The sequence below is a fragment of the Acinonyx jubatus genome, chromosome D4, assembly GCF_027475565.1.
Source record: "Acinonyx jubatus isolate Ajub_Pintada_27869175 chromosome D4, VMU_Ajub_asm_v1.0, whole genome shotgun sequence".
Taxonomy (NCBI): domain Eukaryota; kingdom Metazoa; phylum Chordata; class Mammalia; order Carnivora; family Felidae; genus Acinonyx; species Acinonyx jubatus.
Window position 1 is genome coordinate 3,532,395 of NC_069391.1, and position 66,410 is coordinate 3,598,804.

The window sequence follows — 66,410 nt, forward strand, 5'->3', positions numbered from 1 at the left end:
AGTCGAGCCCTGGGGATGAGACGGGCCCGGTTAATCAGACTGGGTTGCCTATTTGAAAGCTGCTGAGAGAAGTAAATCTTGAAACTCCTCGTCACAAGAGAATAGATTCTAGAACTGTGGAAGTGACAGATGGTAACAGACGTAGTGTGGTGGTCATTTTGCAATACATACTAATATTGAGTCATTGCATGTTGGGCGCCTGGGTGGCTCAGTCGGTTAAGTGTCCGACTTCGGCTCAGGTCATGATCGCGCATTTGTGGGTTCGAGCCCCACAACGGGCTCTGTGCTGATGGCTCAGAGCCCGGAGCCCGCTTCGGATTCTGTGTCTCCCTCTCTCTCTGCCCTTCCCCTGCTCGTGCTCTGTCTCTCTCTGTCTCTCTCTCTCAAAAAAAAGAAAAAGTTAAAAAAAATAAAATAAAAAAATGAATCGTTGCGTGTGTATACCTGAAGTCAATATAATGTGATATGTCGATTATGCCTCAAATTTTTTTTAATTTTTTGTAACATTTATTTACTTTTGAGAGAGCACAAGCAAGGGAGGGGCAGAGAGAGAGAGAGAGAGAGAGAGAGAGAGAGATGGAACCGTGAGGACATGACCAGAGCCAAAATCAAGAGTCGGAGGCTTAACTGACTGAGCCACCCAGGCGCCCCATAATTTTTAAATCAAACTCAGTGCAAAAAAACATCCATGATGGGCAAAATATCCAACGGTAAATAAATATGGGATCGGACCCTCGCTTCCCCCTCCCCCAGCCCTGGTGGTGACTGAGGTCCTTCTCAGCCTCAGGGAAATAAACCCGAGTGGCCCGGGGCTCTCCCAGCCCTCAGAGATTTTTCTGGAAGAAGGTGGTGTATTAACCTGTTTGAGCGGCCATAAAAGACACCACAGACGGGGCAGGGGTGGGGGGGGGTGCTGAAACTACAGAACTTGATTTTCTCACAGTTCTAGAGGCCAGAAGTCCCAGATCAGGGGGCCAGCCACTGTGGGCTCTTCCGGGCACACAGAGGGTACCTCCTGGCCACGCCCTCGCATGGCCCTTCCTGGGTGCACACATGCAGAGGTGGGGTCCCCTGTCTCTCCCTCTTCTCGTGAGGACACCATCCCTGTCGGATCACCCTCACGACCCCCTTGAGGCTTCAGTGCCCCCTAAAGGCCCAATCTCCAAAAGCAGTCACCCGGGGGTAGGGTGACTTCAACTCAGGAATGCAGACCAGCAGCCGGACCCCAGAACCTGCCCGGACCCACCACCGCCTGGCAAAGGCGTGGGTCAAACGTGGGCCCAGTAACCCACCTGCCTGCACGATCTTCAACAGCCCCGCAGCTCAGGCCAGGCTCCCCTGCCTCCCTTCAGCAGCCAGGCCTCGGGGCCACCGGCTTAGCCACGTCCCAGCCCACAGGGTCTCCCGGATTCCAGGCCGGCAGCAGGCGTCTCCCCGCGACAGCTCTTTCTGCGCCCACAAGGATCCCAACAGTGGCCTCTGAGCTGCTGGACATTTGATTTCTGTGACCCCCCCCCCCCCCCGCCCATGGAGGAGCCTGCGGTCACCCAGGGCCCGTGGTCATCCTGGGTATACACCCAGGGGTAAAGCCGGGACCGCCCAGATCACACAGACCTGCTGCCTCTGTCTGGGCCCAGCTCACTGCAGAGATGGGAGACCAGCCTCGGTTTCTCCGGGCGCCTCCAGCCAAACCGAGCTGACTTCTTGGGAGCTTCTGCAAGACTTTCCAGCTGCGTCTTGTCACAAAAGTGGCCTGGCCCAGGGTGCAAGGAGCATTCAGCTTAAAGCTTTCTCTCTGGAGGCACAGCCGAGGGAGGGAGCATCTCTCTCTCTCTCTCTCTCTCTCTCTCTCTCTCTCTCGTGCTTTCCCTAATAATTGAAGACAGACACTCAAACACTTTTACACAAACGTTCAGAGCGGCCCTATTCACAGAGGCCAAAATACGAAAACAACCCCCAATGTCCCTCAGCAGGCGGACAGATCACCAAAATGGGCCCGTCCACACAGCAAAGAACCACATCTTCTAACACACGCCGCGGCATGGACAAACCTCAAAACGCGACGCTGGTGGAAAGACGTGGACCTGAAAGGCCGCATGCCACATGACCCCCTTTGCACGAGGGGGTCCAGAACAAGCCAATACCTAGAGACAATTGATGGGTGGTTCCCGGGGAGGGGAGGTGCCGCCGTAGATGTTCCAGAACCCGAGACAGAAAGGTAGTTGCCCAACATCGTGAACGTGTTATACGTCACCAAATCGTGTCCTCTAAAGTGGTTCCTTTTATGTTACGTGAACTTAACCTCAATTTTCTTGAAAGTGCTGTCACCCTTGTGGGGTGCTCTGAGTGGCAGCAGGGACCCAGCTTCGCAGGCTGGGGCGGTTTAAACATCTGGAAAGTTCCAGATTTTCTGGGATATCTTGGATGTCGCCATTCATTCCTAGAGCTCCAGAGCGGGTCCTTCCTGTCCCCCAGACAGAGAGGACAGAGGCGTGTGTTCCTTCCTTACGAATTTTCGCACGACGCTCCATCCCAGGCTTGGAGAGGTCTTGGGGACAGACGTGTGGCAGCGATAAAACATGGCCTCCAAGTTTGCGACTCTCTTTCCTTTGAGTGATGGGGTCTCTGTCCCTCTCCCCGAGGAGGGGTGGGGCTGTAGCTGCTTCCTCCAGCCCAGGACGGGCAGAGGGGCCACAAGACCCGGGCAGCACTCGCCAGTGCTCTGCAATGTCAGCTCCCTGGGCCGGCTCAGTGGGGAGGCTCCCTCTCGGAGCCTGGCCACGGCCGGGAGAGCCCCAAGCCACACGGAGGGGTCGAGAACAGGTGCTCACCCTTGGGACGCCTCCCGTGCCGGCCCGCTCCCGGCAGGGCCCCAGACGACACCCGACAGGGGCAAAGCCACTCCAGATTCTGGCCCTGCGGGCCCCATGGGCAAGGCTAAACTATGTCCCACAACAAAGGCCGGGGTAGTACGCCTCACAGGACAGACGGCCACATCTTCCGCACGGTCCTTTACTGACTGACCGCTGCCTTATGGCTTCCCATTTGAACGACCTGCAGCTGGTTTGCTCTCTTTTTTTAAAAGAGTTTATTTTTATTTATTTTTGAGAAAGAGACAGAGGGCAAGCAGGTGAGGGGCAGAGAGAGAGGGAGAGACAGAATCCCAAACAGGCTCCACGCCATCGGCTCGAACTCATCAACCGCGGGATCATGACCCGAGTCGTAATCAGGAGCCAGACGCCTGAGCCGGCCGGGTGCCCCTGGTTCTCTTTCTATCTAAAAACTCACGTCTTGCGAATGTCTGAGCTCAGGCGTGTAAAGACTTGGTGAACGCCAGTTTGCTCAGGAAGCACAGACCCTGCTAGAAGCCCTACAGGTCAGAACTTTCCACTGCAAGGAGCAGAAACTCGACCCAAACCAACTTGCCCCAGGAAGGAAGCTTGTGGTAGGGCGGAGGCGGCCTCAGCCTGGGCCCAGAGACCAAGCAGAGGCATGAGGCGTTTCTGCCTCCCTCCCTCCCTCCTTCTGTAAATGAGCCTTCTCCACGTGGCCACAGGGTTCCAGGATGACACTGTCCCACATCAGCCACCTGGAAGGGGACGGTCTCCCGCTTCACGTGTGCACACACATGCACACGGGCTCACGTGTGCATGCACACACACACACACACACCCTGGGTTTCACCACCTTCCCATACTCGAGACTTGGCCATCTACCCTAAGGACCCCTTCTGTCAGGAAGGACGACAGACCTTTTTAGAAAGACACCTAACGGAGGGAAACGCCTGCACCGAAATACAAAACTTCCTGCCCCAGAGGACATTTTTCATTTTCGCTCTGCAGTCGGCTGGTGTGGAGCCTGGAGAGGGTTCCTCTCGCCCGCCCCGTGCTCCTGGGGTAGGGTCCCTGCGGGCCGGCACCCCGGGGTGCGGGCCAGGGAACGCCACAGCCCGGCCGCGACAGCAGGGACGCGGTTCCCGCTGGCGGTTCAGGCCCCACCCCTGCCTCTTCCCCGCGCCTCCGGGACCCCCTCCTCCTTTAATCCTGCAAGTATTTATCGAGCGCCTTCTACGTGGGACGTGTGCCGATGCATCAACTGAAACGTGCCTTCAGGTTGCAACGTTTAGGCCAATTAATTCTCCTGTTGCCTTAAATCAATCAGGATAGACCAGCAACCATGACTTCCGAGTTCCGGGAGGCTCTGAGAGACGGCGGGGAGCGCTTTCCTTTATAATAAAGATATTTTTACACAACATTATAAAGCCTCATGTAGTTCTCTTGCCCAAATTCAGGCTGCCCGTCTGCTTTTCCTAAAAGACGCCCCAAGAGTGGGTCCCCACTTCACCGCGGGGCTGAGTGACTTCCTGCCTCGGGGTCCCCGGGCACTGGATGCTGGAGGTGGGCGGCCACAGTGTCCCCAGACATGGCCACGAGTCCCCAGGGGGGGCCCCCACCTCCCCTCGAGAACCACAGGTACAGAGGGCACGCCTTTCTTAGATCTTGGCTCTGTTCTTGAGCCGGGTGAGAGGGACACACGTCCGGGCCGTGCGGTGGGTCTTTGTAGGTCACTGGACCGAGCACATCTTCGGGAAGAAGTCCCATGGAATGGGACGCTGTCACACCACAATGACGAATGCCAGCCTTGACAGCCGTCTCCCCAGCACGTTTATGCGCTCATTCTCCCTCATTCTCTCTGTCAGTACTGGGAGAACTCTTCACGTCCCCGTTTGGGGCGAGCTTTGCCATTGCTGACACATTTTCGACAGCCTCTTCCACCAAAGACGGTTTGAATGAATTTGCTGCGAGGGACATTCCAAGCCGGGGCCTTTCGTGTGGAATATAATCACCGAGGAGCGTTCCTATCCGAGAGGGTCCCTGGGAGCAAAGATCGATCAAAGATCGCCCCGACTTGAGGGGGCCCGGGGCCTGGGTCTGAGCCGGGGGGAGGGGGGGTCACACCTGACCAGGCTGCCCTGGCTTGAGGGCTCCTGAGTCCGGGGGTCCTTCTGGAGTTCAGCCCCCCTGAGGGAGCTGCCCTCCCCACCTCCCCTCTCCATCCGGGCAGAATTTCTCACCTCCAATTCCATGGGGTCCCAGGGCCCATCCAGAGCCAGGGGCCCACATCTGTCTGCAGACCTCAATGCTCTTTTAGCCCTTTTCGTCTGAGAAGTGTCAGCACGGAAAAATCATTGGTTTTCCCTCAAGGTTTTTACACAAACAAGCATAATACCAAGCAGCAGGAAACGAGAAGTCCTTGGTTCTTTTTTCTTTTTGAAAATAAGAATCTAGTACAATTTGCCCTCTTGGTTCACTCTACTGGGTGGGTTTGTTCAGATTATTTGTACTTAGGGGCGCCTGGGTAGTGCCCCGTCAGTTGGGTGTCCAATTTCGGCTCAGGCCATGATCTCACGGTTCATGGGTTCGAGCCCCGCGTTGGGCTCTGTGCGGACAGCTTAGACCCTGGAGCCAGCTTCGGATTCTGTGTCTCCTTCTCTCTCTGCCCCTCCCCAACTCGTGCTCTGTCTCTCTGTGTCTCTCAAAAATAAATAAACATTAAAATTTTTTTAATAAGCTATTTGTACTTAGTAAATAAACTTAATCATTGCTCAAAGTAAATAAGAATCAATGTAGAATTATAACGGGATGGGGCAGGGGTGGGAAACTACATCGTGCTTAAGGGAAATTTGCCCCAGACACAAGCATCCGGAAAGACTGAAGGTACAAGAACAGGGAAAAGATAGCACAAAATGCTAACTGAAGGGGAGCTGCCATAGCCACAGTAACATCAGAAAAATAAACTTCAAAACAAAAAGCATTACTAGAGATAAAGAGAAACAGTTCGTGCCCGACGAAACAACCCATTTATCAGGAATATGTAACAATTCCAAATTTTACGTACCTAATAAAATAGCTTCAAAATACATAAAGCAAAACCTTTCAAAGAAACAAAGAAAAATAGCCAAACCTACGACCCAGTGGGAGATTTTAACATATTCTCTCCCAATAAAAAGAACCACGAGACAGAAAATCAGTACGGGTATCTATCAACGTGACGAACACAATTGACTGAGATTTTGTTACTTCGTACGAGCCCGGAGCACACGTCCCTCTCAAATGCTCCCAGAGCGTTTACAAAAATTGATCATCAAGTCTCGAAGAAAAGCGAAAGGGCTGATAGCTCGCGCAGTATATTTTCCGACCACAATGAGCGCAACAGACTGTAGTTTCCAAAAATGGCTGCGACACTATTTCTGTTCCAGGGTTTTTCCAGAACCTTGGCCTTTCCCATTAAGAGAAGAACTCTGAATCTGGAGGGTCTTTGTGGCTGCTTCAAGGACGGGAGCCCAGTGGACCCGATGCCAGGGGACACCCGAGGTGGACACCACTTCTGGTGGGCTCTCTCTATGAGAAAGGTCTGGCTCGTAAAACCGGCCAGGATGCCGCGAGGAAGCTGAGGGCACACGCAGGGGTCCTGGGAAGGTGTCCCACCCCCAGAGCCCCCAGCGGCTGTCCCATCAGGCGCTGGACATGTGGCTGGGCGGACCCTCCGGTGATTCGACCTCGACTTTGGGTCCCGTCCACAGAGCTCCAGCCAAACTTCACCAGCAAAATCAATGCCCTTGTTGTTGTCACTTGAGTCCACTGTTTGGGGGTAGTTTTTCAAAAGTAACGTGTAACCAAACCAATGAAACTAAGCTGGAATTTTTTTTTTTTTTTAATTTCACAAATGTCCATGCTTGGAAGTTACTATCAAATTACTACAAAAATATTTTTAACTGGAGGCGCCTGGGTGGCTCGGTCGGTTAAGCATCTGACTTGGGCTCAGGTCATGATCTCGCGGTTCGTGGGTTCGAGCCCCGCGTCGGGCTCTGTGCTGACAGCTGGGAGCCTGGAGCCCGCTTCGGATTCTGTGTCTCCCTCTGTCTCTGCCCCTCCCCTGCTTGCACTCTGTCCTTCTCTCTGTCTCAAGTATAAATAAACGTTAAAAAATTTTTTTTAAAAGTTGGGCACCAGGGGCACCTGGGTGGCTCGATCGGTTGAGCGTCCGACTTCGGCTCAGGTCATGATCTCGCGATTCGTGGGTTCAAGTCCCGCGTCAGGCTCTGTGCTGACAGCTCAGAGCCTGGACCCTGTCTCGGATTCTGTGTCTCCTCTCTCTCTGTCCCTCCCCTGCTCGCACTCTGCTCGCTCTCTCTAAAAAATAAATAAACATTTCAAAAACCCGAAGAAAAAATTTGTTAATTTTAAAATTGGGGAAAAGGTTCACTCCAGAGGACATGTGGCCACAAATAAGCAACAAATCGAGACTCGGCGTCTTTGTCATTAGGAGACGCAGACAGAAGCCACGGCAAGACGCCACCACCTACCGTGGCGCATCATGACCAACACCCACACACGCGTGAACACGGCCCCGGGGCAGAGGACGGGACGGCAGACTGGAGCCGCCACTCACTGCTGGGAGGAACGCCCACCACTTGGCGCCCCATGAAAACTTACCCTGTGACCCAATCATCTCACGAGCCAGCCGTGGTCCGTCCAACCACTGGTTCCGCAACGCTGAAAAGGAACGGCAAATGCGGAATCGCGGGTGGGCTCCTAACGCATCATGCTGCGTGGAACAGGCCACACTCAAATGGCTGCGTAATCGCCCCAAATTAGCATGTCCATCAACTGCCAATTGAATGGCGAAGACAGCAATTAAGCAACTGAGACAACGGGTTTGGCGATAGAATAGGGAGCCCAGAAGCAAATCTTCCTAAGTGGGTACTTGATTGATGACAAAGCCGCCCTACAGAGCCCTGAGGAAGGAAGCGTTTCTTCAGTTAGTGGCTCTGGGCAGAGAAGTGTTCGTGTTTTTAAAAATATATGTAATCCATAATTCATACCCTGTGCGAACGCGAAAGGCAAAAACACACGGATTTTAAAGGATCCTAGAAAAGAACAGCTTCGACCCTGGAGCGGGCAAAGGAGAAAAGGGTCAATCGTGAAGGGAAATACTGAACATTTCACCTGCGTTGAAACTGAGAGTTTCTGTTCGCGAAAGGACGCCCCGCGGGCAAGGAAGAAACAGGCGAGGGAGATACAAACAGTTGCGATGTATGCGACCGGGATCAGCCACTCCCGGGTTACTTAAAGAAATTTTATAAGTCAGTGAGGAAGAGACCATCAGCACGATGAAAACGGGGACAAGAGACTTGAGCGGGGCCTTAATCCAGGGGAGCATCTGACGGCCACAGACCACGCGAGAGAACACCGCCCGCCTCGGGGATCGGGGGGGGGGGGGGGGGGGGGGACAAAAGCCACCGTAACGCCTCGCGGCAGGCGGAGGGCCTCCGGTAACAAGCGTCAGTGAGAACGCAGGTCAGCTGAGACCCTTGCGGCGCTGGGGGGTGTGAGTGGCGTGGCCCGTTTGTGCAGAAACACCTGCCGTGTTTGCCCCCAAAGGTGTGCGAGCATGCCTACTGGGGGGTGTGTACCAGAATATTCGTGTTCGCCCCATAGGAGAAGGATGAATGTGATGTTCACAAGATGGAACGCGACCGGGGGCGCCTGGGGGGCTCAGTCGGTTGAGCATCCGACTCTTGATTTCGGCTCAGGTCACGATCCCAGGGTCATGAGATCGAGCCCCCGGTCCTGCCCCAAGCTGAGTGTGGAGCCTGCGAGGTTGAGATTCTCTCTCTCTCTCTCTCTCTCTCAAATAAAAAAAATAGAACTTGACAAAATTCAACAACTAATCCTTAAAAAAAATACTTGATAAGAAATAGTTAAATGCTCCTCATGTATCTTCCACATCGTACTTTTTGCTGGACAGCGGACTTCGATTTAAATTTGGTAGGGGTGCCGGGGGGCTCAGTCGGTTAAGCGTCTGACTTCAGATCAGGTCATGATCTCCCGGTTCGTGGGCTCGAGCCCCACATTGGGCTCTGTGCTGACAGCTCGGAGCCTGGAGCCTGCTTCGGATTCTGGGTCTCCCTCTCTCTCTGCCCCCTGCCCTGCTCACACTGTCTCTGTCTCTCAGAAAGTGAATAAACATTAAAAAGATAATAATAAATACATTTGGTAATGGCGGGAGAGGACCGTACAGGCACGACAGGGAAGTGCTGGAGGCTGACCATGAGACATCACTACCCTGAAGCACTGGGGCTGTTTCCTGCTCCGACTCTCCCCCCGCCCCCCTGCCGTCTGCCCTACTCCCGGGACCCCTCAGCCTCCTCAGCTTCTCCCTACGCATGTCTCCCCTGGTCAGGTGTGCATTCACCCTGGGAGAAGTCAGCCAGCATCGCGCTTAGTGAGAAGATACTCGGAGGTGGGCACTTTCTCGAGGGTCATCTCAGGAAGCACTCGTGGAGGTGGGGACAGGTGGGGAGAGACGGGAAGTCAAGAGAGTGTGTTTCCCTGAGCGGGGTGGGGTGCGGCCCCCTCTGTGCTCCAGAACTCTACCCTCTGGGGGGGGTCCCTATTTCCATAAGCAATGCCCCTTGGCAGCTGACTGGCCTTCTCAGTCTGGTTTCTGCACAGAGGAAGCTGGGCCCCCAGAATCTTGCCTGCAGCTCGAGCCGTCTCAGGCCACACTGTGGTGCTTCTGACAATACAACTGCTTTTAAAGACGTGTGCATTTCCTACGAATCTGACTTCAGTCCTTCCCATTCAACAGTGGTCCTGCCTTCAGTTCGTTTCTAGACAGGCCTCTCTCCAGCTGGTGTGGGATGTGAAGGTTCCACGGGCAATAGCCTGAAGATGCTTAGACTCTCTCTCATCTGCCGGGGAGGGTCCACTGGCCACTGCCTGCAGTCCTCCCGAGGTCCCAGCAAAGGGCTTAAGCTCCCTGTTTGATTTGACCCTGACCCCGTGCTCATTTCTTCCACTTATCACGCTCCACCAGGTCCCACCTTCTGAGTTACCACGGACAGCGGTTGGCCAGCCGTTGAGTTCCTGTGCGACCACTTTTCCGCCAGCCACAGTGCTCTCTACTGCCTTTCCCAACGCCCCTGATGGTTCTGTCATCTTCCCAGGCTTTGCTAGTAGTCTCCATGGCACTTTCCCATGTGCTGCCTGCCGCCCGGTCCCCAAACCAATGCCACGGGCTTGAGGTTTGTGAACATCAGCCCCCCATCTCTGGATTCCCTTTCCTGTTTCAGTCGGCTAGTGCTGCATAACAAAGGATCCCAAAAGTAGCGGCTGCAAAATGTGCACCTCATTTACCTGCACGGTCAGCCCTTGGGCTCCGTTCAGGAGAGAGCCTTGCACCCTGAACAAACTCCCCGTCACTGGAGCCTGAGCCATTTGGGCTGGGCTGGGCTGTTCTATAGGTCTCAGCTGCTCTCTTGCACCTGTGGTCCGTTGGCGGGCTGGCTGGTGGCCAGACGATCCTGGTGAGGGCCTCGGCTGGGACAGGTCCCTCCAGGGTCTGTCACGCTCAATCCTTGCCAGCCTGGGCTTCCTGCCACAGGGGTCTCGGGGCTCCAACATCAGCAAGAACGGCAAGCCCCAACGTGCAAAGGTATTCAAGCCTCTTCTTACGTCCTGTTTCCAGATGCCCATCAGCCCAAGCGAGCCACATGGGCGAAGTCACCAGCGAAGGAACAGGTGTATGAGATAGAAGCAGCCGCGGCCCTTGCTTGCGATCCACCACCCCGGGGTTCTGGCTTAAGCGGCTGTGTAGACGTGAGCAGGCGTACCTCAACGGGAACGGTAAATGGTAGACAAGGAGCTGGTCCAGTCGGGGGCATTTTCAGTCCCAGGTACTTGCTGGGCATCTAATGCTGGACCTACTCCCCATTCCCAAGCGGCTTGCCCTTTATTCCTTCCAGGGATTGGCCTCTCCCCGCCCCCGCCCAAGCCCCTCGGTCCTCTAGGCAGAGCTGATTTGGGTAAACACCTGACCCAAGGACAACCAACCCACAGAGTGGTCTGTGACCTGTGGCTGGGCGTCTGGGTTGGAAAGATGACCGCTGCCAGACAGACTCCCTCCCTAGGGTCTGAGCTCGAGCACCAGAGACAGAGCTGCTGGCTGTGGGGGAGCCGGGGGGCCAAACGTTTGGGGTGCAGCAAAGGCTGGTGGTCGGGTGAGCCATGCCGGACAGGTGCCCTCGAGAGAAGCTGGTCAAAGTGAGCGATGACCTGGGATGCTGGCCCAGAGAGGGCGCAAGAGCTGCCTTAGGATAAAGCCCAAGTTCCTGTGGGCCTCAGCCCTCTGTCCCTGCGCGGTCAGCCCTTGGGCTCCGCACCCTAAAGGAACAAACTCCCCGTCACTGGAACCTGTCTGAACAACGCGGTGTTCCTTCTTTCCCCTCCTCCTCCTGGAAGACAGGGGTGGTCTCCCAGTGGTCCCAGACCTCACGGCCATCACCCAAACTCGTTAGCCAAGCAGCCAGCCAGCTGACGTTTCTAGAACACAAACAAGAACCTGCCATCTCCCTCCCCAAACACTCCTACATCCATAGACCTCATCGGGCATCTGATGCTGGACCACTGTGCTGGACATTTCCTCTCCACGGTCTGTGTCCACCGTCCTCCCTCCCCAGCCTTGGGTTCCAGGCTCTCTGCCCTCGTTTGGGCTCCACCAGGGGGGCTGGAAGTGGGTGATTCACTGCTCGTCCCCAGTCCCCACACCCCTGTCACTAATTGAAGGTTTACTACTAAAGCGATGTCACACGGTTGTCTCGGTGACCAAGGGTGGTAGGGACTTGTTGCCCTAGGGCACCCACTGGCCATCGCCCATGGCCCCACAGCCACAGACCAGCTGTCTGGGGAGGCCGGGCCAGTCTCAGGGGGTGGGGGCACACTTTTGTCCTGTGTCCCCACAGCCCAGCCCTGTCCTGCAGGGGCTTTCTCCCGACTTCCAACTGACCCTTCCATAGCAGAGTAGATGAGAAATGGTTGCCCATTGTAGGTGCTTTTAAGCCTCTTTTTAACAGACCTGTTACCTCTCAGATTTTCCACCAGAAGCCCTCATTACTTTTCGGCAATGCAATGCAAATATTTTAGCAGACTAGACGTTAAATCGTTTCCCCCCCAAGAAAGATGCTCACTCCGGACCATGGCCTTCTGGGCCCGTGAGAGACCCCACGGGGCACACGGCCACGCTGTCCAGATGGATTTCACTTTTGCGAACACAGACAGTAATCCAGGGGGATTTACTTTTCGGGAATTACTTTTGGGAGAATGGTGTGAGTCACCAGGCAGGCTGTGGGTGTCAGCTTGAATGCAGGGCTTGGCAAAATCACCCGGGATTGGTTTCCCTGAGGGGGCCATGACGGCTGCTGGGCATTGTGGGAAAGGGAGCCAGGGGCCTCCAAGGCAGCCCGCTGAGTAAGCGGGGTCCGGTCTGCAGGACAGGGACTCACACAGATCATCTCCAACGCCGTGGGGTCGTTTCACAGAGCTGCAAGGGCGGGTGAGCGTTTGGGAGGCTGGCTGCACCCCCAGCTCGTCTGCGCGCCTTGGGTGTCCAGGTGGCGAAGGGGTCCTCTGCACAAAAGAAAGGCATGGCTCGGACAGCGATCCGACAGGGTGGGTGGCTCTGTCCCTGCTTCTGACCCCCAGGGCCATCCTGTAAACCTGCAGGGGAAGCCATTCCTCACCTGGTTGGTGCCTCCGATCTTCGAAATCAAAGCCCGCCTGTCTCCCCACCGTGGGAAGGGCACCGACTTCCCTTGGATAGTAACGGCCCTCTGTTCTGTTTTGCTGCCACCCGCAGCCCCAGGGCCTCAACCAGGAGCCCACAAGCCAGGTTGTCAGTAGAGCCGGCCCCTTGCTCTCCCGGAGGCCACAAGGCACTCTGGAACATCAGGAGCCAATCCAGCCTTGCCTGAAGCTGGGGCAGCCTTGTTCAGAGGAGGCCCGGTCCCCTGGGGCCAGCTCCTAGCCCGGAGCCCCACAGCTGGAGGGTCTCACCCTGGTTGAGCATTGGAAACCACTGGGAAGCCCTGAGCCCCTCGCCCAGAGCTTCTGATCTGATTGACCTGTTATGGGCCAGGCTGGCCAAGGGCAGAGCCTACCGTGGGGGAGATTCCCAAACAGGTCTGCGCACGGGAACCCGGGGGGACAGCAGTGATATGTGGGGCTCGTGGCCCCCCCCAAACCTGAATGTCCCTGCCCCTCTGCCCCGGGGCCCCAGTGGGGCTGCTGGAGCCAGAGCTCGAGGGAGGGAGGGAGGGAAGGAGGGACTTTAGAACTTCCTAGATGTTTTGGGGACTTTAGCCTCGGCTCCTTTATTACTGTCCCTGTGACTTCATTGCCCTGTGGGCCTGTAAGTTCTTCATAACTTGGGGGGGGGGGGCAGGGGGTCACTCCTTTAGCGGCCCAAACACCACTCTGCCAGCCCCAAAGAAGCCCCAGGAAGGGGGACCCCAGCGTCTTTCCCTGAGGGGTCTGCCCAGCACACGGGGGATCCTCTGGCCCGCCCCAGCCTGAGGACACAGGGCTCGTGTGCCCCCACCGGGACCACTTTGGGAAACAGCTGGGCAGTGTCTTCTAAAGCTAACATACCTTATACAATCCCGCCCCAGGCGTGCACGGCTTACAACAGCCCAGACGGAAAACAGCCCGTCTACCGGCAGCCGAGCCGGTTATAAAAACAGTGGCATTTCCATGCGCTGGAAAAGACACAGCACAGAAAGGAACCCACTTGTGACACGCGCAACGTGGGTGGGTCCCCAAAACATCACACCACGTGAAAGGAGCCAGGAGTAAGAGAATAGCACCGTGAGATCCTATTTACACGACCTTCTAGAACCTGCAGAACGACAGAAGGCGGTCGGCGGCTGTCTCTAAGAAAGTACCCACCAGCTTTCAGCATCGCGCGTTCCCACGGGCGGCGGCTGAGGGTCGCAGCGGCTCCTAGTCTCTGCCGGCCCCTGTGTCACCCCTGTCCTCGAGCGTAGCTGACCCCGGCTGTACAGAGCAGTGTCGCCCTGAGGTTCACGGGGATCTTTTTTACAAATCTGCATCTAATTGTGGCCCTCCTTCATCAACACTCTCCAAAATCCTTCTGGCCAACTCGGGGACAATTTGAATAACGACAGCAAAAGTGACAGTAACTCAGTATGACGCGTAAAATAGGAGTCACGAGTCCAGGGGCGCCTGGGGGGCTCCGTCGGTGGAGCGACGGACTTCGGCTCAGGTCACGATCTCGCGGTCCGTTAGTTCGAGCCCCGCGTCGGGCTCTGTGCTGATGGCTCGGAGCCTGGGGCCTGTTTCCAATTCTGTGTCTCCCTCTCTCTCTCTCTGCCCCTCCCTCGCTCATGCTCTGTCTCTCTCTGTCCCAAAAATAAGTAGACATTAAAAAAAAAAAAGTCACGAGTCCCTACCTGCAGAGTCACGTCGAAGGGAAAGACTTCCTCCTGCAGAACGAAAAGTGGTAAAGACAGACGACGGGATAGACAACCGCCGTCTGACCAACGTCACGGTCTAGTTTCTTCCTGGCGAGAGTCATCAACGGATGCCAACACCGGTGGGCAAACTTATGATGAGAAGCAGGATGTTGACGTCGTCCCGAAGCACGGCATCTCCCGCTCCCTGAGACTTGCTCGCGGAGAAACGGAAAACTATGATACGCGCCTGACGCCTCCCTGCCCGAGCAGTCGGAGGGACTGGACAGATCGACACCTGTGTCTGCTACGGTGCATGCCCACTTCTGTGATGCTTCTGATCGCAAGGACGCGCCCAAAAGAGGAAACAATCCAGGACTTGCCGGGAACTGACCTCTTCAGAACCGTCAAGGTCACAAAGACAGAAAGCAAGAAAGGAACGGAACCAAAGTGAGCCGGAGAGGCGTGCAGTTAAGGCAACGAGTGGCCTCAGGGCGTCCGGGGCCACAAGAGCCTCTCCTGTTTGTTGCCAAGGACATCGCGGTGACAGCGGCTGTGGGGCCATGGTGAATTAGCCTTCCTTGTGCAGTGAGCAACCTACATACCTGTACGTGGCCACCCTGCCCAGTTCAGCAGCCCAGGAAGGGAGAGGAACTCTGATCCTGCCCCTCTACCGCTGGAAGCTCGTCGGCAGCTTCTCACTGCATTCCGATGTGCCTGGATATGCCCGGCTCCGAGCTCCCCCAGCCTTAGCCACACTGTACTGGCCAATGTCACCTCACCAATTCCCCATCCATGGGGCTCTTGGGGAGCAGGGCTGGACTCTTACTTTTGCTGCATTGCCAGGCTGTGGCACCCGGGAGGCACCAAGCAATGCTTCCTGAGTCCATTTTCACTTTCTGCTAGTAACTGCTGGGTTCCCAGGGACAGCCTCCACTCGATGGGGCATCAGGGAATCACGCACACAGACGAGTGCCGTCCGTGCTGGGAAGGAAGGTGCCGGGCTGCAGGGAAGCCTTCGCCCGGGACAAACCACTGAACTGAGGAGACACTGGAGCCATGTCTCTGCTCCTTAGGGAGTGCCTGGTGCCGCCTCGGGGCTCCCTGCCACCCCCCCCCCCCACACACACACACCCAGCGCTTTGTGCACAGGCCAGGGAAGGCATGGGGATCCCGCCCAGCCGTTTCTGAGACCCCACGTCCACGGGCCAGCACCCGAGCCCCCCATTCCCCCTGGCCCCTGGCCGCCACCACCCTACGTTCGGGCTCTAAGACGTCCCTGAACATGACGGGCTGCTCACTTGAATGAGTTCCCTGGCTCTGCCGTGCCCAGCCCGGGGCTCCTGGGTGGAGGTGGGGAACGTCCCCTCGGAGCCCGCGTGCCCCCTTCCCCGCGGCCCTGCACGGAGCGTGGAGGGGCGGGTTTTCATTCCAGATCCCAGCTGAGGGCAAAGGGGGAGCTGACACCTGCTGGGCATGTCCTTGCAGGACTCCTGACTGCTGTCCATCAACCCAGCCTCGGGGGTCACTTTGGGGGAGAGTGTAAGGCACTGGGCCGCGTGAGCTTGCCCCGGCCCGGCCCCTCAGGACACACAGGTCGAGCCTCGGGAACTTTGATTTTTTTTTTTAATTGTTTATTTATTTCTGGGACAGACAGAGACAGAGCATGAACAGGGGAGGGTCAGAGAGAGGGAGACACAGAACCTGAAGCAGGCTCCAGGCTCCGAGCTGTCAGCACAGAGCTCGACGCGGGGCTCGAACTCACGGACCACGAGATCATGAACTGAGCTGAAGTCGGGAGGCTTAACTGACTGAGCCACCCAGGCGCCCCCAAAATATATAAATTTTAAATCTGACATTTCCCGTGCTGCCCAGACCCCCTGTGGGCCGAGCCACAGCCCGAGGGACACTCCCGGCCCGCGGTCACCCCCTGCCCAGAGGCGACCCACGAGCAGTGGCCTCTGTGCATCAGTGTAGAGGCCGGGCCTCTCGCCTCCACTGGGCCGATCCCCACTGCATTCACAGCACAGCCCCACCACCCGGCCTCGGGAGCCTGTCCCGGAACCCCCCGCACATCCTTCTCCTGTCCCGGAGCTCGTCAGGTCGGAGGTGTCGGCCTGCCGCTGGCCTTTGTCCCTTGCCTTTCCTCAGTATGTTTTTCCTGCCCGGAAGTGGGGGGGACCCAACCTGGCCCTGAGCCCCCCAGTGCCAGCGGGCCCTCTGAGGAGAGGACAGGAGAAAACCCCCCAACACCGCCCGGTCAAGGTCTTCATCCACTTTATTTTCTGCCAAGAACCAGAGCGAGAACATCATTTTTCTCTCGAATCCAGAATTGGAAACTATCCTGCTCTGCCTTGAAAGAATCGGAGGTGACGTGTCCTCGTTTCCCACTTAGAATGCACACCGGGTCCTGTGGAATAATTGCGTCCCGGCAGGCTTACCTTGTGCCCTCACTTAGGCCATCACCGTATAAATAGGCGGTCTTAGAGTCGCGCTGGCCTCTGCGATGGTGATTAGCAAACGGGGTAAAATTCACGCCCGGACCATCCTAAGCACCTGACGCCCAAGCGATAAAACTGAAAGAAGCCACTAAAAGCCATTTCTTAGGTAAAAAACTTCTACGGTTGTTTGGAAGAAACAGAATTTCCAAAGACGGGACCAGGCGTGCTCTGGGTGGAGCGCGTACAGCCTCACCTGCGGACGTGAGCATTCACCCCCTGCGTTAAATGTCCTAAGTTCTGCACGCATGAGAGCAAAATTGCTCACGACTGAAAGATGAAACGAGCGTGGAAGAACTTGGCAGGAATAATCCAAGCCGCCGCAGCCCACGCGTGGGAGTCTGTCACCCGGAGGCGGACGCACCTTGACCCGCTCTGGGGGGCGCAAGGGCAGACCTCCTTCCCTCCCAGTGACCCTGCTGCTGGTCCTCGAGGCTCTTTTGCTTTGATGAGCCAAGAATAGTCTTTGTAGAGACCCGCCTGTAGGAACCGTGTGAGCCCGACCTCAGGCCAGAGTGTCAAAGTGGGGCCGATGCATTTTCCGTTTCACGCAGGGCAGGGACACAGCAGCACTCAGGCCCACCACCTGGGTCTACACCTGCATCCCCAGGGCCTCCGGGGACTGTCAAATGTCCTTGAGTTGGGGCGGGGCGGGGGTGCCTCCTTCCACATGAGTTCCTTTATGAGACCATCATTAACTCTTGAAAGGAAAACAGCTGTGAATAAAGGACCCCGGCTTCTCTACCAGCACTGACCCTGGTCTCCGGGGTCCCCAGCCATCTCCCTGGAGGTGTATGGAGAGTAACAAGAAGTTTCCTAGAGACTCTCTGCTCCCTTCACAGAAGGGCAAACGGAGGACCAGAGGAGAGCGGTGACGCGCGTGGGCCCCAGGGCCTGACCAGACGCCCCGCCACCGCTGTCCCCGTTCCCACCGCGGCCCACCTAGAGGAGAACACAGCTACTGACTGTCCTTCCAGAAGCACTGGGCCAGGGCTGAGTGGAGCTGCCAGCGGCCCCTCCTCCCCTGGGGGGACAATGGGAGGGAGCCTGCTATTGCAAGAACACTGGGGAGGCAGCCCGTGGGCTGATACTGGGAGACCCAAACCTGCACAGTCAGGAGCCTGTCTAGAGGGGTAACTCGAGTCCCCAATACCGAAGCCCACACCTCTCACGACAGGAGAGTTCTGGTAAACACAGATGTCTCTCTTCTCATTCCTCCCATGGAGACCTGACGATTTGCAAGAGGTTAAGCTTCCCAAAGTTAAGAACATGTGTGTGTGCATGCATGTTTGTGCGTGTGTGTGCACGTGTGTGAGCATGCATGTATGTGCATGTGTGCATGCCTTGTGTGCATGTGTGCGTGCATGTGCATGCCTTATGTACATGTGTGTGTGCGTGTCCGTGCCTCGTGTGCATGTGTGTGTGCATGTGCGTGCCTCATGCGCGTGTGTGTGCGTGCCTCGTGTGCATGTGTGTGTGCATGCCTTGTGTGCATGTGTGTGCGTGTGCATACCTTGTGCGCATGTCTGTGCGTGTGCATGCCTTGTGTACATGTGTGTGTGCGTGTGCATGCCTCGTGTGCATGTGTGTGCGTGTGCATGCCTCGTGTACGTGTCTGTGCATGCCTCATGTGCATGTGTGTGCATGCCTCGTGTGCATGCCTTGTGTGCATGTGTGTGCATGCGTCGTGTGCATGTGTGTGCATGTGCATACCTCGTGTGCATGTCTGTGCGTGTGCATGCCTCGTGTACGTGTGTGTGTGCATGCGCATGCCTCATGTGCATGTGTGTGCATGCCTCGTGTGCGTGTGCATGCCTCGTGTGCATGTGTGTGCATGTGCATGCCTCGTGTACATGTGTGTGCATGCCTCATGTGCATGTGTGTGCATGTCTCGTGTGCATGTGTGTGCACATGCATGTGTGTGCACGTATGTGTGCCTGTGTGCATGCCTGTGTGTGTGTGCATATGTGTGCGGATCCACGTTTCTGAAGGTCATGCCTTTGGACAGAAGTGCAGAAAGTACTTTCCCTTTCAAGAGGCCGCTTCTTCCCCAACATACGCTTCAGCCTCTCGTTTCCACAGAAGGCCTTGACTCACGCCCCCCTCCCCATGTCGTAAACAGTTCTCTTATTTTGAAATGTAGCTATTAAACTGGTGAACCCCTAGGAAATCTTACCCTGGTAAGATCTACCCTAGGCCTCATCCCAAAGGCAGAACCCAGTCAGGAAGTGATAGATTTGGCTGCACACACATTTAAAAATCTGTGCATCACAAACAAAAAGTGAATTCCAAAGGTAAAAAGACAAACTGAAAAACCGATGTGATGCACACTAGCACAGGGTAGACACGGGCTGAAACCCTTATTGTAAAAGAGCTCTAGAAGAAGAAAGAGACACACAGCCCAAACAAAACAAAAATGTGCAAGAGCACACACAGGCAACATTCTACACGGCCAATAACAGCGTCAAAAGATGCTCAGCGTCGCCAGCAAAGAAATCAAAATGAAAGCAACAAAAGGCCTGTTCCCCAAGCCTGCCCGAGAGGAAACGGAATGGGCAGGGTGGCCAGCGGCCAGCAGGACAGAGGGCCATTTGCCCCCCCGCCCCCGTGGCGGACACGGCATCGCTGATGCCTCTGGAACGCATCCGGCCAAAATGCGAGGTAGTCTTTGTCCCAGCCCAGCGGCGTCTGTTCTAGGAAACCACCCCGAGTAGATACTCAGGCCACTTCCTACACAGCAGCCCCCCCAGCTCAGCTACCCCGCGGTCGCCAGGGTCCAGGAGCGATGACCCTCCTTCTGACGGGTCCTCAGGTCACCAGCAGCCTCCCGCTGTACCACATGCCTGGGCCACTCGCCTCCTTCATCCAACCCTCTGACATCACAAGAAGGGTGAGCACAGGGCAGGAAGATACTTTGACGGACACCACAGCCCCGTGACTTCACTCCAGGATATTGCTACCACGGCTCTAGCTTATTATTAGTTATTATTGTTACTCTCTTTTTGCGCCTAGTTCTTAAGCTAAATTGGTCACAGGTATGTTCGTATAAGAGAAAACACAATCTGTGTAGGGATCAGTACCACCCCTGGTTTCAGGCATCCACCGGGTCTCTGAACGGACTCCCCACGGATAAGGGGTGGGGGACCATTCTGTCACCAAAGATGTTCATCACGGCACATATTTAAAAACCGTGAAGAGGGGCGCCTGGGTGGCTCAGTCGGGGGAGCATGTGTCTCTCAATCAAGGGGTCGTGGGTTCGAGCCCCATGTCGGGTGTAGACATTACTAAAAAAAATAAACTTAGAAAAGAAAAAGTGTGACTTAATAACGTATATTTAATTCTATACCTTCAAATTTAAAATACACATTCTTGGGGTGCCTGGGTGACTCGGTTGAGCATCTGACTTCGGCTCAGGTCATGATCTCACAGTTCGTGAGCTGGAGCCCCGCGTCGGGCTCTGTGCTGACAGCTCGGAGCTTGGAGCCTGCTTCCGATTCTGTGTCTCCTTCTCTCTCTGCCCCTCTCCCGCTCATGCTCTGTCTCTGTCTCTCAGAAATGAATAAACGTTAAAAAATTTTAAAAAAAAGAAAAAGAAAAAAGTTTATTAAAACAACTCACCAAAGCATTAAACAATGTTTTAATGGGTTTCTTGACACTTGGTCCACAAATTCCCCAGACTGGAAAGACTAGAAATGCCCCCCCCCCTCTTCCCGTCAACCCCCTGGAACTTACTAGACAGAAAACGATCCCCAGTTCACCCCAGAGGCGAGGAGTGCCCCAGGGAGGACCTGCACACAGATGGTAACTGTGTCTTCCTTCCCTTCCTGGGGCTCCACCCGCCCCCCTCCCCGGCCTCACCTGAGCAGCACCTGGAACACCAATGGCCTTGAGCAAGGACTCAAACATCAGCCCAAACCGCAGGGGTACAAGGTCCCATGGCCCGTGCAGAGTGCAGAAACAGAACTTGACTTAACTGTGGGGCTCTTGGGGCTGGCTCCCCTCCCCTCCCCCAACAGGCCACCAGGGACACCTTTTACCCCGTGTGTGTGTGTGTGTGTGTGTGTGTGTGTGTGTGTGTGTGCGCGCGCAGGAGGAACGGGGCTGCTGGTGTCCACTCCACCCCCCACCCCACCCCACAGAACCCCAACCCGGGAGGCCAGGCCCAGGGCCCAAACTCCCAGGCGCCCAGACCTGAGTGACTGAGCCACGCGTGCCTGGTGGACTCCTGTCTGCCTCTCCTCGGCCTCCTGGGGCTCCTGATCTGTTAGCTGGGGGGAAGGAGTAAGCGCGCACTGCACTGCGAGGAGGCCACGGCCCAAACTAAAGGCACAGGCAGCTGGCGGCCTGGGCAGCTTTCCCGGAGAGGAAGCCGGCCCTGGGGCCGGGCGGCCGGACGTCGGGCTCAACCGTCGCGCGCGGGAAGACGACGAGGACCGCGCCGCGGACCGGGCGCCAGGGACACGATGGACGCTCGTGGAGGAACTTCCAGCAACGCTGCAGCCGATCACCACGGCACCGACGTCAGGACGGAGAAGCCAGCGAGCGCCGGCCTCCGGCCCGCCCCTTCGGCTGCCAACCTTCCAGCGTTTACGGAGCGCGCGCCCCCCGCGCCGGCACCCCGGGGACAGGGCGGCCCCCAGCGCCGGCCCCGCCTCCGGCAGGGCGGGCGTGGGGGGGGGGTCACACGTCAGCCACCCCGAATTCCCCGGCGCGGGGGGCGCCCCGGGCCGGAGCGAGCCTGGGCGCGCGGGGCGGGGCGCGGGCGGCGCGGCCGGACGCCGGGCGGGGGGCGCGGGAGTGGGGGTGGGGGCGCCCCGCAGCCGGCCGGCAGGTGGGCGCGCGCTAGCGGGCGGGGGTCCGGCGGGCCGCGCGCCTCCCCCGGAACTCGGCCGTGCCATTCCCATGATGCCCAGCCACCGGGCACGGCTTCCGGAGCGCGGCCGCCGGTAGGTCCGGGGAGGGGGCGCTGCCGCCGCCCGCGCCCGCCCCGCCCCGTCCCGCCCCCGGCGCGCCCGCCCCCCGGCCCCGCGCGGGCACGCCACCTCCCCCGCCCTGCCCTCCAGTCCCCTCCCCTCCCCTTCCCTCCCCTCCCCTCTCCTCCCTCGCTCCCCGGGGCGCGCGCGCGCGGGCGGCGGGCCGGGGGGCGGTGAGGCCGGGGCGGGGCGAGCGCGGCCGGGCCGGGGGGTTGGGGGGGTGGGGAGGGGGGGCGGGCGCCGGGCTGCCGCCTGGCCTGGGTCGGGGAGCGCGTCCCCGAGGCGGCCCGGCGGCCCTCGGAGCCGGCGGCGCGCGGCGGGCGGGCCCAGGTGCGCGCAGGTGAGGCCCCGCGGCGGGCGCTTCCGGCCTGGCTCCCCGCCCGGAGCACGGCCGCGGGCCCGGCCCTCGGGCGGAAAGGCGATCCCGCCCCGCGCCCCGCGCCCGGCCGCGGCTTCCGGGAGGGTCGCGGGGCCTCGGCGGGGCCTCGGGCCGCCAGCGCATCCCCGGCGCAGACCTGGGCGGAGGCCGGCCCCGCCCTGCGGGAGGTGCCCGCGCTCCCCTGGCCGAGCGCCCTGGGGCCGGGCCCGCTGGGAGGGTCTCGGCCGCTGCGCCCCGGGACACAGGCGGTGGCCCGGCAGCATCGCGGGAGAAGAGGTCGTGGCGACCCTGTGGACCCTCCTCTCCTGGCAGGCCCACGCCCACTTGCCCCCCCCCCCCCAGGCCCTCCTTCTCCCCCAGGAGGGGAAGCTGCCACCTGAGCGGGAAGGACAGGAGCTGAACCACTCTTTGGTGAGCCGAGAAATGTGCTTGGGGGCATTTGGTGTAGGGAGCCAGACTGTTCAGGGGATAAGCCAGGTTCTGTCCTCCGCGCCCCCCTGGGGTCTGGCATCCACACTGAGATGCCCGGGTGCCCCCCCCCCACCCAAACGCGCTTCCAGCTTTGGTACCGCGTGGCTTTGGGGTGCAGGGCTGGGTGGCCCCACTGGCCACCCTCCAGGCCTGGTTTGGGGCTCTCGGGGTACAGGGTGGCTATTTGACAAAGCTTCGGCTCACAGTTCTCTCCAAGTATAGTTTCGGGGAGTTTTTCTGAATGATTCATCTTATGTAGTTGATTGTTTTAAATACGCAAGCTGTCGCTGGAGATTCCCTGTGAGTTTTTTCCCTCATTCTCGCACTAGGTGATTTGACAGTTCAGAAACCTCCTCACTGGGAGTCTGAGCTCTCTACAGCCGTGCAACCACGGGAACGCGGTGAACACGGGGAGACCAGTGTCTGTCCTTCCCCCAGCTATGCTACGTGGTATGGAAATCACTGCAGCCCAGTGCCTTTGGGTGCGTCGCTGCGCCCGCTTTTAAAAATTGTATCGCGGCTTAAGTAGTTAACATTCTTGATATAGACTCTTCACAGCCCGAGGCTGACGCGAACATCTCATGATCTCTTGTCATTTTGCTGAGGCAGCTGGAATAACCCCCACTGCAAGGTGGGCACAGGCTCCCCTAGCCAGTGAAAGAGCCCTCTCCCCACCCTGTCGTCCCCACTGGTCTGTGACCCCGGGAGCCTTCCGGGAGGGTGATGTTACGAGAGAGATTTGGGGCCGCCGTGGGATGCCAGGGTCTGAGAACTGGCAGATAGGTTCACATACTTCCTCTGGTACCAGATCTGTAGCCCAGGACAGTTGCGAATTAGCTGTGATTAACTGTCTTTGGTCTCAGGGTTAAGTTTTTCCAAAATTCAATTTCAAGCCCTTAAATTAATGCTCTTTCTAAAAAAAAAAAAAAAAAAAAATCTGCACTAGCTGAAGTTTCGGCATCTGAATTAGCCGTTTCTGATTTTCTTTACCCTGTGGCAGTCAAAAGTCTATTTTAAAAGTCGGTAAAGGAACGGGAAGGGGGGGAGGGGGGGAAGACCTAATCCCTGAAATGCTTTACAAACATTGGCTCCTGTGTTCTCCCACCGAACCTGGCCTTGAGAATTTCAAGTGATTGCAATAAATGCTTTTACATTACAGCTTCACTTTGGGGACACACGAATCCGTGATCGTGAACGGCTTGCTTCCGAAGCTCTTGTGCCCTCTGGTTAAGTTGCACCTGTTTGGGCAAGTCTGTGCCTAGGTTGCCGGCCACGCTTTTCTTGGAAAGGACTGTGGTGTGTAAATACAAGATGATGTGCTCATCGGGACGGAGGCTCCTGGTAGAGAAGGGTCCATGTTAAAAGCAAAGCAGATACACAGGCCGGTTCCGGTCTGTCCACTGGGGTTCAAAGGCGGTGACAGCCGTGCCCGGCACTATCCTGGGGCGGAACTCAGTTTCCCTGCTGCTGTAAATGCTGCAAAGCTGTCTTGCATCACAGATGTTTTGCATTCTGATTGGGGGGGGGGGGGGTCAGAAATCAGGGATGAGAAAAACAGGTTAGGAATGACCAGTAAGGTGACGTGTCTTGTATTTTCTAAGCGACTCTCTACGGTGCCCGTCACATCCCCCTCTGCAGCGGTCCCTGACCTTTAGCGGAAGGGCGCTTTGCAGACAGGTCCTCAGAACCGTTCCCAGGACCAGCCCAGCGGTTCCGCTGACGCAGCCACCCTCGGTCCGAGATGCGGGAACCGGAGTAACCACGCAGGATGAGAAAGGGCGCGTGACAGCGTGTGGGACAGCTTCTCTGCCGATTAGCAGAGAATGATTTCAGCCCATGAGACTGCCTGGCAGTTTTTAAACAAAAAGGCTGTAGGCTCTGTGGCTCTCTAAAGACTGTCTGGGGAATTCGTTTTTTCATTGCTCACAGCACATAACTTTTTATTTCAGGGGCTTGTTTTCCACATCGAGAAGGAAACTGTCCGCGAAGTCACCCTGAGCTTACACTCACACAGTCATTCTTTTTAACCTGCGGAGACGCATACGCGCACCTGATCGCGTCGGCACCTGTTGACAGCCTTTTGCGGCAAATAACACCTCACTTCCGGCGCAGAGAAGACGGAAGGCCGAAGCAGGAACTCGGGACGGGGAAGAGACGCTTGAGGGGGTCCTTGGTGTGAGCCCGGTGCCCATGGCTCGGGGGCGGGTCCTTCCTCGCCTCCCCCTGCAGCTGCGCGGACCGAGGCCCGGGAAGCATGAGTGACCTCCCCCCCACGCCCCCGGCTCACCCGGCACCGGATTCTGAGCCGCCTCTCTGGACTCCAGCCTGGCGTGCCGTTTCTCCGTGGCCGCGTGCGCCAGCAGAGTTGCGGTGACCCCCCTCTTTCCTCCCAGGATGTGAAACGGGCAGAGAAATAAAGAGTCGCCTTTCCGCACGTCCCTCCCCGCCTGCTAGAATGTTTCTCATGAACGCCCCTCCTGTGGTTGCTCTCCAGTCGAAATGGGAGGCCTTTGGCACGCCCGGGGGCTTTAGGTTTCCCGGGGGCTTCGCAGAGCCGCACGAGGGCGTCGCGAGGGCTTCGGTGAGTGCCCGAGTGCAGATGGTCATTAGCACGCTGCAGAGCCACGAGGCCGCTCTGGGCATGAGCAATGAGCTTGCCCTGCAGAGAAGCCAGAGGGCAGAGAGAGGCCGGGACGCCAGGCTGGCCGCCAACCCCGCGTTTGCCGCCTGTGGGCTTGCTGCCGATTTTGCCCCCTCCAGGGAGGAGGAAGCTGCAGCCTTTGGCCCCCTGGTGCTGGATTCGGACAGCGACGATTCCGTGGACCGGGACATCGAAGAAGCCATCCAGGAGTACCTAAAGGCCAAGGGCGGGGCCGCCCAGCCGTCCGGGGCCGCGGACGGGGGGAGGCGGTGCAGACCAGAGGTTCTCCGGAGTAGCGCCCCGACGGCCCCGTGTCCCCCGAAGCTGGCACCCAGCTCAGGGGGCGCCCCTGGCAGCCGTGTGCAAGCCGGCCAGGACCAGGGCTCCGCCTCCCCAGCGAGCGTTAGCAGCGATGACTCCTTCGAGCAGAGCATCCAGGCAGAGATAGAGCAGTTTCTGAACGAGAAGAGACAACACGAGACCCCAAGAGGTGACGTTTCCGTGGACACAAAACCAGACCCCGGCGATAATCCGGCCAGACCGGCGTTTAGGTCCAGCAAAGAGCTGGCGGTCAGGGCACACCATGCACCGGGTGTGACCGGAGCCTGCAGGGAGTTTGTCTTCCGGAAACCCCCCAGGCTGTCGAGGGTGAGCACGCGGCCCCGAGGCCTCAGGTCTAAGGCGGATGTGGAGCCTGCAGAAGCGGCCCAGAATAAAGGTACCATCAGGAGGAGCACGGGCCCCGGAAGGAGGGTGAAGCGACCCAAGAGCACGGCCCCGGTGCCCGAGGCGTCCGGCTCCAGCAGTGACGATGGCATCGAGGAGGCCATCCAGCTGTACCAGCTGGAGAAAAGGAAAGAGGCGAGCGGAGACCCGCCACAGAGAGCACCCTTCGCAGAGGGGAGGGGGCCCGACCCTCCCCCACGCGGCACAAGCCACTCCACAAAAAGTGCCTTGCCCGAAACCCACAGGAAAACACCAAGCAGGAAGAAGCCGGCGGCCCCGAAGGCCGTGGACCTCCGCCCAGGTGGCCCTGCCCCTGACCCCCCCTCCAGGCCCCCCAGGGAACCCAGAGCTGCCGAAGACGAGCTTGCCGAACGGCCGCCGTGCGGGGCAGAAACATCCGCCGAGCTGATGTGCGCGGAAGCGATCCTGGACATTTCCAAAACGATCCTGCCAGCCCCCGTGGGGGGCGGCAAGAGCCCCCCGCCTGCCAGCCCGCTCTCCTACCCCGTAGCCCTGCCTGCCCGCCTCGACGGGGACAGCAGCTCCGTGGACAGCAATGACAGCATCGAGCAGGAGATCCGGACGTTCCTGGCTCTGAAGGCTCAGTCGGGGGGTTGGCTGGCCACAACGGAGAGCCGCCCACAGTCCACACAGAGCCCACCGCCGTCGCCTGGCCCCGGGGTCCCTGTCTCCAAAACGCTGGGCCTGTCGCTGAGCTGCAGAAGGAAACGCAGGGGAGGCAGCAACGCTGTGCGGCCGTCCACACCCAAGAAAACAAGAGAGATGGTGCAGGAGGGCACCCAGGCCGCAGACCATGGCCCCGGGAACGCGCAGCCCGGCCGGGCCCCCAGGATGGAGGGCGAGACCAGGGGCCAGCCCCTCTCCTGCAGGCCGCTGGAGCTGGGCGAGCAGCACAGTGGCCCGGACCCGAGGGGCGGTGTGTGGCCCGGCCACGGGAAGGCGGCCGCGGGGAGGAGCACCGGGGGGAAGGGGAGCTCGGAGGACAAGAGCAGCTCACTGGACAGCGACGAGGACCTGGACACCGCCATCAAGGACCTGCTTCGGTCCAGGCGCAGGCTCAGGAGGAGGTGGAAGGACCCCAGGGCCGCATGCAAGAGGAAGGTCAGGTTCAGCACCACCGAGACCCAGTGCGTGGATAAACTCGGGGGCTGCCAGGACTGGAAAGACAGGAGCCCTCCTCTGCTGAAGAGTTGCCTCTCCAAACCCAAAAAAGACAGCAGAGAGAATCAGGTGAAGACAACTTTGAGCGTCTCCTGCAGGGAGATGGAGAGAACGCGGGCCGACGGCACGGGGACCGCGGACGCGCCCCCGGTCCTCCAGTCAAGGAGAAAAGCGCCCGAAGGGAACTCGGTCTGCGGGGACGCAGAAGCCTGTGAACTTCAAGGTGCAGGCCCCAGCCCCGGGCCCCCACCCGATGACAGCAGCTCCGTGGACAGCGATGACAGCATCGAGCTGGAGATTAGAAGGTTTTTGGCGGAAAAGGCCAAGGAGTCTGGGAGCGGTTCAGAGGCCCTAGGAGGGGGCCCCGCCGCCCCGGGCACACGGAGCATGCCCAGGCCCGAGCTGCCGTGCCAGAAGGTGTCCACTCCCGCCCCGGCCCTTCAGCCCAGTGTGTGCACACAGAGCCAGCGGGGCAGGGGTGGCCCTGGGGGCACGGGGAGGGCCTTCCTTCCAGGCGGGAGGAGCGGCCCCCTGGCGGAGCAGGCCTGCCTCCCTGCGGCCCTGGCCAGGCGCACCGGCATGGCCGGGGCCCTGTCCGCCAGAGGGTCGGCTGCCGGTCGGAGACTCGTTTGCACTCACAGAGATCAGAGCCCGCGAGGGGCCGGGGGTGCCAGAGAGTGTGCTGTTGGCCCGCCGCCCGCTCACGTCGAAGCTGGCGTCCGGACGGAAAGCCCCGGTGCGGCCTTTGCTGTGACCACACGGGGCCGGAGCCCGCGGACTCGCAAGCCGGGAGCAGATGGCCTGGGGGGCCCCCAGACCGGCCTCGCCCTCCCGTGGGCCGACTTCGCCCACCAGAGTCGGCTGCAGAGCGCGTGGGCGCTGAGCCCAGAGGGCAGAGAGGCCGTGTGGAGAGGGGGCCTCGGGGGCCAGAGAGACCAGGGGCTGGAGGGCCAGGACCCCAAGAAAGGCCTGCCCTTCGCGGGCTTCTCCTCACTGCTGTCCACACAGTTATTCCACTTCGGGAAGAGTGTCTCCTGGGGGGGGAAGCAGGCGGGAGTCTTTAGCCCGCCCCTGAGTCTGCCCCTGCAGGGCCCGTCCTTCTCGGCCTTCAGAGACACGCCGGCTGGCCGCAGCCCCGTGTCCGGAGGCTCGCACCTGCTCACGAAGAAGGAAGGCGGACGCTGGCCCAGCCGGAAGTCACAGGCTGCGTGCACCCTGCACGCCAGGAGGAACTCGGGCTCTGAGGACGACGGTTTGGACCTGAGGTACAGGCAGAGGGCCGTCGGTGGAGACGACAAGGCCCGGGAGGCCGTGGGCAGTGACTCGAGCGAGCTCAGCGACACGTCCGTGGAGGAGGGCGGCGGCCCGGCAGCCAAGGGCAAAGCCCTCCAGCCCTGAGGACGCGTGCTGGCTCTGTGTCCTTGTGGGAAGCGCGTCTGTGTGCGTCCGCTGCTCGCGAGCCTGGGCCCGGAACGGGAAGGCCCCCTGCGCAGCCCCGTAGACGGGTAGGCCCGCCTGGAGCGGTGGTGTTATTTAACAGATGTGTCCTGGAAAATAGGGTTTTTGTAGCCTTTTTGTAAATTATTTAAAGTGCTGTAAAAAGTATTTTTGGAAAATGCTGTTGTTTGGTTTTGTAGGGCATTCCTAACTGCCGCTTTCTGTGGTCTGCGTGCGAGGCTTAGATTAGCGGCCACTTGGCTTGGCCGTCACAGCCAGGGCTCAGGTGACCCTGACCGCCAGTGTGGCCGCCGGAAGCGTCTGGCCGTGCCTGGGAAGGCAGCGGTGGACGCCCGCCCTGAGCATCCCAGAAGCGCCTCTGGAGGCCTCCGTCAGGAAGCTACTGGACAGCTCTTGTGACCTGAAGGCCGCCGGTCCCGCGAGGCCAGGGCGAGTCCTCTGAGCGCTGCGGTCGCCGCTTCCGCGGGAGAACATTTCAAAGCACAACGGCCAGCGGGCGGACGGACCGGCACCCGAGCCTGTGTTGTTTAACGTCCAGCCCCGTTCAATTCCTGTGTGATTCTAACAGCCCAATAAAGCCCTTTTCGTATGGGAGCCACTATTCCTCGTCGCCGTCAGTCACGGTCTGGGAAGGTGACGTCACCTGAGAGTGCCCTCCTCCCCGTCGGCACTAGGGAACACACGAGGCCAGGGCCGCTTTCCTTGTTGTGGTGCCCAGACATCTGGAGAGCCCAGGATGAGGCCCAGCACCCTCCAGGGACCGGGGCCTCACCAGGCGTGCCCGCACACTCACTCACTCACACTCACACACTCAGCAGGTGCGCCAGGCGGCTTCCCCAGGGCCCGCTTCCCCGAGGCACGATGGGCCGTTGCCTGCGCTGTTGCGAGTGGGGGTGGGCAGGGCCCCCGGCCTCGCGGTGGGTCTGAGCTGCGCCACAAGCCACGGCGCCTTGCGGAGGGGGGGAGAGTGTGGCTTTCCCTGCCTTCTGCTCGGAGGCTGCCGGGGAGACAGGAGGGGCTGCTGTCGCGTGGGGTGGATGCTCAGCGGTCACGACCTTGATTGTCTGCGGCCCTGAGTTTTACGACTCACTGTTGCCTTCAGCTGACGGACCTGGACGAGGTTTGCTTTGCAGCTGAGTTTAGTATTCAGACGTGCAAGTGAATTTTCTACAGGCTGTGTGCACCCTGGGGTTTAGCAACGGCCCCTTCTGCACCCATAGGCCAGGGAGCACCCGTGGGCCCTCAGCCTGCAGCCCGCCCTCCGGCCCGCCCGACACCTGCAGGGGTCCATCCGCCAGCCCCGTGGTCGGCTCTTAACTTGCTTTGGTGCCCCCCGGAGAAACAGTTCGTGTGATCCATGCTTTACATTTAATTTTGAAGAAGTGCTTTTAACACTTGGAAACGGAAAATCAGCTTGTTTTGTATATAGGAACTGGGTTTTTTTTTTTAATGCAAATGAGTCTAGCCCTGCTTGTAAATCTGCTTAAGCAGCTCATCTTACCCAGAGTGGCCTTTGTGGGACGGGATGGTGACTAGAGGACCCTCCTGTGCACTTAGCTCTGAGTACCCCCTGCCCCTGCTGCTTGCTCACTGTCTCCTCCAGGCCCGGCACCCTTCACGCATGCCTCCTTCCTGCCCCCGGGTTCCCGCGGCCTCTGCGACACTGACCCCCATTCTGCGTGGGGCACCGCTGTTCACACACGCCTTGTTCTCACACACACCAGGCACAAGCCTGCTTGGGCTGGTCCCTCCCAGGGACCCCGTGCCCTAGGTCAACTCTGGCGCACGCTGGGGCCCAGGCCAGAGGTTCCCCCCGCACCATCTCTAGGGAGGGGCCGTGGTGGGGTGAGTGTGCGGGACCTGACGCCACAGCCGTGAGTAGCAGTGTCCGGGGAGCTGCCGCATGGGGTGCCGAATGTGCACCCACCTCTGCGGGCAGGGGGACCGTGTGTTCCCAAATCAAGCCTCGCTTCCGGGGGAAGGAGGGGTCTGTGCGCCTGGGGCCAAAGGTTCAATCGTTTAATGCAAAGGAGAGAAGCCTAATGGGCACAGTGGGAAGAAAGGGAGGGAGGGGAGGGAGGGTCCCGGGGGTTCAGACGTGAGGTCCATCTGGAGGGGGAGGGTCTCCTACAGCCAAGGCTCACTTCCTCCTTTTATGGCTCAACGTCTGAATTCTCGGCAGGTTTCTGGAGCTGACACACACTCGCCTCGGGAAATCGGGCCCTAAGTTTAAGTTCTAGCGCCTTCTCTGCTCATATAAAAAGATGAAAAGTATTGCCCCCTTGCTCCCCGCCCCCGCCGCCCTCCGAACTAATTTCAGGGCCTGTTTAAGGGACCCACCATCCACTCTGCGAGCCACCACCGGGTTCGCTCCAGGCAAGGCGGACCGGGAGCGGGAAATAGTCTGTTATTTGGAGAGTCTTTGGGGTTTCTGCCATTCTGTGCCCTGGACAGACGTTCCGCCCAGCGTGGACGCATTTCCTGTGTGTTTGGAACCCTGTGTTCTCACCGACTGCAACCGAGAGACAGCTACTGACGCACATGGAAATACGTGTTCAGCGTGCGAAGCCGCTGCCCTTCACCCCACCTGGCAGGCAAGCAGCGGGGGCCTAGTGACGCCCCGGTTCTCTGCGTCGCGTCTCGTGGTGGAAGGAAACAGCCCGACCCGGCCAGGCCTCCTCGTGGGTCAAGACAGGCTTTCCTGACGTCACAGTCAGGAAACACAGAAATGCCGTGCTGGCCTCTTCCCTAACTGTTGTAACGCGGAGTGAGGACTTTGAGAGACGTCAGGATCGCGGCCAGGGAGGGACGGGGTCCTTCCCGTGATTCGGGCACCCGGCCCGCGCGCGTCCCTGCGGCCTTCCGTGAGACCGTCCATCTGAACGCTCGGCGTCTGCCCTCAACACATGAAGATTCCTGGTGGAAGACGTGCCGAAAGAGAAGTTTAGTTTATAGGCACCGGAGTCCCCGTGAGACTTGTGTGCAGCGTCGGGGCCAGGGCTGCGGGGTCCCCTGCCGGCGGCCACGCCCCCCCAGACGCACCCAAGGTGGGCTCCGCGTCGGGCAGGCCTGGGACTCGCCCCAGGTGATGATGTCAAGGTCCTCCGAGAACCCAAGCCAGCAGACAGGGTGCTCCAGGACGAGGACGCCGGGAGCCTGAGCTGGAGACGCTCCTGCTCTTGCGGGAAGACGGGCATATATGTTCTATCAAAGTTATTTCTGGTTTCCATCTTCCCAGACATTTATTCTACTTACAATGCACGCAGAGCGTAGCTTTACCTCACTAGCATCTCTGACAGAGCAGTTTATCGGCCGTGACGCGTCGAAGCACCCAGCACCTGTTAGGATGCCCAGGTCTGACGATGTCGGCTCCCCTGGTGGCACCCCCAGCCGGCCGCAGGGACGGCCTCTCCGAGCGTGGCGCTCACCAGCTCCGACCAGGAGGAAAAACGGCTATTTTGCCAGCTAACTTTGCCCTTCCCCGGAGTCCCCAACCTGCTTTTCATAGCTGCCGAGGGAGGAATTCATTCTTTTCGGGGAGTTTAGAAACTTGGTTAAAAAGGCATTCTTTGTCTGGTGTTTATTTCAACAGAGCCTCAGCACAGAGGCGTCCCCAGGATTTGGGTATTTTTTTAGTGAAGGGTCGTGGAAAGTAATTTTTGGCCTGATGCCTGGAGAGCCCACTGGTTTTGCGGCTCAGAAAGATAACACACAGACCCTGGGTTCGGGCTCAGCTTCGCATCTTTTTATTAAGAATATCGACTTTCTCTGGAAACCATTTCCGTTCCAAGTGGGACATTAAGCCTGTGGCCAAAATGTCTACTTCTGTGTGTTAATAATAAAAAGGTTTTAACGAAGAAACAACCAGTCATGGCGTTTCATTCCTTCCCACTCTGACGGGACCACGATTTTTGTAAAGGAGATAGCATCCGTGAAACGTAACCGTGGCCTCTGTCTAGAGCGAGCGCCTTCCGGATTTCCCATGATGAACGCGTCCTGCTCTCATACCTCAATCGGTCGAGGACTGCAGAGAAATCAACGTGCACGCGCTGTCATTGCTACCCCACCCAGAAAATGCGTTATTCCCTGCCTGCTGGGTTTTTTCTTCACGTTTTACTGAACATTGGAAATGAACACAAAGGGAGAAGTCCCACGGACACATCACCCCCTCCAACCGCGAGAGGCGCTGGCCAGGCCCGTTCCACTGATCTGGCCTCCCGGCCCTGCCCCTCTCGGTGGCCGCAGGATGTCCCCGGGGACTCCACACCGGCCAGCATGCGTCAGGGACAGGGGGCTGTGTTCCTGCCCTTCTTCCCCGCACGGCCCCTGTCCTCCCTCCAGGCAGGGCATCCCACCCTCCTGATTTCCACCAAGGCGCTTTAGAACAGGAAACCCACTCCGGGATCTGTCTGGAGTGTGAAACGGCTGCCGAGAAAGACACGGGGGGCAGGGGAGGGGGGTGGGGGTTACCCAGGCCTTCCTCGTGCCAGGCCAAAACTTGGGTCCCAGGACGCCCATGGTCCTGTCCCCTGATTACAGGTGAGTCCAGAATTCAGGATGCTGCGACTTTTTTAATGGAAAGTCAAGCCACTAACATCCTTCCCAGCTCAGAAGTAAAACGGAGCACGTAGGACGTTACTGCCCCGTCCGCATGTTTTCCTAACGTAAAGAGCAAACATTGTCAGGGAAAGCAGTGAAGTCTGCACCTTCACGATTGGGCAAATTACGGAAGACGGGGGACAATGTGTCAGGTCATTGCTGCTGGTGTCAGGGGACCCCTGACCTCTCAATCGCAGATGGAGGGCCTGTTGACGTTGTAGCTGGGGTGGAAGTTGAAGCGGTCGTAGGAGGTGATGTAGTTGTCGGGACCCGTCACAACGCTCTTCTCCATGAAGACGTTGAAAGTATTGTTCCGGAACATCCCACCGGCTGCAAGTTGTCTGGAAAACTTGCCCGAATTTGGGTAAAACACTTTCTGGAAGTGGCAAGGGGACACAAGAATTAATGGGGTGTGCAGCCGGTCATCGGGCATTTCTGGAAGAAGAACAAGAATTTGTAAGAAAATGTCGTCTCTGCTCCCAGGAAGCAGTGACGTCAGGGTGGGCAGAATGGCCCAGGCCGTCCCTGTTTACTTTTTTTTTTTTTTTATAATTTTATTGATTTATTTTGAGAGACAGAGAGTACACGCTCGGGAGGCGAGGGAGTGGGAAAGAATCCCAAGCAGGCTCAGCGCTGAGCCCGACTCGAGGCTCCGTCCTATGAACCGGGAGATCGCGACCTGAGCCGAGATCGAGAGTCAGACGCGTCAGTGACTGAGCCACCCGGGAGCCCCCAGACCATCCCAATTTATAGGTGACGTCTGGGAACACTTACTAATAGCTCGTTACGCACGGACTGAAGGACCGCCTACGGGCCACCTGGGCGTAGCACAGCCACTGCTGGCCCCAAGTCACCCCAGTTCTGCTTGGACCAACCGTGCCACCAGATACACATCTGGACCTCTCTGAATGTCAGTTTCCTCTTCTGCAGAGAAGAGACAAACTCGACACGCGTGGGTTTCAGCCCTGAGTGCGTACGCGAATCCCCTGTAGAGCTGTAACACGCTTCTGATGCCCATGCCCCACCAGTGCAGGGGTGCGGAGGGGGCACTGCCCTAGTGGGGTGAGGGTGCGGTGAGGACCACACCCAGACAAGCCTGAGCTCCCGTGTGCAGGCGCTAGGGTGGTGGGGATTAGTCCAACAGCACAGCATCATCGGGTGACCCTGGGACGCCTGGGCCTGGGGCTCTGCCAGATGGCTCACCCTGGACAGGTGAGCTGTTCTTTAGCTAGCCTTCTGTCAAGATCGCTGGCTGTTGTGTCTCCTTGGCAGGAAGTGGGGACAAAGAGAAATGGCTTCCGTGTATGTTTTTAATAGACTGTCTTTTCTCAGGGCAGAGGCTGTGGGCTCCAGAGAAATTGAGTGTGGAGCGCGGAGTTCCCAGATAGCCATCACGGCCCCCCCCCCCCCCCCCCAGGGCACAGACGGCCGCCCTGAGCATCACTGTGCCACGTTTCTGACAGCTGAGCCGATGTCCACACATCCACACGTCACTGAAGTCCACGGCGTTCAGTTCATCAGCGTTCACTTTTCGTGTTGTACGCTTCAGCGGGATACCGTTACAGTATCGCAGAGAACAGTTTCCTCGCGGTATCATTTTTCTTTTCAATTTTATTCCAATGTTTATTTTGGAGAGAGAGGCAGAGCGTGAGTGGGGAAGGGGCAGAGAGAGAGGGAGGAGACACAGGATCCGAAGCAGGCTCCAGGCTCCGAGCTGTGATCACAGCGCCAGACGCGGGGCTCGATCTCACAAACCACGAGACCGTGACCTGAGCCGAAGTCGACCCTCAACTGACTGAGCCACCCAGGCGCCCCAAATGTTTATTTATTTTTGAGAGAGAGAGAGAGAGAGACAGAGTGCGAGCAGGGTGGGGGCAGAGAGAGAGGGAGACACAGAATCCAAAGCAGGCTCCAGGCTCCCAGCTGTCAACACAGAGCCCGACGTGGGGCTCGAACCCATGAATCGGGAGGTCATGACCTGAGCCAAAGTCGAATACTTCACCGACTGAGCCACCCAGGCGCCCCTCTGGAAACTTCCTAGACAAATAATCTCCCAAGAGCTCTATCCCCCATGTAAAACACGTAAATAAGCGATATAACCAGACCTTTTAAAATGATGACTATTTTGAAGGAAAAACCACACTGTCACCCCAAAATGGGTGGCCCTACTGTCCCGGGTATCCAGGGGATGCTTATGCTGGTGCATCTGACCCCTCACCTGGGCCCAGGAGGGACTTCAGGGGAGTTTTAGAAGGCAGTTCTAGGCCTCCAGACTGTGAAGTCAACCTCAAAAAGGGGGTGGGGGGTGCCCAAAAGTACATGGATCCCCGGATCCACCAATGTGCCTTGTCCCGTTGCAACCTGTGGTTTTTCGACGGCACTGCCTCTTAAGGTCACGAGTTCATTAACATCAGGCATTATTACAAAAAGGAAGCAGCCGATCCCTCATTTGCTTCCAAACTCACTGCCTGAAGGTGCCGGGGGGGGGGGGGGGGGGGGTCTATGTAAGAGGAGCCAGCCTTTGGGGACGTCTTAAGCCAGTCTACGTGCACCGTTTTCATCTTTTTTTTTTTTTAACGTTTATTTATTTTTGAGACAGAGAGAGAGCATGAACAGGGGAGGGGCAGAGAGAGAGGGAGACACAGAATTGGAAGCAGGCTCCAGGCTCTGAGCCGTCAGCCCAGAGCCCGACGCGGGGCTCGAACTCACGGACCGGACCGTGAGATCATGACCTGAGTTGAAGTCGGACGCTCAACCGACTGAGCCACCCAGGCGCCCCCCGTTTTCATCTTTAAAACACTTCGTGGCCAAATTCACTTAGTTATTTCTACCCGGCCCTGTTTCAAAAAGATTTGAGGTGCCCCCTCCCCCTTTGTGATGTTGGAACTTTGGGCCACTCTGGACAGCCCCCCCCCCCGATGTGTTGCCCTTTTGAGAAATCCAGGGTTGCAGCCTCCTCCTGGAGATGCCCCCCGCCCCCCACATACACGTGCTTCCCGCTTACCGGCATCTCGTGCACGGTGGGGGCCCTGCTCCCGTAAGCTTGGTTACTGGTCCTGTACACGGAGACAGGCTCCTTGGTCCTGGCAGATGAGAAACACACTCTATTTTCCGTGCATTTATTCTAATTCTGCCCAAGCCGCGGCCTTAAAACATCTGCTTGATGGATGGAGCTCTGTCGGGAGCGCCCCAGGCTGGCAATGCAGCCGTGAGCGAGGGCTCCCTTGGCCCGCAGGTTCACCCTCCCCGCCTCCTCTGCTCACCTCTGCCCTTACTCTCCCCCAAGGCAGGCCAAAGCCCTAAAGGCAACCCTTGCAGGGTCTTGGCACCTGCCGTCACTTCCTGGACAGGCAGGGAGGTCAGGAGCTGCGGCTCAGCCGCCACACCCCTGCTGGGGGCGGTGGGGGTGGGGGTTGGGGGTTGTCCACTCCGGAGCCGCTGAGAGAAAACACGCCTGTGGTCTCTGATGCTGACCCTGAGTTGAACTGAGTGGCTGGGTTCGGACATCAGCTCTGTCTCATGCCTCCAGAGCTTGAGCGAGATACCACCTTTCTGCACCCCAGTTGTCTGTCCTGGGACAGGATAACAGCCCCCAGTCCACGGGATGGCAGGGGAGACTAGGTGAGGGAGGGCAGGGGGCTACCAACGTCCCAGGGTTAGCCATGAGCAGCTCAGGCGTGCCGGTGGCGGTGCCTCCCAGCCCGGAGAGGTAGGACTTATCCGGGCCACCCCGGCCAGTCCTGCACGACTGCAGGCCCCTCGCTTGTGCTTTCGGAGGACTTTCTCGCCCATTTGGTGGTAACAGCTGGGCGCGGGGCCACGCCGCAGACTCGTGTGTGCGGGCCTAGTGAGCGGAGCCGCCACCCAGCCCCAGCGCGTGACCCCTGACTCCGTCCTCACCCGTAGCCCCGAAACCACTCCGGGTTGTTGAACCTGACCGGCAGATCCCCGTCTATGCGGTAGTAGTCGCTGGTTCTCTGCGGGGGCGCGGGCGCCGGGGCCTCCGGGGCCGGGGGCTCCGCGGCCTCCGCGCACTCTCGGGGGTTCGCCTCGGACATGAGCCTGACCTCCGTGGAGTCGGTGGGAGAGCTCAGGGGTCCGCGCGGCTTCCTGTTGCCAGGCGACGGCCCGGTCACCTGACTGGGCGGTCAGGTCTTAAAGGCGCCGCGCCCACGGCCTTCCCAGTCGCTCCCCTACTGGCCGGGGGACCCCAGGTCTTGGCCTTCACCCGCAGAAGGCCCGCTTCCAGCTCCGCACGCCGCTTTACCGCGTGCCTGGGTGTCCCCGGCCCCGGACGTCGGGCCCCGTCCCCTCCGCCCCGTACCCGGCCTCTAAATGCAGACTCCAGATGCGCCTAATCTTATGGAGTCCCCCTGGGAGAGCGACGGGTTGTGAGGGACTGGCCCGAGGGGAGGAGGGCCCCCACGGGGACGGCGGCTCGTGCGGGGTGCAGGGGGCGAGCTGGGGGGACAGGGCCGGGGGACGCGCTCCCCTACACCCCGCGCTCGCCTGGACCCCGCCGGGCCGCTCCATCCTCCCGTGTCCGTGGCGTCCGTGCGGGCGGCGGGCCGAAGTCGGGCCCGGGGCTCACGCATCGCGGGCCTGCGCGGCCTGACCCGGGGCCGAGCGGCGGGGCGCGCAGAGGCACCTCCGGGCCGGCAGGCGGCGCTGCGGCCGGGGCGCTGGCGGCGACGGCGGAAGGAGCGCCGCTCCCAGAGCTCGTCCCTGCCCCGTCCGCCCTCCGCGCCATGGCGCCCGCCGCGTCCGTGTCCCGCCTGCTCGGCGCGGGTGAGCGTGCGCGGGGGCCGGGGGGCGCGGAGCACAGGACGCGGCGGGGATCCGGGCCGGAGGGCACGGGCAGGGGCGCGGGGTGCGGGCGGGGGGTGGGGACGGGGGGCGGCGCGACGCCTCCCAGGCCTGCGGGTCACGCAGCGCCCGCCGCGCGGGGACCCAGGCCCCCGCAGGGACAGCGGCCGGGCGCGCGCCCCACCAGCCTGCTATCTCCTCAGGTGTCTGCGCCTGGCCGCTGCGGCCACGTCTGCTCCAGAGCGCCACCCCGGGGCGGGCCCGGCCGAGCGGCAGGACCCTGGCCAGCGCTGCGACCCCCGCCGTCAGGGAGCCCGAAGGCAGCATCGGTAAGGTCGGCTCCTCTGTGAGCCTAGGGTGTTGAGGGGACCGCGCCTGGCCTCCCCCGTTTGGGGTTGAAATCGTCTGCCACGAGGAGTTCGGAGTGCCCTGCCGTTAGGTGTGAAGCCCCGGAGGGGTGCGGACCCAGGAAGGAAGAAGGGGCAGCCTGCCTGCGTCTCCTGCCCCCTGCAGCCCCGTGTGCTGGGTGCACCCGCACTGCACTTACAGTGGCCTGAGCTCGTGCCTCGCTGCCCTGCCCTATCATCCGCTCTCATCTGAGGATGGGGCTAAGGCCACTGTCCTCCCCGGGTGGGGGGAGGGAGAGCGAATGGTGGCCCATGTGGCTTGGCCCTTTGGGAGGTGCTCTCTGGACCGCTGAGCCCTCCCTGGATGCCTGATCAGGACCTTCCTCTGGTGACTGGGAGGCACGCCCAGGACCGGCCTGGGCCCCTCCCCTTTCTGGGTATAGACTTGACCAGGGTTACCCAGGAGGAAAGCCAGGGTCAGAGCCTGGCTGCAGCCCCAATCTCCTGGAAAGGACCCGGTGGCCTCCGGCACTTTGGTCAGCTGGAATTACCGGCCCTCCCCCTCCCCGGCCACGTTGCCTCCCTTCCACAGTTGGGAGCAGGGGGGCCGCAAGCCACAGCACCCTCTCCTCCCCACCCCAGATCTCAACGACAGGATCCTCAACGAGCCCCTCAAGCACTCTGACTTCTTCAACGTCAAGGAGTTGTTTTCCGTGAGAAGCCTCTTCGATGCCCGGGTGCACCTGGGGCACAAAGCAGGCTGTCGGCACAGGTGACAGACACGGGGGCCCGGTGTGGTGGTGCCTGCGGGGCCCGGGGACCCTCCTGCCTTGGGATCCTTGGAGTCCAAGGCCCTTTTTGCACTGGCACGTTTCGTCCTCTTCCAGACGGGGCCACTGAGCCCCGGGGAGGAGCAGGGGTTTATTCTCAGACTCCGCTTTGGCCCCCACGCTGGACTGTGTGCTCAGGGCCCTCGGCAGGGGCACAGGATGGAGGCTGGCGAGGGAGGCAGCGGTGGCGCATTCACACGTTCAGATGTGTGTGCGGCGTTCCTTCCGGTGGCATCCCCACGTGATGGCGTGTGGGTGCGGGGAGACTTGCCCGAGGCTTGCTGTAGCCCAGGCCTGTCCTGGTCACCCCGAACCCCACCCCACCCCCACTGCCTCCTGGCCATCACTCGCCAGACAGGGGCCCCCACTGCCGTCGTGGTTGCGGGTTGCAGACTGCGCCGTCCCCGGGGATGGTTGCCCCAGAGGGTCCTCCACGGAGGGCCCTGGCGGGTGGTGGGCATTCAGACCAGAAGGCGCCGAATTGGCCTTGTGGACTTTGCTCACCCTTGCCTTTGTGGGGTCTCTGGCAGGTTTATGGAGCCGTACATTTTTGGGAGTCGCCTGGACCAGGACATCATTGACCTGGAACAGACAGCCGCGCACCTGCGGCTGGCGTTGAATTTCACGGCCCACGTGGCCTATCGCAAGGGCATCATCTTGTTTGTGGGCCGCAACAGGCAGTTCTCACACCTGATCGAGACCACGGCCCGGGACTGCGGCGAATACGCCCACACCCGCTACTTCAAGGGCGGCCTGCTGACCAACGCCCCGCTCCTCTTGGGACCCAAGGTCCGCCTGCCAGACCTCATCATCTTCCTGCACACGCTCAACAACGTCTTTGAGCCCCACGTGGCTGTGAGAGACGCAGCCAAGATGCAGATCCCCACCGTGGGCATCGTGGACACCAACTGCAACCCGTGTCTCATCACCTACCCCATCCCCGGCAACGACGACTCTCCCCCGTCCGTCCACCTCTTCTGCAGGCTCTTCCAGACGATCATCAACCGGGCCAAGCAGAAGCGGAGGCATATGGAGGCCCTGTATCGGCTGCAGGGCCAGGAGGGGCCGGGGGCCCGGGGCGGGGGGCCAGCTGACCCACCGTCCCTGGGAGCGTAGGCCCGGCCGGACCTAGGTCATTCCCGGCGATGGGTCCTCTCCCTTGCTCGAGGAGAGCGGCAGCCACGCCTGTTCCTGAGCCAGAGCCCCTTGCCTTCCCCAGCCGCGGTCCTTAGTGGGTCCTGTGGCTCTTGACCTCAACTTGACCTCTTGACCCTGCTGTTAGTAATGGCTCCTGGCAGCCGCCCCCCACCCACCCCCGCCTGGGGCTCTACTCGAGACCCGTGGATCCCAGCGGGTGCACAGAGGGCCAGCAGCCTGTCCGGAAAACACGCTCGTCCTGGAGTCCGGAAAGCCTCGCTCACACCCTAAATTCAGTCCCTTGTATGGCGGGGAGGCCCTCCCACCGAGTCGCCCTTCATCGTCTCCCAGACTCTGCCAAGGTTGGGCTGCGTCCCCCACGGTTTCTGGGGCTGTTCTGTAACCGGAGGCCGCAGGGCCAGCCACCCAGAGCATCCCATCCGGGAGGGGGTGGGCCGGGCAAAGCAGACAGCAGGATCCCAACGGAAATAAAGCTTTCACTTGGACGGATGCGGCTTTGGGGCCTGTGGGTTGCACAGTGCGGTTTATGTGCCTCTGCTCACCAGCGTGGCGTCTGTCAGACCGCCGTGGGCTCCACGGAGCTCACGGTACTCTCAAGCTTCACGTGGTGTGGGGGGTGGAGAGGGCTCAGCCCCTGGGGACCCGCCCATCAGTGAGGCCGCCCTGCGGCGCACACGCTCTCGTGTGCACGGACACCTGCCCGCCTATGCTAGCCCGCGTCGCGCAGAACCACACGGGGACAACAAGAGGGGGCCCGGTGTCCACCCGGCCTCTTCCAGGGTTGGGGCAGGGGTGCGTGGTGGAGGTCCCTGCTGTTTTCCGTTTTCCACGCTTCGTGATTTACAAGGTGCGGGGAACGGGGCGCCCACTTGCCCACCTGAAGTACGAAAATGCAGTTTATGGGAAGGTAAGTGCAGGGATCCCCCCGGGGCTTTCACCAGCAAGTACTTCCTGCTGAGTTCTGACAGAAGTGCTTGGCCCCCCCATCCCTTGGAGCTCCAGAGAGGCCAGCTGTGGGGACCCAAGACCCTCAAAAGTGAGCACCGTATAGAACTATGCGGTGAACAGGGCCCTCCTGGGGCCTGTGTGGGGCCCCTGTGAGGCCTGCCGGTGGCAGAGAGCCCATGCCAGCCTCCAGAAGCAGGCCACGGCGGGGGGCGGGGGGTGGGGGGTGGGGTGCAGCTTGGGTCGGCACAGGACCGTGAGAGACACGGGAGGCGGCCCTGGCCCCTTTTCTGTCCTGGGTTTAGGGGCTGAATGGAGGGCACTGGTCGCGACCCTGCCATGCCACGGGAACTGCACCGACGGCCTGCCTGGCCCTGCCATCCTCTGTCCCCTGAGGGTCCCCTGGAACCTGTACAGTGAGGACCAACAGGGCTACCAGGAGTTGGGTTTTTGTTTTTGTTTTTTTGGACTGTTTATTTTTGGGGGAGAGCGCGAGCAGAGGAGGGGCAGAGAGAGAGGGAGGGGGCAGAGGGTCCGAAGCAGGTTCCACGCTGCCAGCACAGAGGCCGACCTGGGGCTCGAACCCACAAACCACAAGATCATGACCCAAGCCGAAGTTGGACGCTCAACCGACTGAGCCACCCAGGCGCCCCCTGGGGTAACAGGAGTTATGACTGGCCACCGCTATGCTCCCCATACTGGGAGTGCTGGGGGGTACAGGGCAGGCAGGGTGCCCCCTCCTGAGTGGATGCCTCAGGGGACACGCAGACCCAAATCATCAGGGCAATGAGGACCCAAAGAAAAGGCTCGGGCTTCTAGGACAGCAGGGGTGGGGGATTGAGGGCCGCTTCTAAACTGACATAAAGGTGACTCTGGCAGGAGGGCACCTCCACATTTGCCACCCTGGAGACGAACCCCAAGAGAGCCCAGGAGCGGCCAAAGGAGACAGTGAGTGTACTCGAGGCTGAGAGAGCTGGGGGGCCGGCTCCTGAGTCAGGAGAGGAGGGGTCGCGCCCAGCCCTTCCCCCCTGCCGCTGCGGTGGCTGATATGCCCACTGGACCTGACACCGGGCCGTGCCCCGACCAGCGGGGGTCTCGAGGGAGCTGACCACGGGGACCAGAGCAAAGGCCTGGGAGAGCCGGGCTCAGGGTGGGTTTGGGACCAAGCTGAGGGTAAGTGCCATGCCACCAGTGAGGGCCAGGAGCTCGGGGTGAGTGTGGGTACGGAGGGGGCCCCACAACCAGGCCCGGAGGCGGCCACGGAAGGCCACCTGCCCAGAAGCCAACCAGGTGACTCCCCATGGTCCCGCCCACGGCTTGCACCTTGAGGGGGCATAATCCCCACCCAAGGAGTCTGGGCTCCTCCCTACCCTCACCCCCACCGTCCAGCCCCAGCCTTGGCCAGGTGGGAGTCACCCTTCACGTGTTTGTAAGATTAGCGAAGCCACTTCAGGACGTGGACAGGATTATTTTTATACTGTATTTTGAACTGTCCCTCCTTTGTACAAAACCTAGCCCACTTGTGAAAATGATCCAGCCCTGCCCCTGCATGAGACCCAGAGGGTGTGGACAGCCAGTGCAGACACCCTGAGGCAGCTGGGAGACCCAGAGCAGTGCTCTCTCCTATGTCTCCCTCTCCCTGCGCACCTCCCAAAGGAACGCCACCACCCAAGAGGCCCGGGACCTGCCGCCCAGAAAGGGTGAGCACGGCCCCCGCACAGCACAGCAGCTCCCCGCCCCCTCCTGGCACCTTTTTGAGCCTCAGGTGTCTCATGGGAACCCTGGGTGTCAGGAGGACCACCCCACATGGGGTCGTGTCCCACTGTTGGGACAAGTCCCCCACCCTGTGCCCGGCCCGTGGAGGGGGTTGCCTGGGGCTGCCGTGCTTCCTCTCTGCCTCCAGCCTGGGTGTCCCGTGCCTGGGGCAAAGCTGCTCTCACCCTCGATTCCATATGGGGGACCCATCCTGGGGGTGGCCAGGGAGGGGTCCCCAACCCCCTCAGATGTCTGTACGGTGCTGGCTGGGCTTCGTTCACTCAACAAGTGGGCACGGAGCCCCTTCTAGACGCTTCGCATACCCCAGACCAGACTCTACCCTCCTGGGCTTCCGTTCTCGTCCAGAAGTCAGCCAGTAACCCTAGATATCATAGCAGGTACGGTAGATGTGATGCCCTCACGGCCTCCTCTAGATACGGATGCATCCTTCCTTATTCTGACGAGGACGGCGGACCCCAGGACCAACTGAAAAAGTGAGCGGACTTGGGAGCTGATGGGAGGACCCCCGTCTCCAAGGTGGGGGACATCTAGAGCGGGGGTGGGGGCGGGGGCGCTGGGCAGAGCCACGGCTCCCACACGAGCTGTGATTCCTGCTGGAGGGCCGAGGGGCGGGGGCCTCTCCTGCAGGAGGAAAGGAGTCAGACAGCCGTGGCTGGGGTCCTGGGCCCTGGGGAGCAGAAGAGAGGCCGGGGGCTGAGGTTGGCCCCTGAGAGAGTGGGTCCCCCCCACAGCCCACCCCAGCCCTTCCTGCCCGGCCCCGACCCGGGGTCCCAGGACGGAGGTGCAGGGGCCACCTGCTCACCCATCGACCTCACGCGTCAGTCCCCTGAGTCCAGCTGCCCGGACTGAGAACAGTGTTCCTGAGAATAGTGTCTGTGGGGAGAGGAGACCCCCAGGCGCCTCGGAGGCAGTACGGCAGCCATGGGTGCAGGAGCTGGGGACGAGGGGCCGTGAGAGCCCACGCAGGCTGGGAGGGAGGACGCTGCCTGTTCCCTCCTCCTCACACACTTACGCAGCACCTACTGTGTGCGGCCAGGGCAGGGACAGAGCAGACACGGCAGCCCTCCGCCGTCCTGGAGTTTATGCCGTAGCCAGGAGGCCCCCGGACAGACAGGGGAGGGGCAGGCCTCCCTGAGGAAGGCAGGGGTGCCCACACCATCGATGGAGGGTTCCCTCCTGTGGAGACGGCCAGGCCCCCGCCTCCTGACTGGACCTGCCCCTGCCTGGACGGCCAGTGGCGGGGGGGCGGTGCTCAGGTGGGCCTGGCCTCTGGATGGAGGACCCCCAGGGGCGCCGCAGGGGGCCGTGCGGAAGGAAAGGCCGGCCGCTGACTCTGCTGCCTGCCCCCCCTCCCTCCAGTGCCATCTCCTCCATTCTGGGCACCTGGCTGGACCAGTACTCGGAGGACTTCTGTCAGCCCCCAGACTGGTCTGTGTCCCATCTGGAAGCAGCAGGGGGTGAAGGCAGAACGTTGAAGACGGCCGGGCAGGGCTGTGATGCGTCCGGGCCGGCTGCCGGTCGCTGTCTTCGCAGAGCAAACTCAGGAGATCGGCAGGAAGCTGGTCAGCGGGGACGCCTACTCCCTCTTCTCGACTGAGGGGCAGGTGCATGAAACCACCAGCGTGAGCCAGTGTGGGCTCAGGACGAGTGCGGCCACTGAGGGGTTGCTAGATCCAGGGACTGGAGATGGCCAGGAAAGTCGTCCTGTCCAGATGCCACCCAGGCCGCCCCAAAGCCCTCGTCCTCCAGACTCGGCCCGAGGAGCCGGAGTCCACGGAGGCCGAGCTGAGGGCCGGAAGGCTGGCGGTGGACGCATGTGGGTGTGTGGGGCCGGGCGCTGCTGGGCCAGGCAGAGAGGAGCCCCCGGAGGCTGGTGTGGGACCAGGAGCTAAGACCGGCCTCAGAGCACCCAGTGGGGGACCGCGGTCCGGAAGAGGTCCAGGTGTGGGTTCCTGGGCAAGAGCTTCTGGAAAAGGCAGCAGGCTATTCCTTTCTTTGGAAACGCCTGTCTGGAAGGCAGGCATGTTGATCTCCTCTTGCGTCATCTCCAGAGCGAGCGGCGGTTCTGGCCCCGGATCCTCTCCGATCTGAAGATGGAGATTCAGCTGCAGAAGCAGCAACGGAACTGAAGCCGCATCCAGAGCCGGCGGCATTTCCATCAAGAGCAGGCGTCCCGCCTCCAGACCAGGAGCCGCCTGCACCCAGCGGCGCCCGCCTTCTGCTGCGGCTCCAGGAGAACCCGAGCCAGGGCCCCACCCGCTGGGAACGTAGACCCGACCTCTACGCTCGATCTTGCAGAAGACGTGGAGCCAGCTGGGCACCCAGCAGCCCTGCAGGGAGAGCCGGCCCCTGGCCCCCTCCGTCCCTGCCCCTGCAAGATCCTGGAGCCAGCTGGGCACCCGGCAGCCCTCAGGGGAGCTCCAGCTGTAGAACTACCCTCAGTGCCAATGCCTGATACACATTTTCAGCCCGATGCCCCACCAAACACTCCTTCCTCTCCCCTGTTATGGTTTCTGTTTTGTGTTTGTTTTGTCTATTTTTGTCTTATGCTGTTTTCTACTTTAGACTTTAAATAAAATCACTTCTTTTAAATTGTGCCATTCCTGAGCACTGAGTCCACTCACAACACTGTGCAAACACCACAGAATATCGTTGCAGGATATCTCAGTCCCCAAGGGACACCATGTACCCGGAGCCCTCACTCCCCGTTCATCCCCTCACCCAGCCCCCGGGAAGCCCTAATCTGCTTTCTCTCCCTGTTCCATTCCTTACCCTGGATGCTTCCTATAAGTGGAATCTCACAACAGGTGCCTTGTTTTTAATGAAATAACATTTTTGTCAATTGAAAGGGAAATTCCCCTATGGATTAAAGATTAGATGTAAAACTGGGTCCCTTTTAGTAAAGATGGGGACAATCTTGGAGACCCCTTTTTGTGCTGTGACACCACAGCCTGACGCCAGCTGGGACACGGCTGGTCCTCCCGTGGCCCAAACAGAAACCGGGAGATGCAGAAGGCCGGACGGTCACACCACAGCGGGGAGAGCATCCCTCACGACCCAGGGCCAGAAGGTTCACAGGCCTCTGGGCCAAATAATGCACCAAAGCCAGTGCGTTCCCCGGGATGGAGGCCAGACCCGTCCCAGTCCAAGGGGAGGCGACCCCCACGGGAGCAGGCGTCAGAGACGCAGGGCTTCCTGGGGTGGGACTTGGGCAAGTGAGACCCAAGGGAGGCAGTGGTGGTCACCATCAGACGGGCAGCTTTCTGGTCTGGGAACCGGCAGCCCAGGTGACAATGTGAGGAAGCAGAGGCCCCAGCTGATCCCCAGCGAGAAGTCCTCATCCTGAGGGGACCGGCTGACCCAGTACTGGGAGAGCCCCCAGAGCCCCGGTCGGCCCTTCCCCAGCCCCCTGTGGGCCCCAGGCAGGTTGGTCAGCTGTGCTCCCCTGAGTTCAGGGGGGTGGCCCTCGGCGGGTGGTGGGGTCCCCCAGGAAGAAGGACCCCGAGCCCCAGGATGCCAAGATGCATGCCTGCGGGTAGGACAATCCAAAGTCAAGGAGATGGGCTTCCTGACCCAGCTCGTCTTACTTGTGACCCAGGTTGTGCTATTAGCCTCGGTGTCCCCATCTGTGACATGGGGACGTAACGGGCCTTCTAGATGGGTTGGCACATTCCCTGAGAGATGAGGTGGAATCGTGGCCTGGTGCCTGGAGGACATAAAGGGCCACCTGGAAGGCGGTCCCAGAGACCCCCAGGGCACTGGATTCTGGAAGCCCCTCCTTGGCCCCTGCCCACTGTCCCCCTTCTGGGAACACTCAGCGTTGTTTGCGGAGGAGGAGGTGGAGACGATCCAGGAGGTCGCAGGTCCCACGTGGAGGAAGGTCAGCGCTGGAGGGACAGAAGGATGTGTCCTGTGCCCCCTTCCAGGGCCCGAGCTGTAACGCCCTCTGACCTGACCTGGTGTGGACCCTGCTTCTGTGGTTTCACTCTCTCCCTCCTTCCCTCCCTCCTTCCCTAATTCAGCCGGCGATCTCAGGTTCCTGCCGTGTGCCGAGCACCGTGACCTCTTCAGTGAGCACGACTCGATAGGTCCCGCACGTGGCATCTTCCTTTGCAGGGTCTGAATGTTCCTGGGCCGTGTCCCCTCTGGCGAGTCTGGGAGGGAGGCCTCTGCCCACGTTCCCGACAAGGAAGCACGAGTCCAGAAGGCCCAGACGACCTGCCCCAAGTGCCAGCGTGTGGAGCCTGGACAGAGGGTGGTCCCTGAGCAGAGGAGGACTTGGACCACGCAGCCCGGAGGAGGAAGGGGAGCACTGGGGCGGCGTGGCGCTCAAGTCCGCTGGGAGACGGTGTCCTACCCGGACCGGCCCTGTCCCCAGGGCATTCGGGGTACCTGCGCTCCCAGGTGGCAGGCTGGCCCCGGCTGGCAGGAGAGGAGGTGCCCCTAGGACAGGACAGAGCCCTCAGGCAGAGCGGAGGGTCACCCGTGCTCTCCCAGGGGCAGGTGGCCTCGGGTGCCCTGAGGGGGTGTCACCGGGACAGCTGTGCCTTGCCAGCCCCAGTTCCCCAAATCCAAGCACAAGACCCTAACAGCCTCTGCCCCACCGCCCAGAGCAGAAACCGCTTCTGTCCTTGTTCCTTTGTGGATGCGTCCATGCCTGCCCTCAGCACCCTGTCCGCTCCCCGCTGTGTGCGCGCACCTGGATCCCAAAGCAAGCCCCGGACCCCACCCAGGAGTTGGTACGGCCTCTCCCCCGCAGCCAGCAAGGGGGAGCGCCGTCCCCATGGCCCTCCTCACCCTAAGAAGACACGTAAGCCATATTCACCAAGGTTTTTAACCACGGCACACACACACACACACACACACACACACACACACATAGAGCGAAGGGTAGGGGCCCTGGAGGACCCACACACTTATGTCTCCGGCACCTCCTGCCGCCCCTATGCTTTTGTGGGTTTGCTCTGGTTCTCTTGGATCCACCTCCCGGCTCCCTTGAAGGCGACAGGTCTCTGCCCGAGTCCCTGGGTCACCCAACCACCTCTACTCTGAGGAAGACGTGCAAATGCACACCCTGCATTTCCTCCCATCTTCCTCTCGCCTCCCAGACTTCGGTCGTCAGATTTGGGAGTCGAGAACACCCCTTGTGTCTTCCCTCACCTGTCCTTCCACCCTGCGCTTCCCAGGCCGTCCCCGAGGCGGTCTTCGGGCTGGATTCGTCTCCTGGGAGGTGGGGGTCAGCGGACAGAGGGCAGACGGTGCCGGTGGGGGCAGGAGAGGGCCGTGGTCCACAGGCCGAGTGCCCCGGTCCCTCCTCTCTGCCTGAGGACTCTCTCTTCCGGAGACGGGAGTCTGTCACACTTGTCTCTGGGGACCTGCTTCCTCACATTGTCACCTGGGCGGCTGGTTCCCAGAGCAGAAACCTGCCCGTCTGAAGGCGACCAGCGCTGCCTCCCTCGGGTCTCACTTACCCGAGTCCCACCCCGGGACGTCCCGCATCTCTGACGCCTGCTCCCATGGGGGTCGCCTCCCCTTGGACTGGGACGAGTCTGGCCTCTATCCCGGGGAACGCACTGGCTTTGGCGCATTATTTGGCCCAGAGGCCTGTGAACCTTTCTGTCCCTGGGTCGTGAGGGATGCTCTCCCCTCTGTGGTGTGAACGTCCGGCCTTCTGCATCTCCCGGTTTCTGTTTGGGCCACGGGAGGACCAGCCGTGTCCTCTCTGGTGTGTCAGGCTGTGGTGTCATGGCACAAAAAGGGGTCTCTACCCCGAGACCAATGTCACCGAAGGGGCCCCTTTTCCCCCCCTAATCTTTAATCTATTGTGATTTCAATATCAAAGGAGAAAAAGTCTATTTCAAACGACCACAAAGTACAAAAATGAATCTGTCCCGTCTGAAAAGTCGGTGCGGACCCAAAGGTATCTCTGGCGAGATTCCACTTGAAGGAAACCTCCAGAGTAGGTAACGGAACACGGAGAGAAAACAGACAGGGGGTTCCCAGGGTCTGCCAGGGGCACCAAAGGGGAGTGAGGGCTCCAGGTACATGGTGACCCTTGGGGACGGAGATATTCTGCAACAATATTCTGTGGCGAGGTTCACAGCGTCGTGAGTGTGCCCCGTGCTCAGGAATTGCACAACGTCAAATAAATAAATTTTTATTGAAGATTAATGTGGATTTTAAACAAACCATGAACAAATAATGTACCACCTAAAAAGTAGAAGAGAGAAAGGATAAGGGAGAAGAGGAAGAGTCATTCTGGTGGAGGGGTCGGGGACTGGGTCTGGAGCAACCATTAGAAATACAATAAACACCCCTCGAAGGCCTTTGAGCCCTTGATTTGTGGCCGGAATCCATACGGGAACAAGGGCGGTGGCCGGAACGGTGTCGGGAGCAGAAGCAGGAACCAGCTGACTCTGTTCAGGGGCCCGCTGTCCCAGCACAGGTCCCAGGTCACCTGCTGGCTCTCCAGCCCCTGCAGGAGTCGCTCCAGACTCCACCCCTGCCCGCAGAGACGCCGAGGACCCGGATGCCCTTGGGTCAGGCTCTGGGGTCGCACCGGCTTCTGCTCCTGCCCCGGACTCTTGAGAAGGAAACAGAGTGATGGTTGCAGTGGCTCCAAGGCGTCAGGGTGAGAAGAAGGAAGGTCCCACCTCACACTAGCGCCAGCCTCTCCAGGGGCCTTTGCAGAGACACAACTCACCCCAGAGCCTCCCCAAGAAGCCGCGGCCAGGAACCCACACCAGGACCCCTGCCCCCCTGCAGGCCGCAGCCCGGGGCTCTCAGTCTCTGCTCCTGGCCCCACACCAGCCCCCGGGGGCTCCTCCCAGGGTGGCCCAGCACCGCCCGGGCCCCATGAACACACATTTCCCACCCCAGCCTTCTCACCCTCGGGCTCTAGCTCCGGGGGCTCCGGGTCCTGATCCCAGGACCCGTGAACTAGGACCCTGTGGGGGGGCCGGGGCAGTGAAGGAGGCCTTCCCAGGCCATCTCCTGGCTCTGCTTCCCAAGACCTCCCTGCAGCCACTCTCTGCCTCGGTCCAGGGTGGCCCTGCTGGGCGAGGGGGCACACGCACAACTCTGTAGGGCAGGCGTATCGGGATTCGGCCAGACGTTTCCCGATTTCATCGGTTGATATCTGTAAAGACAGTGACCCGCGGAGGGCCCAGAGACATCACAGCCGTGCCAGGCCACCTCAGTGTCCTTCCGCCCTCTCCCCCTGCAGCTCGCAGATGGGACACAGACCTGAGTGTGCATAGACCTGTGCCTGGGACACAGTGACATCCACCTACAGGGCTCGGGATGAACATCGGGGACAAGAGGGCCGCCCCAGCACACCCTGTCCCTCCCAACCAGCCTTGACCGAGTGTGAGCCTGACCCGCCCCCCAGGCATCTGACCCCTTCATCAGCCTGTACCTGCTCGGGTGGACCCTCCACACACGACCCCTCCACCCACACAGACACAGACACACGCACACACACACACACACACACACACACACACGGGAGGGGACCTGGGGCCCCACAGGTCAGATCAGAGCAGTGTCGGGCTGGACTGCATGTCTCTGGCTCTCCCTGTGTTACCTTTGGGTCCCTGCGAGCTAGAGACCTGAGGCGTCCTGTGGACGACCTGACCCACTGTCTCCAGGGTCGGGAAGTGTCGCGGCCACGGGCTCCCCTGAGCCGGCAGCCGCGGGACACGGGCACACAACAGGAGAACATGTTTGTCAGGCAAAGGTGTCCCAATGAATGAGCCCAGTCGGGCGCTGTCTCCAGAATGTGGGTGCCTGGTGACCCGGGTTCTGAGTTCAATTGGGCTTTGTGACCAGGGAGGTGAGGTCACTTCCTGGGGTCCCCTTACCCAGCTTCCTGCTCCTACAAGAGCCCCTCCCAGGCTGCAAAGGACTCCCCTCCACCCCATGCCCTGTCCCTACAGTGACACCAACACAGCCCAGACACATCCCCGCGAGGCCTGGTGCAGCCGGTGCCACCGCTTTGGGGCCACAGAGCTCGGTTCAGACCTGGGTTTTCCTCCTGACCAGTGCTGGGACACCGCACAGAACCCGTGCCTCCTGGGGCCCCCCAGTCTCCCCATCTGCACAGTGGGGTCCTTGTGGCATCTACTTGCAGGGTTGCCATCAGGGAGCCACCTGTAGACACGTCCCGTGCCTGCTATCCCATGAGGCTTGTGGATACATGTGGCCGTGGAAGGATGAGGAAGGGGTGCGCCTGAAACGGAACACAGGAGAGGGCAGAGTGGAGTCTCCTTGAGGTCATGGCCTCCTGCTCAGACCAGACCCTGGTGTGTGCCGACCCCTAGGGCACCTGGACCCCAGCTTCCGGCCGGGCTCGGGGACGGACACCAGAATGTGTCCCTGTGTCCTGTAACTCTACACAACTCACCCTGTCCCTCCCAGTCACCCTTGACCTGGGGTGCGGACATGACCCTCCCATCAGCCTGCTCCTGCTCTGGGTGGCTTCCCCCCCACGTCCCATCCTTACAAACACACACAGCCTCACACACACTCACAGACACAGGGAGGCTCGTGCGACTCACAAGTCAGATCAGGGCCGTGTCAGGCTAGACCGGCCAGGCCTTGGCCTCCCGGTGTCACCTTTGCGTCCCTCCGGGCACGTGACCAGAGGCTTCGGGGGTGAGCCCGGACCCACCGACTGCAAGTGGGAAAAGGCTCTCCCTGTGGGCATTCCTGAGACCACAGCCTCGAGATATCAGGACATAGCATGAGAACACTTTGCGCATTTGAAGGTCTCCAACCACGGGAGCTGAGTGGGGTGCTTCTCTAGAATGGGGGTGCCTGTGATACACATGGGTGCATTTGGGGATCCCCTGGCCATCGGCCTGGCTTGGCTCCCCTCATGGGCATGTTCCCTGGAGACAATGTCCCCGCCCCACACCTCTTTTCTCCCCCAACCCCTGTCACCTCCAGGGTCCACTCATCCTTTGACCCCCACGCGGTGGTTAGTTACTGGGGGCGGTGGACTGTGTTTCCATGCAATTGCGTGGACCTGTGCCCACTCGGGGATGCCCAGAGGAAAGGACCCCACATGGGATGGGTTCAGTGGTCCTCCAGGATCTTAGAGGCTCTCATTCCCTCAAAACCCCATGGGAAAGTGAAGCCCTGGCCTAGGAGCCTGAAACCTCCCCCAGCCCCTCTAGGCTCTGCTAACCTTGTGGGTCCCTGGCCAGTCCCTGCCTCTCCTGACCTCAGTTTCCCGACTGTTCCATGAGCGCTTGGAGGAGGAGCTTCACCAGTCTGGCTAGAGTGGCCCTTGGCTCCCACCTTTGGGTAGGATGTGGCGCGGGAGCCTTAGGGGCGGGGAGGTGCTCCCACCAAAGGTCGAGGCAGGTGGAGCCTCCGCAGGTGCACCGGACCATGGGAGTGCGCACACGGGACCACCTCGCGGCAAGAGTCCACGACACATGGGGTCGCACGTATCCGATCTCCACCGCCCGCTCAGTGACCCTCATCTCCTCTTAGGCCTGGGGCCATGGCCACTCCACCCAGGCAGGGCAGCTGGACGCAGCGGGTATGGAGACACGGGGGCAAGAGCGAAACGACACAGACCCCCACCCTCCTGACCTGGCCCCCACACTCCACTCCACTGTTCATTCAGGCGTGTGGCTGAGCAAGGGGAGGGGAGGTGGACACCAGTCTGGGCAGGGAGAGGTCAGGCCGCCTTTCCCTCCTCCCATCCCCTCCCCGTGCCTTCCCGAGACCCCCCCAACAAGCTCCCCCACTTCGGACACCTTCACCTCCCTGCTTTCATCCCCCACACATCCACCGGAGGTGGGAGCCGCCGACCCCATCTTCAAAAAAGAGCACCGAGGTCCCAGAAGCTGGCATAGAGCTTGCGTGTCACAGGACTCTGACGTGGCCCCGCTGTGAGTGTCAACCTGGGTCACTCTGACCCGAAGCCTGGGCTTTCGCAGGACCCCGAGGAGGTAACCTCTGAAGCCAGCCTTAGAGATGAGGGTGCTCTGGATGGGACCCATGGTGCGGGGCGGTGGTAGCAGGGGGCTCGAGGGGCAGGGATGGTGGGCTCCCTGGGAGGGGAAAACACTAGGGAGGAGGGAGGGGAACACCCTGGGGAGGGCATCTGGCCCAGTTCACTCGGGGCTCGGACGTCAGGTAAGGAACGGGGGTAACCGCAGCTTGCCAGGCGCAGGGGACGTGACCAGGCAGTGTTGTCAGAGCCACAGCATCCTAGATGTGGAGGGAGCTCGCGGGCTTGGTATTTGCCCCCAGGCAAGCATGGATTCCCAGGCACCGGCCTGGGAGGTTGATGTTGCCTCAGTCTCCTCCTCTGTAGAGCAGAGCAGGTGGTCGCCTCCTCCCGGGGCTGGATTCCCCGGCAGGTCCAGAGATGGTCTCCTGTCAGAGGAGTTGTTCAAGTGAGGTCTGTACCTCGGTGGTCTCGGAGAGGGGACCAAGGGACGTTCCCCCTGCCAGCTCGGCGGATGCTCTCGTCCAAGCTCCTGATCCTCACGTCCAGGCCGGCACCAGTGATGCGGTGGCGTCTGCCGGCTGGGGAGACAGGGGCAGTGAGGAGCTGTACTTGCGGACCCTGAGAGACAGAGCTCATGAGCACCAAGGCTGCCCCGGGGCGTGTGGAGGCTGAGGCTAAGCTGACGCCTGATGTCTCTGGGAAGGATCGGGAGGACAGCCTGGGTCCTGGGGTCTCTGGAGGGGGGGGGACCAGGAGGACATCCCGGGCCCAGGAGTCTCCGGGGGGGACCGGGAGGACAATCCAGGCCCTGGTGTCCCTGGGGGGGACCGGGAGGACAGCCTGGGCGTTGGGGTCTCCAGGAGGGACTGGGAGGGCATCCCGGGCCCTGGGGTCCCTTGGAGGAACCGAGAGGACAGCCTGGGCCCTGGGGCCTCTGGGGTGAATGGGAGGACAGCGCGGGCCCTGGGGTCTCTGGGAAGGACTGGGAGGACAGCACAGGCCCTGGGGACTCTGGCGGGGACTGGGCTCCAAATTGAGACTCACAAGTTGCCGAAGCAAATTCCTGCCGAGTTTTCAATGAAACTGCCTTTCAGTGTACATGGTGAATTTGGGGGCTCACACATTCAAGTGCAAAGTCACTGTCTACAGCCAGTATAACCCGCTGACCCCCTACGCCCGCCAGGGAAATAGTAAAGGGGAAGAGCTCTCTGGGCTGGGGGAACGCTCCTCCCATTTCTCCTGGCCTGGGGGGACCCCAGAGAACATCTCCATTGTTCTCTGTCTCCATTGTTCTCTTTCCCTCCAAGGGAGGAGCTGCCCCGAGCACCCCTGCACCCTCGGTGTCCCCGCCCCCGGGTCCCCACTGCTGAGAAAGAGGCCACAGTGACCTGTGTCAGGAGTCTGGTGGGCCACCGCTCCTGGGGCCATGCCAGGCCCTGGTGACTGGATGGAAAGGCTGGATGGCTTTGGGGGCGGGGCCTCACTGGCGTCCCCTCTCCCCTTCCCCACTGCGGTCTGCGACCCGGGCCCTGTACGGATGCTCCATCCGTCACCGGTACCTGCCTTGTTCCTGCCATGGGAGTGATCGCTCTGCATCACCCATTTCACAGAGCAGGAGAGTGAGGCCCAGAGAAGGGAGGCAGGTGTTTCTGGGCACAGGGCTGGTCAGCAGAGAGCTGGAAAACCACCTCCGGAGCCCCCGCCAGTCCAGGCAGGGAACCCCCCGAGTCAAAGGTGATCCTTCCCCTTGTGCCTGGCCACTCATTCTTCCCAGACCTTGACGGTGGCCTGTTCCTTTTGGCCACAGATGTTGCTGGCTGACCAGGAGGGAGTCCAGCTGGTAGGACAGGTCTAACTACAGGACACAGGGACACCTGTGAGCTACCAGGAGCCACATTGTGGTCTCTGTCCCCGAGCCTGCCCGGCACTGGGGTCCAGGTGCCCTAGGGGTCGGCACACTCCTGGGTCTGGGCTGAGCAGGAGGCCATGACCTCAAGGAGACTCCACTCGGCCCTCTCCTGGCTCCTGCCCGGTCTCACCTGTCCTCCCTGAGGGGCTCCAGGGCCCGGATCCAGGCCCCTGATGGCTGCTCTGGCTCAGGCCGCGAAAGATGCAGAGCCTGTGGAACAGCTGGACCTCTTGGGGCTGGAGGGAGGGCCGGCCACCCACGGGCCTTGGCTGGGGAGGATGAGGGCCTCTTGGGGTGAGGAAGAGGCCGGGACCTGGTCCCGGGGTCACCGCTCATGTATACAAATGGCTGAAATCACTGAGTGCCCGGGGGATGGCCAGTTAAAGTAGCCCCCTGACACTTGGTTTTCCTGGAGGTGCCCCCTGGCCTCCAGGGGCCTCTTCCCACCCTCTGACTCCGCCCAGGGCTGCAGCCAGGCACAGGCTGGACCTCTGTCCAAGGTCCTGCCAGGAAGACAAGGCTGAAGGAGGAAAGGCGAAGGGGAAGGGGCGGACCGACTTCGCCCTGCCCTGAGTCGGCCTCCACTGCTGCCTCCAGGAGCCCTGGCCCAGCCATGCCCCAGGGTCCAAGCACCTGGACCCCGGGGTGGAGTCTGCGGTCCAGGCCAGCCAGGTGAGATGGGTGTAGTCACTGGCCGTCGTGTCCCCAGATGTCCAACCCACCTGGCCTCGCACCCTGAGGCTTGCCTGGATGGGGAGGGCATGGTTCTGGGGCTCAGGAAGGTTGGGGTTCCAGAGTAGTTGGCGGAGGTGGGAGCATGGGGGACCAGCCAGGTGGGGAGCGATCGGATTCATGCACGTCAGCGTCACCTCTGGATCATCCAAAGGTGCTGAGTGCCGGTCCCTGGGCATACCTGGCCATGACACAGACCCGGCTGACCCTGGAGAGGGAGGCCTGTGTACACGGGGCACCTCCCATCCACCTGCCCCGGGGGCGAGCCTGGGCCACGGCCACGCTGATGCACTTCCCCGTCTGACCCTCAGGGACAGGGGGGACACTGAGGTCAGGAGAGGCAAGGACTGGCCTAGGACAAGTGAGGTGTGCAGGGTCCAAGGAGCAGGGCTGGTCTCCAATCCTAGGCCAGCCTCTACCCCCACATGGGGTTCTCCCTGGGAATGAGAGCCCCTGAGATGCTCGGGGGTCCCTATGCACCCCATCCGTGTGAGGCTGTGACCTCTGGGCATCTCCAGAAAGGCGTGTGCACACACACACACACACACAAACACACACACACGCACACACACACACACACATATTCTGACTGTCCAACTGGAGATTAGAGGGGAGTCCACACTGGGAGGGGGTGGGTAATACGGGGGAAAGAAGAGAAAGGCTGGAGGCAGTGGGGCCATGGGGCAGGGACATCTGGATTCCTGGCAATAGCCCGGGACCCACCACATAGGGAGGGGAAATGTGCCGGCTGAGGGTCAGGGGGTCCACAAGTGTCCGGGGGGATTGACAGGAACTAGGGTAGAACGGGGTCTAGGGTCCTGTGTCCACCACGCTGAGCCCATGGAACTAGGAAGTGTGGATGGGGCTACGGCACAGAAGGACTCAGCTTCCTCCTCCTAAACTGGGCTGCGTCGACAGTGTCCCAAGGGTCCCACAGGCTCATAGACGACTCTGTGTCCTGGGATCTTCATCCCTGGCCCTCTGTTCTCCCCTCCTGGGAAAATGCTTCCTACTCCCTCAAGGTCCTTTGGAGTGGAGGGCAGCCTGGCCGCCTGGAGGACCGAGGACCTGGGTTTGCAGCACGTGGCCAAGCAGTGGACCCTGATGTGGACACCGAGGTCAAGAGCCTCCTTGTTGGAGCCTCGGGTCCTCATTAGGAAGTGGTTCCCCAGGCAGAGCCCTGGATGGGGAGAGGAGGCCTTGTGAGGGACCTGAGCACCGGGCCAGGGGAGGGACACGGGCCACAAGGGAGGCTTCTGAGGGTTGTCACCTGGACCCTGGAGCCCACAGGACCTGTGCCTATGAGACACAAAGAGAGAGACAGAGTCCGAGGCAGGGACAGAGAATGGACCCACGAGAGAGGAAACCAGAAATTCCATGAATCGGCTCAGAAATGACACCCGGTCATCCTATTCTAGCCCTTAGAACCGGTCACATGGGCCGTCCACCCGGGAGGGGAGGGGGTGACAGAGGCACGTAGGACCAGGAATTGGGAAGGCGGGGAGCCACAGTGGGGACCGCCCAGCACGTAGGCCCAGACCAGGCGCTGAGACCCGAGCCCAAATGTAATGGAGCCCCTGGCATGCGTGTCTGGTGGGCACAGGGTCTGAATGAGTTCACCTCCACCTTCCCTGGGCCTGGGACCCAGGCAGGAGGGGTGGCTGTGCCTGGACCCGGAGAGGACCCAGGCCTGTGTGAGTGTGTTCCGTGCCAGGCCCACCCCTTCCTCGTCCTTCCACGGCCACGTGTGCCCACGAGCCTCATGGGATAGCAGGCACGGGATGTGTCTACGGGTGGCTCCCTGATGGTACCCCTACGAGTAGTTGCCAGAAGGACCCCACTGTGCAGACGGGTGCACGGGGGCCCCGGGAGGCACAATGCAGGGTCCCAGCACTGGTCAGGGGGAAAACCCAGGTCTGAACCCAGCTCTGTGGCCCCAAAGCCACGGCACCGGCCGCACCAGGCCTCGCGGGGACGTGTCTGGGCTGTGTTGGTGTCACTGTAGGGACAGGGCATGGGGTGGAGGGGAGCCCTTTGCAGCCTGGGAGGGGCTCTTGTAGGAGCAGGAAGCCGGGTAAGGGGACCCCAGGAAGTGACCTCACCTCCCTGGTAACAGACCCCAACAGAACTCGGAACCCGGGTCACTAGGCACCCACGTTCTGGAGACAGCGCCCGACTGGGCTCATTCGTTGGGACACCATTGCCTGACGAACATGTTCTCCTGTTGTGTGCCCGTGTCCCGCGGCTGCCGGCTCAGGGGAGCCCGTGGCCGCGACGCTTCTCGACCCTGGAGACATTGGGTCAGGTCGTGCACAGGACGCCTCAGGTCTCTAGCTCGCAGGGACCCAAAGGTAACACAGGAGACCCCGAGATTCCAGTCCAGCCCGACACCGCTCTGATCTCACCTGTGCGGCCCCATGTCCCCCCCGGTGTGTATGTGTGTGTGTGTGTGTGTGTGGAAGGAGGGGTCGTGTGTCGAGGGTCCACCCGAGCAGGTGCAGGCTGATGAAGGGGTCAGATGCCTGGGGGGGGCGGGTCAGGCTCACACTCGGTCAAGGCTGGTTGGGAGGGACAGGGTGTGCTGGGGTGGCCCTCTTGTCCCCGATGTTCATCCCGAGCCCTGTAGGTGGATGTCACTGTGCTCCGGGTGCAGGTCTGTGCACACTCAGGTCTGTGTCCCATCTGAGAGCTGCAGGGGGAGAGGGCGGAAGGACACTGAGGTGGCCGGGCGGGGCTGTGATGTCTCCGGGCCGTCCGCGGGTCACTGTCTTTACAGAAATCAACCGATGAAATCGGGAAACGATTGGCAGAATCTGGATTCACCCGCCCTACAGAGTTGTGCGTGTGCCCCGTCGCCCAGGAGGGCCACCCTGGACCCGTGGAGAGAGAGGCCGCACTGAGGTTTGGGGAAGCAGGGCCTGGAGTTGGCCTGGGAAAGCCTCCTCCAGCACCCCGGCTCCGCCGTAAGGTCTTCGTTCACCGGTCCTGGGACCAGTACTTGGAGTCCCCGGAGTCAGAGCCCGAGGGTGAGAAGGCTGGGGGTGGGCGATGGGGGTGCACGGGGCCCGGGTGGTGCTGGGCCACCCTGGGAGGAGCCCCCGGGGGCTGGTGTGGGGCCAGGAGCGGACTGAGAGCCCCGGGCTGCGGACTGCAGGGGGCAGAGGTCCTGGTGTGGGTTCCTGGCCGCGGCTTCTCGGCGAGGCTCTGGGGTGAGTTGTGTCTCTGCAAAGGCCCCTGGAGAGGCCGGCGCTGGGTGGGGTGGGGGACCTTCCTCCTCTCACCCTGAGGCCTTGGAGCCGCTGCAACCATCACTCTGTTTTCTTCTCAAGAGTCCGGTGCAGGAGCAAAAGCCGGGTCGGCTCCAGAGCCGGGCCCAAAGGCATCAGGGGCCTCGGCGTATCTGCAGGCAGGTGTGGTATCTGGAGCGACTCCTGCAGGGGCCCGGGAGCCAGCAGGTGACCTGGGACCTGTGCGGGGACAGCGGGCACCTGAGCAGGGTCAGCTGGGTCCTGCTCCTGCTGGTTCCACTGTTCCCGCTTTCGCTCCCAACACTGCTCCTGCCATCGCCCTTCTCCCCGCCCCTGCCACTGCCCTTGATCCCACATGGATGTCGGCCAAAAATCAAGGGGTTGAAGACCTATACAGGGTGCTTTTTTTATCTTATTTTATTTTTTGTTTATTATATTTTATTTCAAATTCATTCTCCAATCCCTGACCCTGACCCCCCACCAAGATGTCTCTTCCTCTTCTCCCCTATCCTTTTTCTCTTCTAGTTTTTAGGTATTATGTTCTTTGTTCATTAGTTATAATCTATATTAATCTTCAATAAAATGTTTTATTTATTTTACGTTGTGCAATTCCTGAGCCCTGGGTACACTCACAACACTTTGAACCACGCCACAGAATTTTGCTGCAGAATATCTCGATCCCCAAGGGTCACCGTGTACCCAGAGCCCTCACTCCCCATTCGTGCCCCCTCTAGCCCCTGGGAACCCCCATTCTGCTTTCTCACTGTGTTCCGTTACCTAGTCTGGAGGTTTCCTTCAAGTGGAATCTTGTAAGAGATACCTTTGGGTCTGCACCGACTTTTCAGACGGGACAGATTCATTTTTGTACTTTGTGGTCGTTTGAAATAGACTTTTTCTCCTTTGATATTGAAATCATAATGGATTAAAGATTAGGGGGGAAAAAGGAGGCCCCTTCGGTGACAATGGTCTCGGGGTGGAGACCCCTGTTTGTGCCGTGACACCACAGCCTGACGCCAGAGAGGACACGGCTGGTCCTCCCGTGGCCCAAATAGAAACGGGAGATGCAGAAGGCCGGACGGTCACACCACAGAGGGGAGAGCATCCCTCACGACCCAGGGTCAGAAGATGCACAGGCCTCTGGGCCAAATAATGCGCCAAAGCCAGTGCGTTCCCCGGGATGGAGGCCAGACCCGTCCCGGTCCACGGGGAGGTGACCCCCACGGGAGCAGGTGTCAGAGATGCAGGTCATCCCAGGGAGGGACTCGGGCAAGCGAAACCCGAGGGAGGGACCGGTGGTCACCTTCAGACGGGCAGGTTTCTGGTCTAGGGACCGGCAGCCCAGGTGACAATGTGAGGAAGCAGAGGCCCCAGCCGATCCCCAGCGAGAAGTCCTTGTCCTGCAGGGGACCGGCTGGCCCAGTACTGGGAGAGCCCCCAGAGCCCGGGATCGGCCCTTCCCCAGCGCCATGTGGGGCCCCAGGCAGGTTGGTCAGCTCTGCTCCCCTGAGTTCAGTGGGTGGGGGGGCCCTCGGCGGGTGGTGGGATCCCCCAGGAGGAGGGACTCGAGCCCCAGGATGCCAAGATTCATGCCTGCTGGTAGGACAATCCAAAGTCAGGGAGATGGGCTTCCCGACCCAGCTCGTCTTACTAGTGACTCAGGCTGTGCTATTAGCCCCGGTGTCCCCATCTGTGACATGGGGATGTAACGGGCCTTCTAGATGGGTTGGCGCCTTCGCTGAGACATGAGGGGGAATCGTGGCCTGGTGCCTGCAGGACACAAAGGGCCACCTGGAAGGCGGTCCCAGAGTCCCCCAGGGCACAGGATTCCTGAAGCCCGTCCTTGGCCCCTGCCTACTCTCCCCCTTCTGAGAACACTCAGCGTTGTTTGTGGAGGAGGTAGACATGATCGAGGAGGTCAGCAGGGCCCATGTGGAGGAAGGTCAGCGCTGGAGGGACAGACAGACGTGTCCCGTGCCCCCTTCCAGGGCCCAAGCTGTGACACCCTCTGACCTGACCTGGTGTGGACCCTGCTACTGTGGTTTCACTCCCTCCCTCCTTCCCTGATTCAGCCGGGGATCTCAGGTCCCTGCTGTGTGCTGAGCACCATGGCCTCTTCAGTGAGCATGACCCTATGGGGTCCCCCACGTGGCACATGTGCCTGCAAGGAAGCACGAGTCCAGAAGGTCCAGACCACCTGCCCCAGGTCCCAGCTTGTGGAGCCTGAACGGCAAGGTGGCCCCAACCCCCACAGTGGATGAGTGAGGCTGGACCTTCCTCCCTCGCAGCCTTCTCCAAAGTGCAAGGCCTTCTCTCCAGCCTAGGGTGAGCCTGCTGGGCACACAGCGCCCTCCGAACATGCCCTCCCACACATCTGGGTCTGGGCCCCAAGCCCCACCCTCAGCTCCTCTGCCGGATGCAGTGGGAGCCCTCTCCTCTCCCTGGGTCTGCTCCTGGGGTCCCGGCCTGCTGGTCTCAGAAGAGCTTGCAGATTTGCTCCCCATGACCAGCGTGGGATCAGGGACAGGATGGGGGCTGTGGGTTGAGGCCAGGCCTTAGTGAGTGCGGGACAATGCATTTGGTAAAAGAATGACCTGCAGGTTCTGCTGGACTCCTGTAGACTGAGCAACCAGACTGCATACCCACTGGTGTCCCCTGAGCACACAGGACAACAAGGAACAGAAGAGCAGGGACCCGGAGGGACATGCTTGGCCCAGCACTCACCTGCCCTTACGTTTTTGAACCTCACCTATATGGGGGCGGGCATATGTTGTCCCGACCGTACCTAAGGCAGAAGCCTTGTGTGGCAAACACAGGACAGAGCTGCTCAGGGTGACACCGGGATGAGGCGTGGACTCCCCGAATGTCCACGGCACCCTAGAGGCCCGACCCCCAATCCCAGAACCACAGCTTGACGAGCCCATGAGGAACCCATCGCTTCTTTTTATAGCAGGGAACACTGAGGTTTTGTCCAAGGTCACCCAGAACTTCGAGGGCAGAGCCCGTGGCAGGTGGCCTGAGACCTGGCATCTGTCCACAGAGACACGTCCCTGTTGTCACCCAGTCCCGGTACCGAGGCCCCGCGGGGCCTGACATGGATGTCTGGGTCTACCCTGAGCTTTCCAGAGCTGTCTGCTGGGCTCCCGGGAAAACGCTGGCCCTTGCTCCAGACAGAAGGTTCTGCCATCCGGTAAGAAAAGGGAGGTGCATGCCCTCACTGGGCTAGAGGCCCTGCCCCCACCTGCCCTTGGAGATTAAGGTCTGGGGAGCCCTGTCTTCCTGCTCCTTCCAGGGTTCTAAGACCTGCTCGACCACGTAGCCCCTCCTTCCTGGGAGACATTCCTGGGCCTCCTCCGGGATCTCAGGCGGAGGTCACAGCAAGGGATCGAGCGGGAGGATCTGGGCAGTAGGGAGGTTGAGGACGGAGTTTGGAGGCCAGGGCTCCCGGTCCAGCTTGGCCGCTAACCAGAAAAGGATCCCTAGCCATTCCCCCGGGGGTGCCGCCCCATCCCCTTGGTGACGTCAACCCCTCTCCTGGAGTTACCAGTGGGGAGACCGACCACCAGGAAGTTCCTCCTCTTCGGCCCGGAAGAGTCGAGACCAAGTTCACGGACAAATCGAGGGGCGTGTTTCCCTACACACCCATTTGACAGATGGGAAATCTAAGGACAGGCCAAGGGAACGGAGGCTTGCTTATCCGGGGTAGCTGGGGCATAGCCCCTCCACCGCGGGCCTCACTTGGCTGGGTCCTAAGCTGCTGGACGAGCCCGCTGATCCCAGCGAGACCACATGGCTGTCACCAGAAGTCCTCAGTGAACCCCTCCCTGCTCCATTCAGCTCCATGCGAGCAGGAACTAGGTTGGCTCATTGCTCTGAGTCCAAGTCCCCAGAACCTTCCCGCAATGTGGTGGACGTTTACCTTTCTCGAATAAGCAGATGAATTGATATGCGTCAGGTGCTGTCATTGACAGAAACCGCTTCTGTCCTTGTTCCTTTGTGGATGCGTCCATGCCTGCCTTCAGCACCCTGTCTGCTCCCCGCTGTGTGCACGCACCTGGATCCCAAACGCGAGCCCCGGACGCCACCCAGGAGGTGGTACGGCCTCTCCCCCGCAGCCAGCAAGGGGGAGCGCCGTCCTCATGGACCTCCTCACCCTAAGAAGACACGTAAGCCATATTCACCAAGGTTTTTAACCATGGTACACACACACACACACACACACACACACACACACACAGACACTCACACACATAGAGCGAAGGTTAGGGGCGCTGGAGGACCCGCACACGTATGTGTCCTGCACTTCCCGCCGCCCCTGCGCTTTTGTGGGTTTGCTCTGGTTCTTTCGGATCCTCCTCCCGGCTCCCTTTAAGGCGTCAGGTCTCTGCCCGAGTCCCTGGGTCACCCACTCACCTCTCCTGTTAGGAAGACGTGCAAATGCACACCCTGCATTTCCTCCCATCTTCCTCTCGCCTCCCAGACGTCGGTCGTCAGATTTGGGAGTCGAGAACACCTCTTGTGTCTTCCCTCACCTGTCCTTCCACCCAGCGCTTCCCAGGCCGTCCCCGAGGTGGTCCTTGGGCTGGATTCGTCTCCTGGGAGGTGGGGGTCAGCGGACAGAGGGCAGACGGTGCCGGTGGGGGCAGGAGAGGGCCGTGGTCCACAGGCCGAGTGCTGGCTTGTCTGCCAGGGCCCCCGGGCTGGGTGAGCCCCGCCAGCTCTCCTCTTTCTTACCGAGAGGCATCCTTGTCCTGAACGGGCACCAGGGAACCTGAGTGAAGAGACCACTTTGTTTTGAGACGAGGGGCGGAGTGGAAACGGCTGCAGAGGACGTTGGCCTTGGATGGGGAAAGAGAGGCCGGCCACGCACCGCTGTCCCGTTCAGGTCCCCTCTGCCACCTGGGTGCACCTGCAGCAGGAGGGGCTGTTCCCAGCAGGCTGGCAGCGTCCCCCAGGAGCCCCCAGTCCCTCCTCTCTGCCTGAGGACTGTCTCCCGGACGGGAGCCCGTCACAGCTGTCTCTGGGGACCTCTGCTTCCTTACCTTGCCACCCGGGCGGCCGGTCCCCAGACCAGAAACCTGCCCGTCTGAAGACACCACCCTGCCTCCCTCGGGTCTCACTTGCCCGAGTCCCTCCCCGGGACGCCCCGCATCTCTGATGCCTGCTCCCGTGGGGGCCGCCTCCCTTGGACTGGGACGGGTCTGGTCTCCATCCCGGGGAAAGCACTGGCTTTGGTGCAAAATTGGCCCAGAGGCCTGTGAACCTTTCTGGCCCTGGGTCATGAGGGATGCTCTCCCCTCTGTGGTGTGACCGTCCGGCCTTCTGCATCTCCCGGTTTCTGTTTGGGCCACGGGAGGACCAGCCCTGTGCTGGCTGGCGTCAGACTGTGGCATCACAGCACGCACAGGGGTCTCTATCTCTGACACGTGCCCTCTTTTACTGACACAGCCTCTTACATCCTCGTGACATCCCCTCCCCTCCCTGCTGGAAGGGCCGTGTGACCGGTTCTGAGGAAGAGAATATAACCCCAGGTCAAGGGTGACTGGGAGGGACAGGGAGAGTTGTGTAGAGCTACAGGACACAGGGACACATTCTGGTGTCCATCCCTGAGCCTGGCCGGAAGCTGGGGTCCAGGTGCCCTAGGGGTCGGCACACACCAGGGTCTGGGCTGAGCAGGAGGCCATGACCTCAAAGAGACTCCACTCTGCACTCTCCTGTGTTCCGTGCCAGGCTCACCCCTTCCTCATCCTTCCACAGCCACGTGTGCCCACGAGCCTCATGGGATAGCAGGCACGGGATGTGTCTACAGGTGGCTCCCTGATCGCGCCCCTACAAGTACATGCCACAAGGACCCCACTGTGCAGATGGGGAGACTGGGGGGCCCCAGGAGGCACAGGGTCTGTGCAGGGTGCCAGCACTGGTCAGGAGGAAAGCCCAGGTCTGAACCCAGCTCTGTGGCCGCAAAGCCGTGGCACTGGCCACACCAGGCCTCGCGGGGACGTGTCTGGGCTGTGTTGGTGTCACTGTAGGGACAGGGCATGGGGTGGAGGGGAGCCCTTTGCAGCCTGGGAGAGGATCTTGTAGGAGCAGGAAGCCGGGTAAGGGGACCCCAGGAAGTGACCTCACCTCCTTGGTCACAGAGCCCAATTGAACTCAGAACCCGGGTCACGAGGCACCCACGTTCTGGAGACAGCGCCCGACTGGGCTCATTCGTTGGGACACCTTCGCCTGACAAACATGTTCTGTTGTGTGCCCGTGTCACGCGGCTGCCGGCTCAGGGGAACCCGTGGCAGCTACGCTTCCCGACCCTGGAGACAGTGGGTCCGGTCGTGCACAGGACGCCTCAGGTCTCTAGCTCGCAGGGACCCAAAGGTAACACAGGAGAGCCAGAGATTCCAGTCCAGCCCGACACCGCTCTGATGTGACCTGTGCGGCCCCATGTCCCCCACCCGTGTGTGTGTGTGTGTGTGTGTGTGTGTGTGTGTCTGTGGGTGGAGGGTCCACCCGAGCAGGTGCAGGCTGATGAAGGGGTCAGATGCCTGGGGGGCGGGTCAGGCTCACACTCGGTCAAGGCTGGTTGGGAGGGACAGGGTGTGCTGGGGTGGCCCTCTTGTCCCCGATGTTCATCCCGAGCCCTGTAGGTGGATGTCACTGTGTCCCAGGCGCAGGTCTATGCACACTCAGGTCTGTGTCCAATCTGGGAACCACAGGTGGAGAGGGTGGAAGGACACTGAGGATGGCTGGGCACGGCTGTGATGTCTCCGGGATGACCGCGGGTCACTGTCTTTACAGAAATCAACCGATGAAATCGGGAAACGTCTGGCCGAATCCCGATACACCTGCCCTACAGAGTTGTGTGTGTGCCCCGTCACCCAGGAGGGCCACCCTGGACCGAGGGACAGAGTGGCTGCAGGGAGGTCTTGGGAAGCAGAGCCTGGAGGTGTCCTGGGAAGGCCTCCTTCACCGCCCCGGCCCCCCCACAGGGTCCTGGTTCACGGGTCCTGGGATCAGGACCCGGAGCCCCCAGAGCCAGAGCCCAAGGGTGAGAAGGCTGGGGGTGGGAAATGTGTGTTCATGGGACAAGGGCGGTGCTGGGCCACCCAGGGAGGAACCCCCGGGGGCTGGTGTGGGGTCAGGAGCAGACTGAGAGCCTTGGCTGCAGACTGTAGTGGGCAGAGGTCCTGGTGTGGGTCCCTGGCTGCGGCTTCTCGGGGAGGCTCTGGGGTGAGTTGTGTGTCTGCAAAGGCCCCTGGAGAGGCCGTCGATGGGTGGGGGGCGGGGGGGAGCCTTCCCTCCTCTCACCCTGAGGCCTTGGAGCCGCTGCAACCACCACTATGTTTTCTTCTCAAGAGTCCGGGGCAGGAGCAGAAGCCGGTGCGACCCCAGAGCCTGACCCAAGGGCATCCGGGTCCTCGGCGTCTCTGCGGGCAGGGGTGGAGTCTGGAGCGACTCCT

At 60.6% G+C, this 66,410-nt stretch overlaps 5 protein-coding genes and 2 long non-coding RNA genes across 18 annotated transcripts in view; 5 read left to right on the forward strand and 2 right to left on the reverse strand.

The window, feature by feature from the left end:
- The first annotated feature begins 21,612 nt into the window (after positions 1-21,612).
- On the forward strand, positions 21,613-29,366 carry PPP1R26 (protein phosphatase 1 regulatory subunit 26). Of its 10 annotated transcripts, XM_053204430.1 has the most exons (4): positions 22,513-22,572; positions 22,962-23,082; positions 23,180-23,263; positions 23,792-29,366. In XM_053204430.1, exon 4 carries the CDS (start codon positions 25,088-25,090, stop codon positions 28,577-28,579), a length of 3,492 nt encoding a protein of 1,163 aa, XP_053060405.1. In that variant the 5' UTR covers positions 22,513-22,572; positions 22,962-23,082; positions 23,180-23,263; positions 23,792-25,087; the 3' UTR covers positions 28,580-29,366. The 10 variants fall into 10 exon arrangements, with proteins under 10 accessions (XP_053060408.1, XP_053060401.1, XP_053060407.1 ...); XM_053204426.1 differs by adding an exon at positions 21,656-21,755 and having other exon boundaries at positions 22,525-22,572; positions 22,962-29,366; XM_053204432.1 differs by lacking the exons at positions 22,962-23,082; positions 23,180-23,263 and adding an exon at positions 21,677-21,755 and having other exon boundaries at positions 22,525-22,572; positions 24,582-29,366.
- Positions 29,367-33,190: 3,824 nt separating this feature from the next.
- Positions 33,191-37,885, reverse strand: PIERCE1 (piercer of microtubule wall 1). Its single transcript, XM_027051701.2, has 3 exons — positions 37,139-37,885; positions 36,243-36,321; positions 33,191-33,614 (listed from the first exon to the last, which is right to left on the reverse strand). The coding sequence occupies exons 1-3, from the start codon at positions 37,294-37,296 to the stop codon at positions 33,426-33,428; spliced, it is 426 nt and encodes a 141-aa protein (XP_026907502.1). The 5' UTR covers positions 37,297-37,885; the 3' UTR covers positions 33,191-33,425.
- Positions 37,886-37,913: 28 nt separating this feature from the next.
- Positions 37,914-40,871, forward strand: MRPS2 (mitochondrial ribosomal protein S2). Its single transcript, XM_027051698.2, has 4 exons — positions 37,914-38,026; positions 38,248-38,373; positions 39,034-39,163; positions 39,752-40,871. Exons 1-4 carry the CDS (start codon positions 37,987-37,989, stop codon positions 40,335-40,337), a joined length of 882 nt encoding a protein of 293 aa, XP_026907499.1. The 5' UTR covers positions 37,914-37,986; the 3' UTR covers positions 40,338-40,871.
- Positions 40,872-40,905: 34 nt separating this feature from the next.
- LOC113596832 (uncharacterized) lies at positions 40,906-45,698 on the forward strand. 2 transcript variants are annotated; one of them, XM_027051700.2, is made up of 4 exons: positions 40,906-41,286; positions 42,840-43,024; positions 43,478-43,573; positions 44,460-45,698. In XM_027051700.2, exons 1-4 carry the CDS (start codon positions 40,906-40,908, stop codon positions 44,695-44,697), a joined length of 900 nt encoding a protein of 299 aa, XP_026907501.1. In that variant the 3' UTR covers positions 44,698-45,698. The 2 variants fall into 2 exon arrangements, with proteins under 2 accessions (XP_026907501.1, XP_053060409.1); XM_053204434.1 differs by having other exon boundaries at positions 43,514-43,573.
- A 3,545-nt stretch (positions 45,699-49,243) lies between these two features.
- LOC128312072 (uncharacterized) lies at positions 49,244-50,254 on the reverse strand. The gene is made up of 2 exons (XR_008290867.1): positions 49,989-50,254; positions 49,244-49,683 (listed from the first exon to the last, which is right to left on the reverse strand). It is a non-coding gene; the product is annotated as an uncharacterized LOC128312072 (long non-coding RNA).
- Positions 50,255-56,492: 6,238 nt separating this feature from the next.
- On the forward strand, positions 56,493-59,559 carry LOC128312067 (skin secretory protein xP2-like). Of its 2 annotated transcripts, none has more exons than XM_053204435.1 (3): positions 56,493-58,062; positions 58,488-58,920; positions 59,041-59,559. In XM_053204435.1, the coding sequence occupies exons 1-3, from the start codon at positions 57,925-57,927 to the stop codon at positions 59,424-59,426; spliced, it is 957 nt and encodes a 318-aa protein (XP_053060410.1). In that variant the 5' UTR covers positions 56,493-57,924; the 3' UTR covers positions 59,427-59,559. The 2 variants fall into 2 exon arrangements, with proteins under 2 accessions (XP_053060410.1, XP_053060411.1); XM_053204436.1 differs by having other exon boundaries at positions 56,505-58,062; positions 58,488-58,737.
- A 5,653-nt stretch (positions 59,560-65,212) lies between these two features.
- Positions 65,213-66,410, forward strand: part of LOC128312071 (uncharacterized) — a 1,528-nt gene continuing 330 nt past the window's right edge. The window contains exons 1-3 of the long non-coding RNA XR_008290866.1: positions 65,213-65,328; positions 65,749-65,998; positions 66,307-66,410. The exon at positions 66,307-66,410 is cut by the window's right edge and continues 330 nt beyond it. This is a non-coding gene — a long non-coding RNA (uncharacterized LOC128312071). The remainder of the gene's footprint in view (positions 65,329-65,748; positions 65,999-66,306) is intronic.

What these genes read in the sequence shown, in the direction of transcription:
- MRPS2 (XM_027051698.2), top strand. Translation starts at nt 37,987, where the DNA reads ATGGCGCCCGCCGCGTCCGTGTCCCGCCTGCTCGGCGCGG. An exon ending in GTCCCGCCTGCTCGGCGCGG is followed by an intron (nt 38,027 to 38,247) that starts GTGAGCGTGCGC and finishes CTATCTCCTCAG; the next exon opens with GTGTCTGCGCCTGGCCGCTG. An exon ending in AAAGCAGGCTGTCGGCACAG is followed by an intron (nt 39,164 to 39,751) that starts GTGACAGACACG and finishes GGTCTCTGGCAG; the next exon opens with GTTTATGGAGCCGTACATTT.
- LOC113596832 (XM_027051700.2), top strand. Translation starts at nt 40,906, where the DNA reads ATGTGCCTCTGCTCACCAGCGTGGCGTCTGTCAGACCGCCGTGGGCTC. An exon ending in GGACCTGCCGCCCAGAAAGG is followed by an intron (nt 43,025 to 43,477) that starts GTGAGCACGGCC and finishes ATATCATAGCAG; the next exon opens with GTACGGTAGATGTGATGCCC. An exon ending in CCCCAGGACCAACTGAAAAA is followed by an intron (nt 43,574 to 44,459) that starts GTGAGCGGACTT and finishes CCCTCCCTCCAG; the next exon opens with TGCCATCTCCTCCATTCTGG.
- LOC128312067 (XM_053204435.1), top strand. Translation starts at nt 57,925, where the DNA reads ATGTTCTCCTGTTGTGTGCCCGTGTCCCGCGGCTGCCGGCTCAGGGGA. An exon ending in TAGCTCGCAGGGACCCAAAG is followed by an intron (nt 58,063 to 58,487) that starts GTAACACAGGAG and finishes CTGTCTTTACAG; the next exon opens with AAATCAACCGATGAAATCGG. An exon ending in CTTCTCGGCGAGGCTCTGGG is followed by an intron (nt 58,921 to 59,040) that starts GTGAGTTGTGTC and finishes TTTCTTCTCAAG; the next exon opens with AGTCCGGTGCAGGAGCAAAA.
- PPP1R26 (XM_053204433.1), top strand. Translation starts at nt 25,088, where the DNA reads ATGTTTCTCATGAACGCCCCTCCTGTGGTTGCTCTCCAGTCGAAATGG.
- PIERCE1 (XM_027051701.2), bottom strand. Translation starts at nt 37,296, where the DNA reads ATGTCCGAGGCGAACCCCCGAGAGTGCGCGGAGGCCGCGGAGCCCCCG. An exon ending in GAGTGGTTTCGGGGCTACGG is followed by an intron (nt 36,322 to 37,138) that starts GTGAGGACGGAG and finishes CTCATCTGCCAG; the next exon opens with GACCAAGGAGCCTGTCTCCG. An exon ending in CCACCGTGCACGAGATGCCG is followed by an intron (nt 33,615 to 36,242) that starts GTAAGCGGGAAG and finishes TGCCACTTCCAG; the next exon opens with AAAGTGTTTTACCCAAATTC.